Consider the following 60,948-nt stretch of genomic DNA (forward strand, 5'->3'; position numbering starts at 1 on the left):
ACACCCGAGGAACATCATTACTAATGCTTTCCCCCTTTCCTCTGGTTGTGAGGCAACGCCACCCAGCCAGCCACCCTGCCACCCTTCCTCCCTCGCTGCCCATCACAGCAGCCCCCTCCGGCTGCTTCCTCCTGCTCAGCCCAGTCGGGTCCCCTGGCCCCAGGCTCCCACCTTCGGCCGCAGAGGCGGAGCCTTGGGAGGCCGAGGCTGCCTGAGTCTGTTCGTAGATGGAGAGCAGGGCTTCGTCCTCCACGGCAAAGTACACGGGGACGATGGTCTCCATAGCCAGCATCTCGGGCTCGATCTCCATGAATTGCTGGGGACGAGGGAGAGGCTGAGCTGCTTCGCGTATCCTCCCTCACCCCACCTTTCCCCTGCGGGTCGGGGGGCGGTAGGGGCGGAGGGCATGCGCGCACACGGAGAGGGACAAGGGTTGGGTCGGAGAGAAGGCTCACCCTGATGATGTCCTGGGGCAAAGCGGCCATGGTCTGGGGCAGGATGATGACCACAGCACCCGCCGACTGCCGCAAGGCCTTCTGGTACTGCTCGTACGAGAAATCCACCAGCCGCATCATGACGCAGCGGCGACTCAGCACATCTGCCTCTATTGTCCGTGCTTCTGTGTTCAGTACGGCGTTGCGGGTGCCTGGAGAGGCAAGTGGAGGAGGAAGGGACACTCAGGCCTATTAAGTGGCTACGCTCACAGAGTGCTGTGAGGAGGATCGGTTTATTACCATGACAGCGATCACCACCATCATCGTCGCTGTGGTCTTTGTTCAACACTACATACCCAGGACATTACAAGCAAGGTGGATACAAGCAAATCGAGTTGGACTGCCCCGTCCCGCGTGGGGCTCACCGTCTCAATCCTCACTTTCCGGATGAGGTAATGAGGCCCAGAGAAGAGAAGTGACTTGCTCAATGTCACACAGAAGGCAAGTGGCGGAGCTGGGATTAGAACCCAAGACCTCCTCACTCCCAGGCCCGTGCTCTATCCGCTACGCCTTGCTGCTTCTCGTAGATATGAAATCGTCGGGTTGGACACAGGCCCTGTCCCACGCGGGGCTCACAAAGACACAGCTCCTGCCCACACAGAGCTTAATAAAGACGGCGCTTATCATGTACTTCCTACTGAGAAGTAGTGTGGCCTGGTGCAAAGAGCACAGAACTGGGAGTCAGAACACCTGGGTTCTAATCCCAGCTCCGCCACTCGTCTGCTTTGTGCCTACCAACTCTGTCGAACTGGACTCTCTCGAGCGCTTAGTATAGCGCTCAACTGATCGATCGGTCGGTTCGGCGCATCTCCAGCGGTACAAGACGCTGGTCCGGGGAGAGTGAGGAGAAAACAGCCTCAAGCCCAGCCACAGAGCAACGTGAGGCCCCGTAGGAGACAGACAACAAAATGCAGTAAAACCTGCTTGATGTGGGGGCAAAGAGACAGTGGCTTCTGCACAAACCCCGGAGTCCCGGGAAGGCTCCTGCCTCAGGACGTCCTCTCCTGAGATCGTGACCCTGAAGCTTGTTTCACTGTTTTCTCTTCTCCCACCCTCATTCCTTCCCTCCCCGGCAAGACAATATGCGAGACTGCAAGCCTGTTGTGGGCGGGGAACAAGTCTACCAACACTGTTGTATTGGGCTTCTCCAAGTGCTCAGTACAGTGCTCCACAGGCAGTCAGTGCTCAAAAAATACCACTATTGATGATGATCGTCCAAAGTGGCAAGGAAGATAGTTTTCAGGCCTTAAGTGCAGGAGAGGATGAGAGAAAGGCATGGGGACTATCAAAGAAGAAGAGAGACATGGGAATTAGTGGTGCAGGAGGGTGGGAGGCAGGGGGAGGAGGGGAAGGGAAAGGAAGGATAGGGAGGTGTCTGTGGGACATTCATTCATTCATTCAATTGTATTTACTGAGCGCTTACTGTGTGCAGAGCACTGTACTACGCTCTTGGAATGTACAATTCAGCAACAGATAGACAATCCCCCCCAACAACGGGCCCACAGAAGCAGTCCAAGAAAAGAAAGGCTCGGGATGACCGACCAGCGTCTCAGATCTCAGAGGAGGGGGGGAGTCGTCCTCTAGAGCTCCCTGGTGAGAAGACAGCTGGAAGATTCTGGGCCCTGTCAGATAGCCCCTGGGGGGTGGAGAAAGGCAGCTCTCATAGAAAGGGAGCCAGGTTGGCAGGGTTTGGCTGAGTCAGCCCAGAGGAGACCACTGGGATAAACACACGGAAGGCAGACTCCAATGATCGCTCCTTTGAGCAGAGGTAGAAAAGTTTGGGATAGTCCGACACAGGAACTCTGGTGGCGGGACGGTCCCGCCCCGGCCCCCAGCAGACCTTCCTGAAACCAAGCACAGGACACAAGCAAACCAAAAGATCAGGCAGGGGAGGGGATCTTTTTCATCTGGCTGCTGACAGTGGCAATGATAGTAAGCGCTGGCTGTGATGATGATGACGATGGCATTTGTTAAGCACTTACTATGTGCGACGCACTGTTCTAAGCGTTGGGGAAGATACAGAGTGATCAGGTTGTCCCACGTGGGGCTCACAGTCTTAACCCCCATTTTACAGATGAGGTAACTGAGGCCCAGAGAAGTTAAGTGACTTGCCCAGTCACACAGCTGACAAGCGGCTGTGGGCAGGGCACTGTACCAAACGCTGGGGAAAAAAAAAATACAGAGGTGAAAATGAGACAAAGCGCCTGACCTTCCAGGAGCTCACAACCCGATAACGCTTTCTCCCATGCCCAGTGTTTCAATGGGAATGAGGAAGAAGGAAGCGACTGGGAAAAGGAAAAGTAACTGATCATCTCATATCTAGCCTAGCACTTAGTACCTAGTAGGAGCTTATTCATTCATTCATTCAATCGTACTGAGCGCTTACTGTATGCAGGGCACTGTACTAAGCACTTGGAATGTACAATTCAGCAAGATAGACAATCCCTCCCCAACAACGGGCCCACAGACTAAAAGGGGGAGACAGCAAAAACAAATACCACAGTGATTATGAACGGGGGAAAAGTCCAACTTGGCAGGAGCCAGACAGGGGACAGAGCAGCCCCAAAATAGGGAAAGAGGAAGCAATTAGGGAGGCCTCCAGAAGACTGAGCTCTTGCCTGACAAGGGCAGGGGTGGAGCCCCAGGTGACAAGACAGGGCGAGGCCCAATTGGAATCCGCCCTCTTGGCAGGCTCTGTGACCTCCGAAGGGGGGTGGGAAGAGGGAGGGTCATTTGCCTCTGGGCCACCTGGGACAATGACAAGCCGAATGAGACTCCAGCCAGGAGATATTTGCCCCCCAAGCCTCAGAGAAGGCAGTTTGGTGGTAGTGGTCTCTTGCCGAACTGTCCATTGCAAGCGCTCGGTACGGTGCTCTGCACACAGTAAGCGCTCACTAAATACGACTGAATGGTTTGTTATCCGGTGACACCCCAGGAGAGGAAAGCACAAGCCCAGCCGTGAGGTCTAAGTGGAAAGGGCCCGGACCTGGGAGTCGGAGGACCTGGGTTTTAATCCCGAGTCTGCTGCTTGTCTGCTGGGTGACCTTGGTTAAGTCACTTCACTCTGCTGGGCCTCAGTTTCTTCATCTGTACAATGGGGATTCGCTTCCTGGTTTCCCTCCTACTTAGACCGTGAGCCCCATGTGGGACAAGGACTGGATCCGACCTGATCCTCTTGTATCTACAAGGCCCACGGTGAGCATTTGATAGAGATATCAGAATTCTGTTGCCGACTTGTCCATTCCAAGCGCTTAGTACAGTGCTCTGCACATAGTAAGCGCTCAATAAATACTATTGAATGAATTATTCTTTAACCTGGACCGCAGCCTGCAGCTTAGGCGGGGGATTTCACCTTCTCCCCAAACGTGCGTCCACACATTAGAGCTCCTCCACGAATTCACGCTGCCTCTCCCTAGCAAATCCCCCACCGTCCAATAAAGCAGGAGGGGCTGAAACACTCCCAATAAACGACCTTCTGCGCTCCTCCTTCGGCTCCTCTCCACCGAGGGAAGGTGCACATCAGACGGAGAAGAGAATAAACATCCAGCCCCCGAGTGGGAAGACGAAGAGCCCCACCACACTCTCTCTGCTCCGGCGCCCCCAGTGAGACGGGGAGAGAAGGAGTAGGCGCCGATTGAAGAGGGGGTGGGAACGGAACGAGGCCCACTGAGACGGGGGAAGGGAGGGCGGGACGGGGCTCCGGGAGCCTGGGGAGGGCGGCTCGGAGGGAAAGAGCAGGGAGCGCCGGCTGCACGCACCGTAGGGCTGGCCCTGCAGATCGTACTGCTGCATGCGGTAGACGGTGAATTCGTGGGCGGCCTCGGCGGCTGGCAGCGGCGGGGACACGAGCAGCAGCACGGCGGGCAGGAAGACGATGAAGCTGAGCGGCAGGCAAGAGGCCTTCAGCATGTTCTCCAGCACCTCTCCCGCTTCCTCCAGCATCCTGCCTGGCGGCGAGAGGCCTCCGGCTACGACGGGAGCGGGGAGATCGGGCGGCGGGCGCTGCGGCTGAAGCTCGGGCTCGGGCGGTGACTCCGACTCGCTCCTCCGCTCTTTCGGCGGCACCGCGGCATGGGCTGGCCCCGGGGTCCTTCAGGCACCGCCGCGGACACCCCCGGCTTCAAGGTCCTTCAGGCACCGCCGCGGGCACCCCGGCTCCGGGCCCGCTTTGACAGGTCGCGGGCCGCCTCCCCCCATGGGAGTTGTAGTTTTTCCAGGAAGCGGGCCTTGCCCGCCTCGCAGAGTCTGCTGGGAGATGTAGTCTTCCAATCCAAGGAAGGGGAGTAGTAGTAGCAGCGGCAGGAGCGGTAATATTAATAGTCGGTCAATCGTATTTACAATAATCATACTAATGAAGGTATTTGTTAAGCGCTTACTATGTGCCCAACACTGTTCTAAGCGCTGGGGCAAATACAATACAAATAAGTGACTGTGGGCAAGTCACTTAACTTCTCTGTGCCTCAGTTCCCTCATCTGTAAAATGGGGATTAAGACTGTGAGCCCCACGTGGGACAACCTGATTCCCCTGTGTCTACCCCAGCGCTTAGAACAGTGCTCGGCACATAGTAAGCGCTTAACAAATACCAACATTATTATTATTACAAGGTAATCAGATTGCCCCACGTGCGGCTCACAGTCTCCATCCCCATTTTACAGATGAGGTAACTGCGGCCCGGGGAAGTGAAGTGACTTGCCCAAGGTCACACAGCAGACAAATGGCAGAACCGGGGTTAGAACCCACGACCTCTGAGTCCCAAACCCGGGCTCTTGCCACTTGGCCATGCTGCTCCTCTATCGAGCGCTTACTCTGTGCAGAGCACTGTACTAAGCGCTTGGGAGAGTACAATATAACAATATACCAGATGCATTCCCTACCCACAACAAGCTTACAGTCGGGGGGGGGGCAGTCAGCGGTATAAATAAATAAGATTAAGTGCTGTGGGGCTGTGAGGGGGGATGAATAAAGGGAGCGAATCAGGGCGCCGCGGAAGAGAGTGGGAGAAGAGGAAAGCAGGGCTTAGTTGGGGAAGGTCTCCTGGAGGCGATGTGTCTTCAACAAGGCTTTGAAGGGGGGAGAGTAATTGTCTGTGGTAGCTGAAGCCATGTGAACAAATGAGTTCTACAAGGGAGTGACTGTGCCTGGCTCGATTATCTTGTAACTGTAAGTAAAGTGCGAATCGCTGAGGAAGTTACAAGATAATCAGGTCAGACACAGTCCCTGTCCCACGAGGAACTCACAGTTTATCATTATCTTTATTATTATTGTTATTATTAATCACTCATTCGATCGTATCTATTGAGCGCTTACTGCGTGCAGAGCACCATTCTAAGTGCTTGGGAAAGTACACTATGACAATAAACGGACACATTCCCTGCCCACAGTGTGCTTACAGTCTGGAGGGGCGAGACAGACATCAATACAAATAAATAAATTACAGATATGCATATTAGCGGTATGGGGCCGGGAGGGGAAAAAACAAAGGGCACAAGTCAGGGCAACACAGAAGGGAGTGGATTATCATTATTATTATATTTGCTAAGCACTTCCTGTGTGCCAAGCACTGTACAAAGTGCTAGGGTAGATTCAAGATCAGTAGGTCCCAAATGGAGTTCACGGTCTAGGTAGGAGGGAGAACAGGAGAGAGAAGCAGCGTGGCCTAGTGGATAAAACGTGGGCTCAGGAATCAGAAGGACTTGGGTTCTAATCCCGGCCCTGTCACTTGTCTGCTGTGTGACCTTAGGCAAGTCACTAAACTTCTCTGTGGCTCAGTTACCTCATCTGTGGATTAGGACTGTGAGCATTTACTATGTGCAGAACACTAAACTAAGCATTTGGGAGAGTACAGTATACAGAGCGAGTAGGCATATACCCTGCCCACAACGAGCTTAAAGTCTAGATGGGGAGACAGACATTACTATAAATAAATTATGGATATGGACATAAGTGCTGTGGGACCGAGGGAGTATGGGCTGTGTCCAACCTGATTATCATGTATCTACCCCAACACTTAGTACAGTGCAGAACCCGGCTGAATCTTCCTCCTCTGGATGCCGCCACGTGGGCCCGGGACCTCCTCTCCCTTGGAGCCGAGGCCCAGACCGCTAGTCCCCCTTATTCCTGGCTGAATCTTCCTCCTCTAGACACTGACACGGATGCGCCGGGATCTCTCTTCCTGTGAACCCCGCGCCACCAGACTTCAATGACCTGCCTCCGGGCTCATGGTCGTCTCCCCAACCCGGACATCGGCACCCCCGCCCAAGGACTCCGACACCGAGGACTCCCCTCTCCGCCCCCATGCCACCGCAGGCCCCACAGCCTCCAGAACCACGAGTAGCTCCCAGACCTCCCTCCATCTTTCCCTGACCCTCCTACTTCCAAACAGCACGCCCTTGAAGCCCGTCCAGGTAGCAAATCCGGACCGTGAGACACTGTACTCCCCAGCACCGCCACCCCGCAGAGTCGTGGGACACTGTGCTCCCCTTCCCACACACTCCGGAGTTGTGGGACATTGTGGTCCCCTGCTCCCCCCCCCCGCCCCCGGAGTCATGGGACATTGTGCTCCCCTGCTCCTCCCCCATCCCCTGGAGTCGTGGGACATTGTGGTCCCCTGCTCCCCCCCCCCACCCCGGGCCGTGGGACATTGTGCTCCCCAGCCCACCCACCCCCACCCCCGGACCGTGGGACATTACATCCCCAACCTCCCTCCCCCCACCCCCAACGCCCAGAAACAGCCATCCTTTGGGGAGCCCTCACTCCCTCCTCCCCTGAGATCTGACTAGAGGTGAATGATTTCCCCCGCCTCCCCCGCTCCCCGGGCAACATTGCCCTTGTTCTCAATGTGTTACTTTTAGCTGCTACCTGCGCCCGCACTTACTCACCCCACTCATGTTGCGTCGTTATCTACTCCTCTTCCCATGAGTTTCCTCTCCTCTGTCCCCCTTAACAGCTCCACCCTTCTCCAAATCGGCCATCCACAGAGCTCCCTCTGCCGCCTCGGAGACATTTGGGCCACGAGCCGCAGGACTCTCCTCGCCGCTAGCTTTTTTATTTTAATCTGATAGACCCATAGACAAGTCAACAATCGACCCTGGACATCACCCGCTTATTAATAATATTTTATTGTATCATATTACTATATTACCGCTATCGCATGTTATCTTAATTGTTCTCAGTGCTGCCACTTACCTCACTGACTTCACGATGACCTTCCACCCCCCCATCTGCCCCTCTCAATCCTCACCCTCCCCTTTCCCTCTCCCACCCACCCAGCTCTTTCCCGCACTCTCATCTGCCTCCTCCCCTCCTCTCCACCCCCTCCCTAGAATCCCACTTTACCAATGCCATCCCTCATCACCCTCCCTTTGCGCTCTTCCCCACCGAACCCCCTCCTCCCATCCCTTTCCCTTCCCTCTTCCCTGCCCACGTCCCATCCCAGTTCTCCTTTCCCATCGCCACCCTTCATCCCCCTCTCCCCGCCGAGGTACCCGCCATCTCATTCCCGTCCAAACCCTCCCCTCCCCCAGCTCCCTTCCCCCTCCCTCCTCCTCCCCCAAAGCTGCTGCCAAGTGTGGCCTATGGAGTCCCCGCTCCATTATAGATAAGCTCCCTTTCATCCTTGACCTGTTCCTTTCCCGCTCTCTCCTCCTCCTCGCCCTTATGGAGGGCTCCTCTGCCAGGCTCACCCCTGAGGATACGGTCTCTTCTGCTGCTCTCTACAGCGGAGACCTCTCCTTCTCCCACTTCCCCAGACTCACCGGGAAAGGAGGAGGAGGAGGTGTCGACTTCTTTCTCACACCCCAATGCCGCTTCCGCACTATTTCTCCTCCCCCTTCCCTCTCCTTCCCCTCCTTTGAAGACCATATAATTCACCTCTACCACCCCCTCCAGAGTCCAGAGTCTTGTAGCTGTCATCTACTGCCCCCCTGGTCCCACCTCCAACTTCTTTAACCACCTTGACCCCTTTCTCACCTTCCTTCTCTCCTTCTCCCTGCACACTCTGATCCTCGGAGACTTCAACATCCACATGGATGTACCCGGTGACCCCTCTGCCACCTGCCTGCTATCACTCCTTGACTCTGCCAACCTCCTGCTCCACCCCACCTCGCCCAGCCACCAACTTGGTCACACCCTCGATCTCATCATCTCTCACCGCTACACTATCTCTAACCTCACCAACTCTGAAATCCCTCTCTCTGACCATAACCTTCTCACCTGCCTCCTCTCTCACACCCCCTCCCCCTGCAAATCTGTATTACTCCCCCACAGAGACCTCCACTCTCTTGACCCCATTCGTCTCTCCCAAAGCATCACACCCCTCCTTGCCTTCCTAACCTCTCTTCCCACTCTTGATGATCAGATCACTGCTCTCAACTCCACCCTCTCTACTCAACTCAACTCGCTCACTCCCCTTTCCCTCCGACGCTCTTGCTGTACTAACTCGCAGCCCTGGATCTCTGCTTCTGTCCGCCTCCTTCACTCTTATGCTCCAGCTGCTGAGCACTGCTGGTGGAAGTCTAAGCACCAACCCAACCTTATTTACTTCAAATTTTTCCTTTCCTGCCTTAACTCTGCCCTCTCCTCTGCCAGGCAAAACTACTTTTCTTCCCTCATTGACACCCATGCCCATCACCCCCCCCAATTGTTCTGGACTTTTAACTCTCTCTCCTCAGGCCCCCTGTTCCTCCCCCTCCTCCATCCCTCACCCCCAACCATCTGGCCACCTACTTCATTATGCAAATTAACACTATCAGGTCTGAGCTCCCCAAAGTCACCCCTCCCCCTTCTCCATTTCCTCCACTCCCAACCCTCTCCCCGACTTTCCCATCCTTCCCTGCAGTATCCTCAGAGGAGATCTCCTCCCTCCTCACAAGTGCCACCCCCTCCACCTGTGCCTCAGACCCCATTCCCGCTCACCTTATAAAAACTATCACCCCTTCCCTCCTCCCCTCCTTAACTTCTATCTTTAACCACTCACTCTCCAATGGCTTCTTCCCCTCTGCCTTCAAACAGGCCCATGTCTCCCCCATCCTAAAAAAAAAACCCTCTCTCGATCCCACTTCCCCTTCCAGTTGTCGTCCTATCTCCCTCCTACCCTTCCTTTCCAAACTGCTAGAACGAGTCGTCTACACTCGCTGCCTTGAATTCCTCAACTCCAACTCTCTCCTGGACCCCCTCCGATCCGGCTTCCACCCCCTCCACTCCACCAAAACCACCCTCTCACAGGTCACCCATGACCTGCTTCTTGCCAAATCCAATGGCTCCTATTCTATCCTAATCCTCCTCGACCTCTCAGCTGCTTTTGACATTGTCGACCATCCCCTTCTCCTCTACACTTTATCTCACTTTGGCTTCACAGACGGCGTCCTCTCCTGGTTCTCCTCTCATCTCTCTGGCCATTCATTCTCGGTCTCCTTCGCGGGCTCCTCCTCCCCCTCCCATCCACTAACTGTAGGGGTTCCTCAAGGGTCAGTTCTTGGCCCTCTTCTGTTCTCCATCTATACCCACTCCCTTGGTGAACTCATTCACTCCCACAGCTTCAACTATCATCTCTAAGCAGATGACACCCAAATCTACATTTAATAATAATGTTGGTATTTGTTAAGCGCTTACTATGGGCAGAGCACTGTTCTAAGCGCTGGGGTAGATACACGGTAATCACAGTGTCCCACGTGAGGCTCACAGTCTACATTTCCTCCCGTGTTCTCTCCCCCTCCCTCCAGGCTCGTATCTCCTCCTGCCTCCGGGACGTCTCCACCTGGATGTCTGCCCGCCACCTTAAACTCAACCTGTCTAAAACAGAGCTCCTTATTTTCCCTCCCAAACCCTGTCCTCTCCCTGACTTCCCCGTCACTGTGGACGGCACGACCATCCTTCCCGTCTCACAGGCCCGCAACCTTGGTGTCGTCCTTGACTCAGTTCTCTCATTCACCCCACACATTCAATCCGTCACCAACACCTGCCACTCTCACCTTCACAGTATTGCCAAGATCTGCCCTTTCCTCTCCATCCAAACGGTTATCATGCTGGTTCAAGCTCTCATAATATCCCGCCTGGATTACTGCATCAGCCTCCTTTCTGATCTCCCAACCTCCTGTCTCTCTCCACTTCAGTCTATACTTCACTCTGCTGGCCAGATTATCTTTCTACAGAAACGCACTGGGCATGTCACTCCCCACCTCAAAAACCTCCAGTGGTTGCCTATCAACCTTCGCATGAAACAAAAACTCCTCACTCTTGGCTTCAAAGCTCTCCATCACCTTGCCCCCTCCTACCTCACCTCCCTTCTCTCTTTCTACTGCCCACCCCATACACTCCGCTCCTCTGCTGCTTACCTCCTCATGGTCCCTCGCTCGTGCCTGTCCTGCCGTCGACCCTAGCCTATGTCCTACCGCTGCCCTGGAATGCCCTCCCTCCTCACATCTGCCAAACTAACTCTCTTCCCCTCTTCAAAGCCCTACTGAGAGGTCCCCTCCTCCAGGAGGCCTTCCCAGACTGAGCCCCCCTTTCCCTCTGCTCTTTCTCTCCTCCCCATTCCCCCTTCTCCTGACCTCTGCTCTTCCCCCTTCCCCTCCCCACAGCACTGTGCATACTTGTATATATGATTTATTACTCTATTTAGTTAATGATGTGTAAATATCCATGATTCTATTTATCTTGGTATTTACACCAGACTACTTGTTTTGTTTTGTTCTGTTTTGTTTTGCTGTCTCCCCCGTTTAGACTGTGAGCCCGTTATTGGGCAGGGATTGTCTCTATCTGTTGCCCGAATTGTACATTCCAAGCGCTTAGTACAGTGCTCTGCACATTGTAAACACTCAATAAATGCGATTGAATGAATGAAAGAATCCCCATTTTACAAATGAGGAAACTGAGGCCCAGAGAGGTGAAGAGACTTATGTAAGGTCACACAGCAGGCCAATGGCAGAATCAGAATTAGAATCCAGGGCCCCTGACTCTCACTAGGCCAAGCTGCTTCCTTCTACATTAACTCTTTTGTAGCACTGAGCTCAAGGCCACGCACTCAGAGGATGGAGCATTAGGTTGGGGCAACCCACACGCTCCCAGCAGCAGCCCAACTCAGCCCCTCTGTAAACTCCTCAAAGAATATACCCATTTAAGGGTATAATTCATTCGGTGGAAGTCTGTGCCTGGGGGCTAGTTAGAGAAGAGACCAGAAAGCAGCAGGAAAGGAGTATGATACAGCTAGGCTCAGCCATAAGGCACGCACTCAGGGTCATACTGAGCAAGGGCGGGGTTGGAAGGGGAATAGGACAGGTGCTGGGAGCTGGAGGGACACATGAAGATTGGGTACCTAGCAAGGCTTGCTAGAAAGATGCCAAGAAGAAGCAGTGTGGCCTAGTGGAAAGAGCCTGGACCTGGGAGCCAGAGGACCTGGGTTCTAATCCCTCTTTTTCAACTTGTCTGCTGTGTAACCTTGGGCAAGTCACTCTGCTTCTCTGTGCCTCTGTTCCCTCATCTTGAAAGTAGGAATTCAATGCATGAGCTCCCTCCTACTTAGACTGTGAGCTTCACGTGGGACAGGGACTGTGTCCCACCTAATTAACCTCAGGGCTTAGTGCTTGACACATAATAAGCACTTAACAAATACCATGATTATTAAGATGGCAGCGTGGCTCAGTGGCAAGAGCCCGGGCTTGGGACTCAGAGGATGTGGGTTCTAATGCCGGTTCTGTCATTTGTCTGCTGTGTGACCTTGGGCAAGTCACTTCACTTCTCTGTGCCTCAGTTACCTCGTCTGTAAAATGGGGATTAAGACTGTGAGCCCCATGTGGGACAACCTGATTACCTTGTATCTACCCCAGCGCTCAGAATGGTGCTCGGCACATAGTAAGCGCTTAACAAATACCATCATCGTCATCATCATCATGGCTGAGGGGTTCAGGGGAGAGCAGTGATATTGTGGAAGCAGCGTGGTTTAGTAAAAGAGCACAGGTTTGGGAATTAATAATAATAATAATGTTGGTATTTGTTAAGCGCTTACTTTGTTCCGAGCACTGTTCTAAGCGCTGGGGTAGATACAGGGGAATCAGGTTGTCCCACGTGGGGCTCACAGTCTTAATCCCCATTTTACAGATGAGGGAACTGAGGCACCGAGAAGTTAAGTGACTTGCCCAAAGTCACACAGCTGGCAAGTGGCAGAGCTGGGGTTCGAACCCATGACCTCTGACTCCAAAGCCCGTGCTCTTTCCAGTGAGCCACGCTGCTTCCCTGAGCTAGGGAATTAGAGGTTGCGGGGTCTAATCCTGACTCTGCCACTTGTCAGCTATGTGACTGGGCAAGTCACTTAAGTTCTCTGTGCCTCAGTTACCTCATCTGTAAAATGGGGATTAAGACTGTGATCCCCATGCGGGACAACCTGATGACCTTGTATCTACCCCAGCGCTTAGAACGGTGCTTGGCACATAGTAAGCGCTTAACAAATACCATCATTATTATATTTTCCTCACTTTTAGATAGAGGATCCCAAGGGCTCAGGAAAGCCAGGAGATCACCTAGGTTTGGAGGGCCAGTTGACAGCAGGGTCAGGAATATTGCTGGCCGGTCTCCCACCCACGATCAGCAAATTGGCTGATGGTGAAACTCACTAAACTGTAGGCTCCTCAAGAGCAGGGATTGTGTCTATCAACTCTATCGTTTCATGCTCTCCCAAATGCATAGTACCATGCTCTGCACACAATAAATGCTCAATAAATACCATCAATTGATTAAGTGAGTGACTGATGGGGAGTGGGGTCATTTACCCTTTGGAAGCAGGAAGAAAATTGAGAGTGTCCTTAATGAATTGGGAAATGGTCGTACAAAAAAAAGATGGATTCCATATGACAGGGGCTAGGGAGTGAGCGTAGGGGGTGAAAAACAAACCCAAAAAAGGATGAGAAGAGAGATTGGCGGGTATAATTACAGAAGGAAAAAGACTGCATAGTCATCATCGAGCAGAAGCTAAATATGAGTCAGCAGTGAACTGCCGTTATTTAAAAAACCAACTTGTTACTGGAATGAATCAATAGGAGGATGATCTGCAATGACATAATCCTTCCACTCAACAACACTACTGGACAGACCACATTTAGCATCCTCCTGCATCCTGATTTGCTTACCACATTTTCAACAGGTCGTAGAGAAACTGCAGAGAAGAATAACAAAAGTAATCGAATGATTCTGAGGCGGAAAGGTGAGAGGCATTGAGGTGTTTAACCGGGAGAAGAAAAGGCTGAGGAGGGGCTGTCTTCCAGCCCGTAAAGTATTAGGAAAATGCTGGTCCGTTGAGGACTTAGATTAAAGCATCATATGGAAAGAGAGACAAGAGGGCAAAAGAGAAAAGAGCACCAGGCGAAGCAAACATTAAGGATCACAGCACAATAAGGCATGGGCTTTTTGGGTGCCCAGTAATAATAATAATAATAGTAGTTATTATAGTATTTGTTAAGTGCTTGGTAAATACAAAGTCATCAGGTTGTCCCACGTAGGGCTCACAGTCTTAATCCCCATTTTACAGATGTGGTAACTGAGGCACAGAGAAGTTAAGTGGCTTGCCCAAGGTCACACAGCAGAGGAGTGGTGGAGCCGGGACTAGAACTCACGTTCTCTGACTCTCAAGCCCATGCTCGTTCCATTAAGCCCCACTGCTTCCCCATTGCTTCCCTGCAGGGAAGTATGGCTGGGAATATGGATCCCACATCCATTTTTTTGGCCACACCCATGCTCATAGGTGAACTTCACTGTCATTGGTGTCAATCAATCACTCAATCAATTGATCAATGACATTTATTGTGCACTGACTGGGTGCAGAGCATTGTACTAAATGTTTGGGAGAGTACACCACAACAGAGTTGGTAGACATGTTCCCTGCCCACACAGAGCTCACAGTGTAGGGGGGGAAGCAGCTATTAATATGAATAAATAGCACTCAATAAATACAATTGATTGATTAAATATGATTAATACACGTGTGTACACATATGTATATATACATATATACCCAGTGCTTAGAACAGTGCTTGGCACATAGAAGGACTTAACAAATACCATCATCATCATATTTCTATATTTTATAGATATCTACATATAGATAGGTACATATGTACATGTCATTTTTGAATAGCAATCGATTGTATTTATTGAGCACTTACTGTGTGCAAAGCACCCTAATAATAATAATTATGGTACTTGTTAAGTGCTTAAGCGCCTGGGAAAATACAACAGAGTTGGTAGACGCATTCGCTGCCCAAAGCGAGCTTCAGTCTAGAGGGGATATATCTATAAAGTTTAATGTATATTTCTATAATGCACATATCTATAAATTATTTATTCATATTAATAGCTGCTTCCCCCCCTACACTGTGAGCTCTGTGTGGGCAGGGAACATGTCTACCATGTCTACCAACTCTGTTGTGGTGTACTCTCCAAGGGAATGGACCAGATGATCTGCCCAATAGTACTTCGCAGGTCTTTCCCCCACCTCAAAGTCCTCCAGCGGTTGCCCATCCATCTCCATATCACACAGAAACTCCTCTCCATAGGCCTTAAACTCCCCATCAGCCCTCTTCCCCCGTCCTTACCCTTGCTCTTCTTCCGCTACAACCCAGTCCGCACGCTTTGCTCCTCTAACGCCAACCTGTGCCTCCATCTCATTTCTCTCACTACCAACCCCTTGCTCACACCCTCCCTCTAGCCTGGAACTCCTTCCCCCTTCATAGCCGATAGACCACCACTCTCCCCATCTTCAAAGTCATATCTCCTCCCAAAAGCCCTCCTTGACTAATCGCTCATCTTCCCATTCCATCTTCCCTCATGACTGCATCATCTCTGCACTCGAATCTACGCCCCCACCTCCACAGCACTTATGTACACCTCTTTATATTCTTCCGCCTCCCTCTACCTGACATTTATTTTAGTGTCTGTCTTCCCCACTAGATTGCCAGCTCCTCGAGGGCAGCGGTGGGGTCTACCTACTCTTTGGGGAAGTCACTTAACTTCTCTGTGCCCCAGTTACCTCGTCTGTAAAATGGGGAATAAGACTATGAGCCCCACATGGAACAACCTAATTACCTTGTATCTATCCAGCGCTTAGAACAGTGCTTGGCACAGAGTAAGCACTTAACAAATACCAAAATTATTATTATTATTATTATTATCCTCTCCCAAGAGCTTCGTACAGAGTTCTGCGCTCGGTAAGCACTCGATAAATGCCACCGATCGATTGATTAGTTGCCGGATTAAATCCTGTTGCTGGCGATGGCGACTATCACCTCTCCAGGTTTCTTCAGCTCTGGGACGCTTGGGCCGCCTTGCTTGCTAGATCACGAGGCAGAAAGGATGGAGATTGTCCACGCAGCCTGGCCCAAACCTCTCAGTTCCCTCTCCAGGAGACCATGCGATAATGACATTCGCCCTACCCTCAACTCCTCAGCACTTACGTCCATATCTCTAAATGGCGTCTTATAGATTATTTATATCTAGTAATATCTGTCTCCCCCTCTAGACTGTAAGCTCTTTATGGGAGGGAAAAGTGTCCTCCAGCTCTGTTGTGTTGTACTTTCCCAGAGAAGCAGCGCGGCTCAATAGAAAGAGTCCGGGCTTGGGAGGCTGAGTTCATGGGTTCGAATCCCGACTCTGCCACTTGTCAGCTGCGTGACTGTGGGCAAGTCACTTAACTTCTCTGTGCCTCAGTTCCCTCATCTGGAAAATGGGGATTAATTATGAGTCTCACGTGAGACAACCCGATTCCCCTGTATCTACGCCGGCGCTTAGAACAGTGCTCGGCACATAGTAAGCGCTTAACAGATACCATTATAATTAAGTGCTCGGAACAGTGCTCTGCGCGCAATAAGTGCTCAGTAAGTCCTGTCGTCGCTGACGATGATGATGATGATGATGATGACGACGACCAGGAGCTGGGTATGGGAGCTCAGTCTGTTTCTGAGTAGCCCCCTCACCCTTGGCCCCCCAAGAATGGATGTGAGAGATTACAGCGGTGTCCACCAGGGGGCACTGATGATAGCGAGCCTTGACATCAACGGTCGGATGCCGCTAAGCTTCCCCAGCAGCCAAGAGGGCTGCTTTCACCCAATCTGGATCTCCTTGTGGATCTGAACTCCTCGGTGAGCCTCAGTAGAGCACAGTGACAAGGCCTGACTCTCCCAAGCCTCTGAGATAGCAGACACGGAAAATCCTCATTCTGCAAAGTTCCAGAAACCTTAAACTGCCGCCACTCCTCTCCCCCTCTGCCCTGGCCCCTGCCGAGCACCATGAGAGATGGGCCAGGGGCTACTGGGATGGGCCTGAATTTGCTGAGCCCTATGGGGTGGGAGTTGAGGGTGGGGATTGTTGGGCTGAGAATTCCTCCCTCCGGCACCCAGGAGCGACCGAGGGAGCATCACGATCCGTGCAGAGGTGGGAGAAGGCAGGGACCGGGTTGGGGATCGGATCGGAAAGCAGGATCGGAGGTATGGCCGGGAGGGAGCAGAGAACGGAAGGGACTAGAACAGGACTGAGCGGCATCGAGGGGAACAGAAGTGCTGGAGAGAGATTCCAGACTGGGTTTGGTTCCAAAGCATCCTGGGCCGCAGGCAGATAAGGACCCGAGAGAGGGGACTTGGGTATGGGCGGGGCCGTTAGGTGGCTGCTTTGCCCTCCCCCTCCTCTCGCCATGGACTGGCTAGGAGGGGGAGGCCAAAGGCCCCCTGGACCCGAGGCTCAGGACCACATGTGGAGGGGGGGAAGAGAAGCAAGAGGAGAAGGGGCTCAGGCTGGGAAGCCCTGGATGGCCCCTTGGGGAACCAATGCCCAGCTATGTAAGAGAGGGTCCTCCCACTCCCCCTCCCCAACCACCCCCACACACTCGCGCACGCACACACACACACACACACATTCTCACACCCACACTCGCACCCACCCACACTCACACAGGGACAGTGACTGAGGGAGATTGTGCAATCTCCTTCCCCAAAGGGATTTAAAAATAGGAGCGTTGTTCCTCCGTTGGGAGGATTTTAAGGCAGCTTTGCCCGGAGGCCGGGGGGACGGTCTCTTTCAGACATACGGCCTCACATACGGACACAAGCACTCGCCGTTAAATACAGAGACACGCACACACCACATATGGACGCACACTCCCAGACAGAGACACAGGTATACACACTCACAGACGTGCACGAACATATTCATGGACATGAACCCACACACAGACCCACAATTCAATTCGGTAATATTTATTGAGCCCGTACTGGATGAGAGCGATGCACTAGGCTCTTGTGAAAGTACAAGAGAAATTAAAGGCACAGTCCCTGTCCCTGAGGAGATGACACCCATACTCGCACCCACTCGTACACACTCACACGCCCACACACATTTACACACACTCTTCCCCGCCTCCGTTGCCACCAGCCACATAATACCGATATCACAGTCCCCGTCGCCACCCCCCCGCCCCCCGCGCATCCCCCCTCTGCTAGCGCCTCCTTCCACAATGGGCTCCTTGGCCACGTGGTTGCCTCCCGTGTGTCCCCGGGGGGGTCTGTTCTCCCCTGCAAGCCTACCCCGCCACCGTACCTCAGTAGGGCTCCCATATGTCCCTGAGGAGATGACGCCCATGCTCCTACCCACTCACACCCACTCACACAGCCGTACCCACCCACACCCGCACACGTCCACGGGCACGCTCTTCCCCGCCTCCGTTTCCACCAGCCAGATAATACCAATATCACAGCCCCCCTCCCCCATCCACCCACTGCCAGCGCCCCCTTCCACGACGGTCTCCTTGGCCACGTGGTTGGCTCCGGTGTGTCCTCGGGGGTCTGCTCTCCCCAGCAAGCCCACCCCGACTCCCGTACCCCAGCAGGGCTCCCGTACGGAGGCCCCCCGTTCGGGGTCCCTGAGCCCACCTGATCCTCCAGGTCTCGTTCTCCCCCCCCCCCCCCCCCATTCCCACCGTCAGAGCCAGGGATGGGACTGAAAGAGAGACAGCAAGGGGGTGGGGGGTGGCCACCTTTCGCCGTCCTTCGAGGAACCCTGGATGTGGAGGCCGGAGGAAATGGTCCCCGGCCGAGTCTCCTCGTCCCTCCCCGCTCCCGTCGGGCCTCCCCCTCCCCCCGCGCCCCGCCCCGTCCCCGCGCGTCCCCCGGCGGTTCCCTCCCCCCTCCCCCGCCCCGCCCCCGCGGCCCAGCCGGAGCCCGGAGGAGGGTCGACCCCGGCTCGGGGCCTCCGGCCCCTGGGCCCCGGGCCGGTTCCCGAGGCTCGCGTGGTGCAACATCCTTTCGGGCAGCATCCTCGTCTTCTGGCCGGCGGTGCCAGCTGCCCGCTTCCTTCCTTCCTTGCAGCTTCGGGGCCGGCGGCCGAGGGCGGCCCCAAGAGCGGCCCCACCCGGTCCCGCTCGGGCGGCCGCGGCCCCCGTGGCCGGCCGCGGCCCCATCGCGCCCCCTGGCGGCGATCAGAGGCTGCGCACGCTGGAGATGCTGGACAGGGGCTCCCGCGGGCGCAGGCTGAGGGAGTGGGAGGCCCGGAGGCTGTCCCGGGGCCGCAGGGAGCTCTCGGTGGAGGAGCCCGAGAGCACTAGGGCCCCGCCGGCCCAGCAGTCCCCGGGGCCCAGCCAGCCGGCCCGCAGGCAGCCGGCGCAGAGGAAGCCCAGCACCGCCCGGCGCACCTCGAGGCTGCGGAAGGAGTAGATGAGGGGGTTGACGGCCGAGTTGAGCACGGCCAGCGTCAGGATCCAGTCCATGCCCCGCAGGTACTCCCGGGCCCAGGCGGCCGAGCCGAAGATGTCGGCCAGCAGCAGGGCGAAGAGCGGGCCCCAGCACACCAGGAAGGCCACCAGGATCATGAGCACCGTGGTGAGCAGGCGCTGCGACTTCTGGCGGCCCCGGCCCCGGGAGGCCGGCTGCCCCGTGGCGCGGACCAGGCGGAAGATGGCCCCGTAGAGGAGGAGGATGCCGGCGAGGATCAGGCTGAAGATGACCACGCAGAAGAGGATGTACCACTTGGAGTAGAGGGGCAGCAGGTTGGAGCAGTTGGGGAAGTCGCACAGGCAGTTCCAGCCCAGCAGGGGCAGCAGGGCCAGCAGCAGGGCCAGCAGCCAGCAGAGCCCGATGAAGCCGTACACGCGGACCGTCTTGCTGGCCACGTTCTCGGCCACCGGGCGCACCATGGTGACGAAGCGCTCCACGGCCGTGAAGAGCAGGCTGAAGGTGGAGGCGGCCAGGGCCATGAAGAGGACGCCCTCGCGCAGGAACCACAGGTAGGGGGTCAGCCGGAAGGTGTGTCTGCCCGACAGGACGATGTTCACCAGGTAGGCCGCCCCGGTCAGCAGGTCGCTCAGGGTGATGTTGACGATGCAGTAGTAGACCCAGCGGCGGGACCGCATGCGGGTGACGATGGCCAGCAGCACCAGCAGGTTCTCCAGGACCACGAGGCAGCTGGCCGCCACGAAGACCCCCAGCAGGGCGTTGTCACCCCCGCCGCTCCCCTCCTCCGGCGCCCGCCGGGCCCCCAGCCGGCCCGTGTGGTTGTAGTGCTGGAGGATGACCAGGTTGGACTGCTCGCCCTCGGCCAGCTGCAGGCAGGAGGCCCGCTCCCCGAGGGGCGGCGGGGACCCCGAGACGTTCATGCCCGTCCGGGCCCCCACCACGGACAGCGGAGGAGCGCGTGGGGGGGCCGGGGCGGGGAGGAAGAAAGGAAGGGGGGACGGCTGGCTTGCGACGACGGCCGGGGCCCAAGAGGACTGCACAAGTTCCACCGGCTCAGGGTGGAGTCTCACCCGGTGAAGGGTTTCCTGTTATTTGACATTTCCTGTTGTGAAGAGGCGAAAAGTCAGTGCCCCCAAGGGCGGAGGGGTGCTCCCGGGGGTAGGGACAGCTTTACCCCCACACCCCGACCCACCCGCCCCCTCCCTCCCTCCCTCCGGAAGGGGCTCTCGGGAGGAGCGGGGATGGCGGGGGGGAGGGAGACCTGGGGGGGGGGGGCCGGCTTGGGTGTGGGGTCCCAGCGGGGCTCTGGGGGCTCCAGAGCACGGGGAAGTTGGGGATCGAAACCTCCCCTCCCCCTCCAGGCCGCGCAGACCCACCCTTTTCATACAAATCACCTCCCCCACCGCGCACACCGCACCACCCCCACCCCCACCCCGAAGTGAAGGCTGAGGGGGAACCGAATGTCGTCCTTCAAGTCTCCAAAGGGGGTTTTCGGGGAGGATGCCGAGCAGCTGTTCTCCCTAGCCGTCCGGGATCCGACGAGAGGAAATGGGATTCCACCGCAACGACGGAGAGTTGGATGAGATACGGGGAAGAGCTTCCTGATGGTCAGCAGGGAGGGCAGGAAAGGGGAGGTGGCTCGCCGCCGGATCAGACCACAGAGGGAGGCTGTGGAGTCTCCATCGCCGGAGGCCCTTCGAAGCAGAAGGGGTGCCCGGCTGTCTCGGAGGGTCTGGATGTTCCCCTGTCCCCGGGGGGGTGGACCCGATGACCTCTTGAGGACCCTGTTGCCTCTGGGAGTCCATGAGTCCAGGATGCTCTCTCTCTCTCTCTCTCTCTCTCTCTCTGCTCTTCACGGGGCAGGTTTGCAGGGGGCCGGCCCTCGGTGCCCACCCCACACGCCCTACCAGGCAGCCCCTTCAATCAATCGCGGATACTTATCGAACGTTTACCGTGTGACGAGGGCTGTGCTAAGCGCTTGGGAAAGATGCACTACAAGAGAGTAGGTAGACAGGATCCCTGCCCACGAGGAGCTTACAGTCCACGGGGGAGAGACCGACATTAAAATCGACCGCGGAGAGGGGAAATTGTAGCGAATAGGAATATCTAAAGAAGAACTGGGGGACCGGGGTGAGGAGCAGAGTGTTTAAGGGGTACACAGCCAAGTGCGCGGTCAACTCGACCAGGAAAAAGGGCTTCGTCTGGGAAGGCCCCTAGGGGGAGATGTGATTTTAGAGCGGTTTTGATGGTGGGGAGAGTGGTGGACTGTCGGACGTGAAGGGGGAGGGACTTTCAGGCTCGAGGAAGAACGGGGGCAAGGGGTCGGCGGTGGGATAGAGGAGAGCGAGGTACCGAGAGCAGGTTGGCTTTAGAGGACCCAAGTGAGCGTGCTGGGCCGTAGTAGGAGATCAGCAAGCTAAGGTAGGAGGGGGCAAGGTGATCGAGTGCTTTAAAACCAAAGGTGAGGAGTTTCTGCTCGATGTGGAGCTGGATGGGCAACCACTGGAGGTTACCGAGGAGGAGGGCGAGGTGGACTGAACCGTTTGTGGAGAGTGAAGAATGGACTGGAGTAGGGCGAAACAGGAGGCAGGGAGGTCAGCGAGGAGGGTGACACTGTAGTCGAGGCGGCAAATGCAAGCTTCCCTGAGAACCACAAAAGGGAAGTTATGGAACCTAAGCCTCCCCCCGCTCGCTCTTCACCCCATTTGAGGCCGGACCTCACCCCAAGTCAGGGAGGTCTTGGGTGGGGAGATCCACTGGCCAGCAGGGGGCCCTGAAAGGCAAAGAGCTACCGCTCTCCCAGCTGCCCCCCATGGATTGACCAAAGGCGCTCTCGGGGCATCGTGTGGCGGGGCCAACGTCAGCACGCCTTTCAGAAGTTGGTGGCTTCTCTCAAAGGTGGCTGGGTCCCGCCCTTCTCAAAGAGGGCGGCGAGAGGAGAGGGATCCATCAGCAGGGGGGTACGTCGGCGTCACTCCTCTCAGGGTCGCGCCCGCGGAGTTGCCGGTCCTCTACCGGTCTCGACTACGGGAGGGAGAGTCAAGCGGAGGCCTACCCAGTCCATTCCTAGCTTGGCCTGTGGCCAGCGAGTGGAAGGCAATCTGCTACACGTCAAAACTCACCTGTGCTGGGCAGCAGCGGCGTGGGAGAGAGTCAGGGCGGAGACTCAGGTTTACTTCGTGGAAGGAGGCGACGGTAAACCGCTTCCTAATTTTGACCAAGAAAATCCTACGGATAGGCTACCAGAACGATTGCAGAGGGAGGTGGGGCGTTCTGGGAGAGATTCATTCATTCTTTCAATAGTATTTATTGAGCGCTTACTATGTGCAGAGCACTGTACTAAGTGCTTGGAATGAACAAGTCGGCAACAGGTAGAGACAGTCCCTGCCGTTTGACGGGCTTACGGTCTAATCGGGAGAGACGGACAGACGAGAACAATGGCAATAAATAGAGTTGAGGGGAAGAACATCTCGTAAGAACAATGGCGACTAAATAGAATCGAGGCGATGTACATTTCATTAACAAAATAAATAGGGTAATGAAAATATATACAGTTGAGCGGACGAGTACAGTGCTGAGGGGATGGGAAGGGAGAGGGGGAGGAGCAGAGGGAGATGGGGGGAAAAGAGGGTTAAGCTGCGGAGAGGTGAAGGGGGGGTGGTAGAGGGAGTAGAGGGAGAAGAGGAGCTCAGTCTGGGAAGGCCTCTTGGAGGAGGTGAGTTTTAAGTAGGGTTTTGAAGAGGGGAAGAGAATCAGTCTGGCGGAGGTGAGGAGGGAGGGCGTTCCAGGACCGCGGGAGGACGTGGCCCAGGGTCGACGGCGGGATAGGCGAGAACGGGGGACGGTGAGGAGGTGGCCTGCAGAGGAGCGGAGCGTGTGGGGTGGGCGGTAGAAAGAGAGAAGGGAGGAGAGGTAGGAAGGGGCAAGGTGATGGAGAGCCTTGAAGCCTAGAGTGAGAGTGGAGTGGAGAGATGTGTCCATGGGGTCCTAGAGTGGAGAGATGTGTCCATGGGGTCGCTGTGGGTTGGAGGCGACTTGACAGCACAAGACGAGACGAAGGTTGGGGTTTCGGAGTTGAGCTGCTCGGGGCCTGCGGCAGCCGGGGAGGAACGGCCTTTGCGGGGAGCCGGGCGGGGGGAGGGGGGTCACAGGAACCCGGCAGCCGGGAAAATCCCGCATGGGATGTCAGTCCATTGCCCTGTGTGCACAGTGGGATGGGCCTTGCCCTGCTCCATCCTGCCTTGCCCCAACCCCTCCTCCCTATTCCCTTCTTCTCTCCCTCCCTTCCTCCTCCTCCTCCCCATCTCCATCTTACCCTGCTACACCCCATCTTCCAGCTTCCAGCTTCCAGACGGTCCCCCCCACAGGCTCCCTCTCACTTAGCTGCTCTTGCTCCCTCCCCGCCCCAACCACCGGCTCTTCCCTCTCGTCTCAGTTCTCACATCTCCTACCTGGTGTGTACACCCTTCCCCTGCCCGGGACTCCCTCATTCAATCAATCAATCAATGATATTTACTGAGGGCTTACCGGGTTCTGAGCATTGTATTAAGTGCTTGGGAGAATATCTCCCACCTCAAATCTGGCAAAGCAAAGCCATCCCCTCCATCAAAGTCCCCTAAAAATCCACCTCATCCAGGAGGCCTTACCTGGTTGATCCCCCACCTTCCCGATCAGGTTCCCCCAATTCCTCTCCTCCTTCCCCAGACCCCTATGTTTGCTCTGCACTGCCTCCTTCTGGGATCCTCTTCCTCATCTCAGCAGCTCCAGTGCCCCAGAATCCCAGGCTGGTGCAGTGGGAGGGCGCAGAGGCCCCAGCCAGCCCCTTCTCCCCTCCAGCCCCAGAAAGCCTGTCCCCTGCTTGGGCCCCTCCTGCCAGTTCCCTCCCGGGCAGCAGAAGCAGAAACAGAACTGAAAAGGGAAAGTAACATGTCCATCTGCCAGGTGTGACTGTTTGTTCCCAGCCTGGGGCTCTGCAAAAGTTTGGTGGGGCTTCTGAGAGTAATACTCCCCTCAGGTCAGTAACTGTGGAGAACCCTCTGGGGGGCAGGGAAGTCACAGCCCAGGAGGGAGAACCCAAGCAACACTTCGGGAGCAGAGCAAGACCTGCCCAGTCAACCACCTCTAGAGACACAGATCCTAGAAGCAAACAGGTTGCCTTCATCCTCCCTTGGGAAAGAAAGTGCCCCAGGATGTTAACCAGGACGCTTGGGCCAAGAAGTATACCACTAAGCCGTATAAGTACCCTTGATTGAAAGGGCAGGGCCTTGTGGCAGGGAGGGTAGAACAGGACTCTCTCAGTTGTACAGTATGCTCTCCTCTCTCTCGCTCTCTCTCTCTCCCCAGTGAGCCTTCTCTCCTTTTGAATGAAGCAACCTCTCTAAGCCCTCCCCTTGACCATAACACTTGAGAGCAGGGATGTTGAAAAGTGGGACTGTAGGATCTTCCAAGTTTGTAAGGGCCACCCCGCCCCTCACCATCAGACCTGAGGAAGCCTGAAATTGGGTGGGGGCATGAGTCACCCTGCTGCAAACTGAGCCAGCTGGGGACCCATGCACGAGGCCAGCCAGGCCTTCTCCCCTGCTAGGAAGTCTTCTCAGATTTACCCCTGCACTCTCCAACTTGCCAGTGCACTCCAGGACTCTCTCCTTCCCATCACCTCATTCCCTCCAAGGAGGCATTAAGACCCTTCCCTTCCTTGGACCCTAACTCAAGAGACCCAGACAACAGGAAATGCCTTTTCAGGTGGTTCTTGAGATTCTACTCCCCGCTCCTTCCATTTCTCACAAATCTGGCAGGCCCCTGAGCAGTTATGCAGGGTGGAGCCAACCCGAAATCTAAAAATGTGTCATCGAGCATCTATTGATTTTTTTAATACCGGTCATCCATTCTTCTGAGGTTCTATGGGCCGAGGCTGCTGAAGGTGCTGCTGAGTTTCATGTCATGCTTTAGCGACTCAGCATGCCTTTCCCAGGCTTCCAACACTATCTGGTTGTCTTGCGTGACTTCAAAGTCAGGCCCCAGGGAGACAGGTCCAGTCATGGTAGGTTAAAATAGTCTCGTGCAGGACGACAATTGTTAACGCGGGGCGGAGACGGAGGTTTTTTTTTTAAATAGTATTCATTAAGTGCCAGGTACAGGTACTGTACTAAACGCTGGGATAGATTCAAGCTAATCAAATTGGATACAGTCCCTTTCCCACATGGAGCTCACAGTCTTAGCCCCCATTTTATAGATGAGGTAACTGAGGCACAGGGAAGTTGCAACCCGCCCAAGGTCACATAGCAGACAAGTGGTGGGAGCTGGGATTAGAACCCAGGTCCTCTGACTCCCAATCTCATGTGCTTCCCATGAGGCCAGGCTGCCCTGCGTTGATGCCGGGGGCGAGGGTTGCTGGTGGGAAGGGGGCCAGGGGAGCCTGGAGTCTTGAAGGGAAGCCTGTATGAAAACGGGGCCAAAAAATAACAATAATAATAATAATATCTGTTAAGCACTTACTATGTGCCAAGCACTGGACTAAGGGCTGGGGTGGATACAAGCAAATGGTTTGGACGCAATCCCTGTCCTGCGTGGGGCTCACGTTCTCAATCCCCATTTTACAGATGAGGTCACTGAGGCACAGAGAAGAGAAGCGATTTGCCCAAGGTCACACAGCAGACATGTGGCAGAGCCGCGATTAGCACCCATGACCTTCTGACTCCCAGGTTCGTGCTCTATCCACTACACCATGCTGGACCCTAGGGAGCCAGAAAAGGTTGAGAGGCAGCATGGCCTAGTGGATAGAGCCCAGGCCTGGGAGTCAGAAGACCTGGGTTCTCAACCTGGCTCTCTCGCTTGTCTGCTGCGTTACCTTGGGCAAGTCACTTCACACCTCTTTGCCTCGCTTACCTCATCTGTAAAATAGGGATTAAAACAGTGAACTCCATGTGGGACATAGATTTTATCTAACTCGATTATCTTGTATCCATCCTAGCGCTTAGTATCATGCCTAGCACATGGTGAGCACTTGGCAAATATCAAAACAAAAAATTAAAAAGTTGAGAAAAGGGGAGAAAGGGGGAAGGGGACAAAGGAGAAGAGTGGAGGGGGAAGGTATCGGAAAAGGGAAAAAAGCTGGGAAGCAAGGTGGGGAAAGGGGAGGTGGGGATGGGCGTGAGGAGGGGATTTGCTTTTGCCACCGTCCCCGGCCATCCGCTGCCTTCCCCTCTTGTCCACCGGCTCCCAGGCTATGCCAGCTGCCGGCGTTCTTGGAGGGTGAGAGGGGGTGACCTGGGGGAGAGGGGGGAGAGGGCATGTCCCACAGTGTCCTTTGGATGGTGACACCCCAAGCAGTCACCAGGGGCTGGCTGGCTGATTGTGCCAGGCCTGAGCCGGAGATGGTGGGGCTGGGGGCCTAGTGGCAGCAGCGAGCACTGGGGAAGGACGATGAGTGTGTTCTCCCCAGGGCTGCCCCCATCCCCTCCCCCTTTCATGTCTAGCACCCCTGGTTGAAAAATCTAGGCTCTCTCCCACCCAGCTCCCAGCCCAGCCCAAAGCGTGAGCCTTCTACCTTGCAACCTAACCTGGCTCCCACGCGACAGGGCTGCTGATGGGGGATGAGTCATAACGGAGGGTTTTTCTCACCATGGCAGGACTTGGAGTCCCAGCAGAGCTGTTCGGGCATCTCCACAGACCTAATCAGTCAGTCAGTGGTATTTATTGAATGCCTACTATGTACAGAGCACTGGATTAAGTACCTGGGAGAGGACAGTACAACAGAGTTGGTAGACACATTCCCTGCCCAAAAGGAGTTTGGAATCCAGAGGGGGAGATAGCTATTAAAATAAATTACAGATATCGACAGAAGTGCTGTGGGGCTGAGGATGGGGTGAATATCAAGTGCTTAAAGGGCAGCGTGGCATAATGGATCGAGCACAGGCCTGAGAGTCAGAAGGTCATGGGTCCTAATCCTGGCTCTGCCACTTGTCTGCTGTGTGACCTTGGGCAAGTCATTTCACTTCTCTGGCCCTCAGTTACCTCATCTGTAAAATGGAGGTTGAGACTGTGATCCCCAAGTGGGACAGGGACTGTGTCCAACCCGATTTGCTTGCATCCACCCCAACTCTTAAGTACAGTGCCTGGCACATAGTATGAGCTTAACGAGTACCACAATTATAATTATTATTATTATTATAGATCTTAGAGCATAGAGGGTGCAGAAGGGAGAGGGAATAGGGGAAATGAGGGCTTAGGCAGGGAAGGCCTCTTGGAGGAGATGTGACTCTAAGAGGGCTTTGAAGGTGGAGAGAGCGGTGGTCTGTCAGATATGAAGCAGGAGGGAATTTCAGGGTCGTGGGGTGGTGGTGTCACAGTCCCTCTCGCTCCCCCGCCCCCGACCTCATCCCCCATCCACTGGCTCCCTCTTGAGTCTCTCGGCACAGAGGCACTGATTTTTAAAGTAGCAAGATGGGAGGAGCTGTCATACTGCTTCTTGGGCCAAACCATAGCCCTCCACTCCCCTCCCTTAGATCTAGAATCATATAATTATAGTATTTGTTAAGCACTTATTATGTGCCAAGCACTGTAGCCCCAGTCTACAGGGGGAGGCAGACAGTAAAATAAATTATGGAAAGGGGAAATGGTAGAGTATAATATTTACAGAAGAATTGTGGAGGTGGGGTGAGTAGCAAAGTGCTTAAGGGGTCCACAGCCACCACATAGGTGACACAGAGGGGAGGGTGGACAGGGGAAATGAGGGTTTGGTCAGGGAAGACCTCTTGGAGGCAATGTGATTTTGGGAGGGTTATGAAGGTGGGGAGAGCAGTGGACTGTTGGCTATGAAGGGGGAGGAGTTCCAGGCCTGAGGAAGGACGTGGGTAAGTGGTCAGTGGCGAGATAGACGAGATCGAGGAACAGAGTAGGCTGAACTTAGAGGTGCAAAGTGGTGTGGACTGGGTTATAGTAGGACAACAGTGAGGTAAACTAGGATGGGGTGAGGTGATTGAGCTCCTTAAAATGATGGGGAGAAGTTTCTGTTTGATGCAGAGGTGGATGGGTAATCACTGGAAGTTTTTGAAGAGTGGAAAAATATAAACTGAACAGTTTTGTAGAAAAATGACCCAGGCAGCAGAATAAAGTATGGACTGGAGTGGGGAGAGACAGGAAGCAGGGAGGTCAGGGAGGAGACTGATGCTGTAATCGAGGCAGGATGTGCTAAGTGCCTGGATCAAGGTGGGAACAGTTTGGATGGAGAGGAAAGAGCAGCTTCTGGAGATGTTGTGAAGGTAAAACTGACAGGATTTCAAGACAGATTGAATATGTAGGTTGAATGAGAGTGATGAGTCGAGGAGAATGCCACGTTTATGAGCTTGTGAGTCAGGGAGGATGGTGGTGTTGTCTACAGTGATAGGAAAGTCAGCAGGAGGACAAGATGAGTTCTGTTTTGGATACGTTAGGTTTGAGGTGTCAGAGGGACACCCATTCATTCATTCATTCAATAGTATTTATTGAGCGCTTACTATGTGCAGAGCACTGTACTAAGCGCTTGGGATGAACAAGTCGGCAACAGATAGAGACAGTCCCTGCCGTTTGACGGGCTTACAGTCTAATCGGGGGAGACGGACAGACAAGAACAATGGCACTAAACAGCGTCAAGGGGAAGAACATCTCATAAAAACAATGGCAACTAAATAGAATCAAGGCGATGTACAATTCATTAACAAAATAAATAGGGTAACGAAAATATATACAGTTGAGCGGACGGGTACAGTGCTGTGGGGATGGGAAGGGAGAGGGGGAGGAGCAGAGGGAAAAGGGGAAAATGAGGCTTTAGCTGCGGAGAGGTAAAGGGGGGATGGCAGAGGGAGTAGAGGGGGAAGAGGAGCTCAGTCTGGGAACGCCTCTTGGAGGAGGTGATTTTTAAGTAAGGTTTTGAAGAGGGAAAGAGAATCAGTTTGGCGGAGGTGAGGAGGGAGGGCGTTCCAGGACCGCGGGAGGACGTGACCCAGGGGTCGACGGCGGGATAGGCGAGACCGAGGGACGGCGAGGAGGTGGGCGGCAGAGGAGCGGAGCGTGCGGGGTGGGCGGTAGAAAGAGAGAAGGGAGGAGAGGTAGGAAGGGGCAAGGTGATGGAGAGCCTTGAAGCCTAGAGTGAGGAGTTTTTGTTTGGAGCGGAGGTCGATAGGCAACCACTGGAGTTGTTTAAGAAGGGGAGTGACATGCCCAAATCGTTTCTGCAGGAAGATGAGCCGGGCAGCGGAGTGAAGAATAGACCGGAGCGGGGCGAGAGAGGAGGAAGGGAGGTCAGAGAGAAGGCTGACACAGTAGTCTAGCCGGGATATAACGAGAACATTGATTAATGTCCCATGAGCGCAGCACCTTCTGTCCTGCCTCCATCTATCAGCAGGGCAGTGGCCATCTTTGAGAAAAGTCATGCAGTGGCTATTTTTGAGAAGGGTGGTGATGGCAGCCATCTCGGGGAAAGGGAGGAACATGGCCGTCTTGGAGAAAGGCAACGCCTTGCCTTGAGTAAGTCCTGCCCTGCGTCCTGAAGCCACCACTGACCTCGCTTATTGTCTGAAGCCGGCCATGATGGTTAGCCCCTCGAGAGCAGGGACCATACCTTCTCCTTCCTCTGACCCTCCCTCCGGCACAGTACAGTGTGTGGGGTGTGCATGGTGTGTGTATGAGTGTGTATTCCCCAACAGACTGGCAGCCCCTCATGAACAGGGACTGTGTCTTCACTTCTCTGTTCCTCCCCTCAGGGCTCAGTGTAGATGAGAAAACAGATGGGTGGACAGACTGAGAGAGAGGCGGGGTGAGCTGAGCTGCAAGGGGAGACAGGAGGAGTCTCCCCCGGGACTCTTTAGGGGAGGCAGGGACCATGCCTCAGCCTCTCCTCTGTGCCCAATCTCTTCTGGGTGGCAGAGACGTTCCGGGTTGTCTGGGCAGGGTGCTAGCCCAGGGCAGGGGCACACCCGGCCTTGGCCTTGGCTGGGGAGGCTCTCAATTCAAGCAGGGAGGGTGGGGGAGATAGGAATGGGGTTTGGGAAGGGTGATTCCCAAATTTCTGATCATCTTTCCCTGTTCAACCTGATGGCACCCATGCTGTGGGCTCATCCCGGGGGGGGTTAGTGGGCGAGGAGGGAGAGTTTGGGCACCAAAGACAGCAGAGAGAGTGAAATGGTGTAGCTCTAGGGTCTTCCTTTGGGGCTACCCACTCTCTTGGCATCCAGACTGGTAAATGGGAGGGATTGCTAGGTTCCCTCCCCCCCTCCAGTCCCCGGGGAGCCAATCCCCTGCACCACCATAGCCCCAGTGTGCCCTTCCTCTTGCCTTCCTGAATATCGGGCAGGGACTCATGAGGTCTAATATTTATTTTATTGCAGTGATCCGGACCGTAGTGGGCAGATAAGCTAGGCCATTGGTAGCTGATGGACTTGAAGGCCAGAGCTAGCCCTGCCCCCCCACCCCTCCTTCCCCACCCCAGGGCTATGACTATGGCTACTGCTGTGTGGCAGGGGAAAGTTGGGAGGTGGAGGAATGGACTGCATGACCTCTGAGTTCCCAGGGTTCTGAGTCCCTTTCAGTGGGAGGGAGTCAAGCAAGAAGGAAGCCAGGGGCCCTGTTGGAGATGGGAATGTGGTGGGAGATGGGGCTCTCTCCCCACTGCAGGGAAATCACCCTGATCCTAGAGGAAGCTTCCTGATCAAGAACTGGATGGGAAGAGCGCCCCTGCTCCCCCGGCCCCTCACACTGACTACCGTGATGACTGCCTGATCCCCTGTGATGATATCCTCCTTCTGCAGGAAGCTAGACAACCCAGATTCTCACTAGGAGATGAGGGGAATAGAGGAGCCAAGGGCTCTGAGATTCGGGGGGCTGGAGTGGTGGGGAAGAGCAGAGAAGGGAAGCATAATCTAGGGGCAAGAAGGCAGGCCTGGAAGTCAGACGATCTGGGTTCTAATCCCAGTTCTGCCTCTGACCTGTTGTGTGACCCTGGGCAAGTCACGAAGCCTTTCTGACCTCAGTTTCCCCATCTGTAAAATGGAGAAAATCAATACTTGCCTCTCCCTACTTCTCAGGGTAGTGGTGGTGAGGATAAAATTAATCAGTAACATTCACCGAGCCCTTACTGTGTGCAGGGTACTGTACTAAGTGTTTGGGGAGAGTACAGTATAACAGAGCGAGGAGACACATTCCCTGCCCTTGAGATCACTGGCATGAAAACAGCCTGGAACAATGAAAATTCTCTGCAAATTCAAGTTGTTAGAAGTATCTAGGGAATGGAAGCCAGATCCACTGCCCTCCACTCCTTAGGGGAAAGAGTTCTTCCAAGCCTGGTGGAGAGACACTTGCCTGCTGGGTGACCATGGGTGAGTCACTTGATCCTCTGGGCCTCAGTTTCCTCATCTGTAAAATGGGGATTCAAAACACATTCTTTCTCCCACCCTCTTAGACTGTGATCCCCATATGTTTTGATTGTATCATAGTTACCTCAGCGCTTAGCATAGTGCTCGGCACCTAGTAAGCGCAGAACAGAAACCACAATTATTATTATCATTATTATTGTTATCATTAGGGGGGCACATTTGTAGGTAAGGGGTGGGGGGGAGGTACAAAGAGGAAAACTCTGACCTGAGGGCGAGACCCACCTTGGCCTACCGATCTTAATTTCAATCAATACCTGCCTGCCACCTTCCAAGTTAGCCCCCAACTTCCTGTTGCTTTCTCCTTCTCCCTTACCACAGCGCCCGCAACTTTCTGATCAGCCTCCCGACTTTAGAAAGAGAAGAGATCCTCATCCTTCTAGGATGGCTAAACCTGGAGGCAAGGGGGTGGATGAAGTGACTTTTCGAGAAGCCATCCTTCCAGTTCCTGTTCCTTCTCCTCCAGCCCCCTTTAGTCCCCACTCCTTTCTTTCCAACAGCTTCTGCCCTGAGAGCTAAGGGGCTGGAGGGAAGTCATCTTCGCGGAAGGGGGTGGGGCACAGAGGGGCGGGGGTGGGGGGTCAGGCCTCAGGAGCCGCAGCCCCCGCCCTCCCCTTCTAACCGTCTCCTCCGGCCGTTTAACGCTGAACATCCTGCCTGAGTAAAGGGCGGAGTGAGTAGGGCAGGGTTTGTGGTTGGGGCAGCTGCAGCCTGGGTGGGTGGATAGATATTCTCCACGTAAATTTTGGGCTGGGCTGGGAACGGCTCAGATGGGGGAGGGGTGCCTTAAATCCCACCCCACCGGCTCGTTCTGGCCTCACCCCCAGGTGGGGTTAGATGGGGGGGGGGGGCAGAGCAGGGATGCTGGCTTCTCTACAGCCCAGACCCATCCCGCTGCCCACAGTCTGCCACGGACAGATGCAAATCATGGACTAGACATCTTCCAGGGCAGAGGTGACCCGGGCCACGTCTTCACCCTGATGTGAAGCCGCAGATTTTAATCTCTTGTCAGTGTTTCTCTTGGTTCCTGGGACCGCCCACTAGCCTTTGTTCTGTTTTAACCACTTAGCGCTACACGAGGGGCTGGAGCTTCAGATTTTGTAAGGGGAAAGACCCTTCCAGGGATTCCCAGGAGATCCAGGCTTTGGTCGATGCTCTGGAAACAGGACAGTTGAAGTGCAGTCCCTCCGGGAGGTAGGAGGAGAAACGTAGTGATCTTTCACCCCAAAAGTCTATGACCTCTCCCTACAAAGTGGGTTCCCCCTCTCCGGGTTTTCCCGTCAGCCCTTTTGTCATGCAAGCTTCCTCACCCAGTATCTGCTCAGGTCTCCAGGACCTCCCTTCTCCCCACCCGGTGAATAATAAAAGCAGCCGCTTTAACTCAGTCTCTTGCTTGGATCTTCTGGATTCCTTAGCGGAGACAAACCTCTCTTAGATCCTTTGTCATCCCAGCCAGAGAGAGCAGCTCTTTGAATTTCCCCTTTCCACTCTTCTCCAGGGAATTCCCACTAATGTCCCGGCCTTCTCCCACTTCTAACCTTCCCAGAGTGGAGAAGGGGAGGAGAGGAGGAAAACGTCCAGATATTGCCCCCCCTTTTTCCCCCCCGCTCCCCGTTCCCTACTCTCCCTCACAGATGCCAGTCAAAGGGTTCTTCCTCTGGAACCCCATGCCCTAAGCCACTTTCCAGCCAATCTTGCTGCCAACGCACCCCCAACTGTGCCCTCGGCTCTTGTCAGCTCTGCCCGGGATGCGGTCAGACTGCCCGATGGGAGTCAGTGAATCGAAGTAGGCCCAGCCACTGGAAGGGGCAGGCAAGAACCCTTTGCTCTCTGTTCCATGCCCGCCCTAGGGCCTGAATGGAGGTTGCCCCAGGCCCCTCTGGCAGACACCGGGCCCAGCACCCCTTCCAACAGTTGCCCGCCCCTCTCTACCTCAAGCAGAAACTCCTAATCATCGGCTTTAAGGCACTCAGCTAGCTCTCTCCCAGTTCTTTATCCTCCCTATCTCCAACTCCACTGCAGCCTCCTTCATTCCTCTCGAGCCAACCTACTCCCTGCACCTCACTCACATCTCTGTCGCTATGTCTCCTCCCTGTTCATGACCCCCCTCTGACCTGGAAATTCCCTCCCTCCTCACACCCGGCATACCACTGTTCGCCCCATCTTCAAAGCCCTTCAGAAATTCTATCTCCTCCTGGAAGGCTTCCCTGATTATTTTCTAATCTCTCCAGCTTTTAGCCACCCCCTGACCTCTGCCTCTTCAGCACTTCTGCACCACCTGAGCTAGTCCTCGCAACCTCTTGTAGAACTTTTGTACATACCTCACACACTCTAATACTTTATTTAAACACTAATTCACATACATAGCCCCCTTTCTTTCTTCCTCCTCTCTGTACATTATTTTACTGCCAGTCTCCCTCACTAAATTACAAACTCATTGTTAATCCAAGGTCCATGTCTACTAACTCTTCCAAATGCTTAATACAGTGTTCTGCACCCAGTTAGTGCTCAATAAGAGCCAGACTGATGGCTTGATTGGTTTTCCCTGCCCCTAAGCTGAATTTCGGTGACACTGCTGAATCTCTTCTGGAGAGACGGAGCCAGGAGGAGCTGACTGGGAGGGGGCACAGAGGTGGGGGGAGAGAAGGGGCAGGGGCAGAGTGACCAGTAGGGCCCAGCCCCTGGCGGGGGGGGGGGTGTTGCAAAGTCAGTGGATAATGCCAAAGTGGCAGTCCCCACCCAGCCCTCGCCCACCTCAGTCTCACTGTGACACCAGGGTCTCCCCCAGTTCACTCACCCAGGGCTAGTGAGGGAGGCAGATGGGGGTGGATCACATCTAATGGGCCCCCAGCTACCAAATGAGTCTCCATCTGGCTCTCTCTCTGACCCTTTAATGTCTCTTTAATGTTCCTCTTCCCAGAGAGGACCTGCAAGACCACTGAATAAATAAGGTAGGGGAGATCATCACTAAGGCATCATGGGCCGTCTCCTGGTAAATCACCCAAACCCCTCGCTCCTGGGGGCCTGTGGGAATTTCCAAGACAATTCACCACCTGTCTTCTCCCGGCTGCTTCCCCCCGCCAAAAGCCCCAGACTCCAAAACTGGATCTACATTGTGAAGTAATACCACCAACACTGATAGGAGCCCCTTGGAAGGGACTTAACCTCCTCCCTTCCACTATCCAGATTGGTCGAATCCACCTGGGGAGGGGGAGGGGACATGTTGTCAGGGTCCTTTTCTCAGATGTTAATGAATTTGATGATGTTAATCACTTTGGTTGATTAGACCAGTTCTATCTGGTGGTGCTAGTTGGGCATGGAAAATTTTCTTGTGCTGTATAGACTGCTCAGAAATGGGTTACTGGACTAGTGTAGACCTGTCCTTGGTCACCCTAGCCTGAGGGCCTCTCAGACAAGGGGAACTGAGCTGTAGAGGGGAAAGGGAACTTCTCACACACCCCCAGCCAAGTCTGTGGTTCCTCACCAAATCCAGTCCTCCAGCTTTCTCGGACCTCTTCCCATAGCATTGACCCTTCTGCTTACCTTTTCTTCCCCATCTCCACAAGTCTCCAGGTCCCTGAGCGATCTGTTCTAAAACAAGTGAACTGAAGTCCCAGCAGGGATGGGCCCTATGCCCGAGGCCAGGGAACCCAGGCGTCCTGCCCCTGGCTCCTACCGTCGCCCCAGGACAGCTCCGGCTTCCCAATGAGGGGTCCGTCCTTCAAACTGCAACCAAAGTGGCCACCAGCTGGAATGATGGCCCAGGCCTGTGTCCTGGGCTGGCAGATGGGCAGAGCGGAAGGTCTCTCAACCTCCACGTAGCTTCTACCCAAATCAGCCCAGAAGCAGTATGGGTAGGAGTGAAGAGTCAACTCCAGAAGGTGCCCCATCACTGGGGGGCTCCCTTTAAAGTGTTTCTCCACCAGTTTCTAGAGTGGGCCAGGGCTTGGGGGCCCCGGGTGGCTATTCCCCCTCCTCTCCCTCCCTCCCCCCACAACCCCCATCCTCCTCAGCTTGACTGTCCTAAGACTCCTCCCCACTGAACCGCTGCTCTCTCAGAGGGCCTGAGTCACAGCAGATTGATCTCGTCCAAGTAGCGGGCCAGGACCGAGTCCCGGACATCTTTGAAGACCTTGCGGATGTTTTGGGTGTCCGTGGCACAGGTGTAGTGGCTGAAGAGACGACGAGACTTGGAGACCTTCTTGACTAGGCCCTTGCTCTCGTCCCGCGAGGAGCAGCCCATGTATATCTCCGTGTACATGTCCAGGATGAAGCGCTTGGCGGCCTCTACGTCCTGCTTGGGGCCTGTGGGGAGGGAGGGAGAAAGGGAGAGAAAGAGAATCAGTGGGGCCTAGTGGAAAGAGCCCGGGCCTGGGAGTCAGAGAACTTGAGCTCTAATCCTGGCTCCACCACTTACCCACTGTGCAACCTTTGGCAAGTAACTTGACTTCTTAGGGCTTCAGTATCCTCATCTGTAAAATGGGGATTCAATACCTGTTCTCCTTTCTACTTAGACTGTGAGCCCCCCGGGGACAGGACTGTGTCCGATCTGATAAACTTGTATCTAGACCAGGGCTTAAAACAGTGCTTGACACAATTTGCACTTAACAAATACTATAAAAACTAGAGAGGGCCAAGGGAAGTCAACTGAAGGAGGGAGCAAAGCCGTCCCCAATATCAACCACAGTGATGAGGTAGCAGCTGGGAGGTGTCCTGTGCTGGGAGTGGAAACATTTTAAATACTCACCCCCAGGAATAGACAAGGGTCTGGCTCTAAAACAGGAGAGGCCAATGTGTCTCCCACTGAATCTCGTCCCAGCATCCCAAGCAACAGCCCTGCTGGACTGACCAGATTCTGCACTTGCTGGGCAAAGAGGACCTGGTTTCTCCTGCCAGCTCCACCACTTGCCCTGCTTTGTGACCGTGGGCAAGTAATTTCACTTCTCTGTGCCTCAGTTTCCTCATCTGTCAAATGGGGCTGAAATTCCTGTTCCTCTTCCCCCTTAGACCATGAGCCTCAAGTGGGATAGGGGCTATGTCCAGCCTGACTGGCTTGGATCTTCCCCAGAGCTTAGTGAAGTGCTTGGCACATTAGCAAGTGCTGAACCAACACCCCAGTGATTATTAAAGTTAGGGGGACCAGCTCCCCTCTTCACCTTACTAAAGTGGGGCTTACTCCACCGGCTGCCAGGCAAGTGCCCCGATGCCCTCCGGGAGAGTGGGACCCTGGAGAGCCACAGGGAGAGGGGAGGCTTAAGGAAGTCTGTCCTGACCCAACCTTGGGAAGAGAGAGTCAGGGGGCAGAGGGAAGGCAGGGAGGGAGAAAGGTCACCTGGCTGCCACTGAGAAGCAGTTGATTTTCTATGCCTAGGGGGCATGGGGTAGGGGAAGGGAAGGACAAGCCAGAGTTGGGAGATTTTTACCATGAAATGAACAACCTGAAAATCCCCCACAAAGTCACTGCAAACCCACTCCCACCCTCTTTGGAACCAACAGCTCAGGACTGTTCCAGAGCAAAGCAATCTGGTCTAGTGGAAAGAGCCCAGACCAGGGAGTCAGAGGACCTGCATTCTAATCTCACCTGCTGTGTGACCTTGGTCACTTCACTTCTCGGTGCCTCAGTTCCCTCATCTGCAAAATGGGGATTCAATACCTGTTCTCCCTCTTACTTAGAATGTGAGCCTCATCTACCCCAGTGCTTAGTACAGTGCTTGGCACAGTGCTTGGGAAATACCACAATTATTATTATTATTATTAGGTTGGACTTTGCACATGGTAAAAGTGCTTTAATAAGTACATTCCACCCTGCCGGGAGACCTCACTCCCAACCTAGCCCTTTACTTGAGACCTTTCCATGCAGCACTTGGATGGTAGAGACAGGACTCACCAGGGAAACTGGGGAAATATGTGGCCAGGTCCGAGGATGGGATCTTCTCTTCCAGGATGTCTGTCTTGTTGAGGAAGAGGATGACGGACGTGCTCTTAAACCATGGCAGTTCCAGGATGGTGCCAAACAAAGCCAGGCTCTCCTTCATCCGGTTCTGTTATTATTAAACAGGGATTTAGGAGGAGAAAGAGGAGAAGGTCGGGGAGGAGGGGCGGAGCGGAGGGAGGGAAGAGGGGAAGGAGGATTGTAGACCGTCAGCACCTAGAAGGCAGCAATCGGATCTACCACTGTATTGTGCTCTCCCAAGCACGTAGTACAGTGCTCTGCACACGGTAAATGCTCAATAAATACCTTTGACTGACTGACTGCTCTGCACACAGTAAGAGCTCAATAAATCTCATCGACCGATTGACTGAGGAGGAGGCAGAGGAGGAGCTTTTCATTTTCCAGATGAATCTGATCTTTCCAAGTTACAATATGAGCCAAGCCCATCTGAAATTGGCATCTGAAATTTCCGGCTTCAGAAGAACTCTGCCTTCTGGATTGAAACCAGCCCCAAGTCCCAGAACTCGAAGGGACCTCGAGGAATCATCTGGTCCAATCCCCTGCCTCCCAGCAGGAGAACATCTAAATCGTCCAATGGCTTCAGGCTGCTGGGATCTGTTCTGTCTCCATGTTCATTTTCAGCTCCTCCATCGGGAAGACCTACATACTTCTCCATCTTCTCTGCATGTGTTCTACAGATATTCCCATAATAACTGGGGTTAAGCACTTGCTGTGTGCCAAGCACTGTGCTAAGCGCAGGTTGGACCCAGTCCCTGTCCCATAAGGGACTCTCAGTTCAAGGGGGAGGGAGAACAGGGATTTCATTCTTATTTGACAGATGGGGAAGCTGAGGGCCGGAGCAGTGAAGTGGCTTGATCCAAGGTCCCGTGGCAGGTAGATAAGCAGCAGAACTGGAATGAAAACCCAGGTCTCCTGACTCCCAGACCAGTGCTCTTCTCACTAGACCACACTGCTTCCCTTCCCATTCAGCCAGATGCCCCCCTGTTTATTAACTGTAGCAAAAAGCGGAATATCTGCATTCTGTTTGCACCAGTATAACCTAGACCATCTGTTTTTCAACAGATTCTTGAGTTTGTCCCTATACTATGGCTTGGATCCATTACCTAACTTGCTCTTGAAGATGAAACTTTTTGTGTACAATCTTAGCATCATAGATGGTATAATCTGCAGCAAGCAAGGTAGCTTGGAATAATAAAAATCTCTTGGATACATTAATTTTTTTCTATTCCAGTAAGAGAGAACAGGAGAAAGAGAGAAAGAGAGCGAGAGGGTTGTACTTTGAACTTGAAGAAGACGGCACTGATGTGATTGAAAAAACCAGTAGAAACTGGCTACAACATCCAAGGAACCCAGTGCTGTACAAAGAAGGCTCTCCTGGCTAATCTTCTGGGACTTTGGTGAAGCCAATGGCTCTAGTCAGGCTGACATTTCAAAGAAATGATGTTATACTCAGGTTCTACTGACTGTACAGGCGATTATCCACTTTGTGGATTATCTGCGGTGGATTCTACACTCCTATCAGCTGCCCCTGCCTTTCCTCTGACCTTTTGCCATGCCGTGACCTTCAGAGTCCAGTTCAGTGGTTTTCCCGGGGCTACCTCCCCAACATCGGGCAGAAGGATTCTTGGGCTCCCTCCCTCAAGCGCCCCCGCCATGGGCACCAGCTGGCTTCTACATTTGTATCCTCCGTGGTTCTTTATTATCCATGCCATTGCTTTCCTTGGTTGGCGAGGTTAATCGGAAGCCGTCAGGTTCGGTTAGCCTGCCTAGACCACTTGGGCAGGCCATCCTCGGACAGACCTGTCTCTGGAACTCTCTCAGAATCTCCTGGGTCTTCCTCCTCAGGGGACAAGAAGGCTTCGGGTGACGTGGGGCGGCTCCAGGTTGAAGCTTGGGGAGAGGGAGAAGAGGAACCAGGGGGCAAGGAGTCCGGCCACAGAACGCGGTGGGGGGAGCTGTCGTCTTTCCCCGCTCGGGCCTCCCGCTCACCTCCTGGTTATTCTCCTCGAGGCACTGGTCATACTCGCTGAGGGAGGCCAGGTAGATGAGGGCGATGACGTTCTCAAAGCAGTGAATCCATTTCTTGCGTTCTGACTTCTGGCCCCCGACATCCACGATCCTGTGTGGGGCAGAGCACAGAGTCGTCAGGGGTTCCGGAGAACCATCATTTGCCTGGAACCTGGCCCTCTCTCCAGAGCTGGGCTCCGGGTCGGAGTTGCACTGCAGGGAGCCAGAGACAGTGAGAGCCGAACACAGGTTGCTTGCGGTTCGGGAGAGCTCTAGTCCTGGAGGATGATTATTATCAGCCACAGTACTGATGGAGCTCACGTCTGCTGGCTGCTTGGGGAGGGCAGAGGACCGTACTGAGCACCTGCAGTGCACAGAGTACCATACTGAGTGCCTCTGGTGTGCAGAGCATCCGATTGAGTGCCTGCTATGGACAGAGCACTGTACCGAATGCCCTCTGTGAGCGGTGCTGATGTACTGAGCACCTGCTATAAGCGGCGCATTGTACTGAGCACCTACTATTCAGTGCACTATGTTGAGCATCTGCTGGATGCAGGGCACTGTACCAAGTGCCTGCTGCATACAGAGCTCTGTACTGAGTGCCTGCCATATGCAGAGCATTGTACTGAGTGCCTGCGGTATGCACAGCATTATAATGAAAACCTGCTGGGTGTAGAGCACTGAACTGAATGCCCACCGTGGGCCTAGAGAAGACTAATCCTGAGCTTGATGGGTGCAGAACCCTCTACTAAGCACCTGTCGTGCGCTGAGCAGTCTACTGAGCAGCTGGTGGATGCAGAGCTCTGTGCTGTGTGCCTACAGTGTGCAGAGCACCGTACTGAACGCCTGACTGTATTAGGCACTTGGAGACATACAGAAGTATAAAATGCAATCTCTGCTCTCAAGGAGCTTACAATCTAATGGGGAAGCTAAAAAGATACAAACTAACAAATAAACAACCATTAAAAAAGAGTGAGATTTTGTAGATGTGATCAACATAAGAGGGTAAATATAGCAATTGGAAATAAATAACAAACAAATAAGAACATTAAGAGTTCAAAGAGGATGCATGACCAGGAAAGTAGAAGGTCAATTCTGGAAGGCTTCCTGGAGGAGGGTTTTCAAAGACGGGAGGTTTGGGGAAGCTTGGAGGAGATAGGGGTGAGCAGGTGTGATGTGGGGAAGGCACAAGTGAGGGACAGTTGGGGGTTTGTTTGGGAAGAGCAGAGAACGGGAGACCTGGACACGGGTGGACACGAATTTTCCAACAGGCCTGGAGCAGATGGGTTGTTTCCAGATACCCCACTCCACGGCATGCCCCAGAGGGGACTCCAGGCCCCCACTCTTTTTTTCTTTTGGTCATACTTGTTAAGCATTACTTTATGTACTAAGTGCTGGGGTAGGTGCAAAACACCATCCCTGTCCCACATGGGACTCACAGTCCAAGCTTGAGGGAGTACAATTTAATCCCCATTTTACAGATGAGGAAACGGAGGCACTGGGAAATCAAGCTCGGCCTTGGGCAAGTCACACAGCAGGCAGGAGGCGGAGCTGGGATTAGAACCCAGGTCCTCTGACTCCCAGGCCCGGGCTCTTTCCACTAAGCCATGCTGTTTTTCTCCTTGATAAGTCTGTACTATCCTAAGTCTCCTGGGCCCATCAGCTGCCTTTGACGCTCCTTTCTATTGGAAATACTATCCAACTTTGGAATTACTGACACAGTTCTCTCCTGGTCTTTCTAATACCTCTCTGGTTGCACCTTCTGTATCTTTTGCAGGGCTGGCTCCTTTGCCGCCTCTAGCCTCCAACTCTGGGGACCCCTCAAAGCTCTGCTCTAGGGTCTCTACTCTTTACACAGAGCTCATCCTCTTCCAGTTACCTCACCCTTTTTCCCCCTAGGAGCTCATCTGCTCCTCAGAGCCCTTGGCATCTGTGCTTTCCCAGAACCCACCCGGGCCCTTGGGCTCCTCTGTGGAGGTGGGGAGGTGGGTTCCCCCTTCATCCCCCGCCCGCCGCCCTGGATCGGCCCCTCCCGCCCTGACTCTAATGTGGCCAGGAGGCCAACAGCATCCTAACCGCCACTCGGCTGTGGCCTGGCCTGAGTTCATCCATCCCAGGGCACTGTGGTAGGAAAACCAAGCTGCTGGGCCGAGGGAGTTGCAGGCAGCCAATCCACAGTATCAGTGACAGTTTGGGTTCAACGAGGGGCCAAGGGGACCTGAAAGGGGAACTAAGACAACGTTGATGGGAGAGGTCATCCTCTCCATATCCTTTCCTCTGGGAAGCCAGGGGCCTTCCCAGGAGACTCTCCTGAACAGAAAGCTCCCCTGAGATAAGGTGAAAGGCTAGGTGTGCCCGAGTAGCTCCGCTTGCCCCGGCCCACCTCGACAGCAGTCACGGCCAAGCGGCTTCGCTCTTCCTGTTCTGGCTTCTTAGAAATATGGGTCACCGATAGCAGCCCCACGTCATTTCCTGAGGAGGGATTTTCTGCCGCAGCTGCCCCACCCGTCCGCCTAACATTGGGTGGCCTGATGGCCCCCTGCTGCTACAGGAAATGTTGGAACAGGATCTGGTGAGATTTAGTAAGAGATTAGAAGCCTCTGGCCTCAGCTTGGTGTGGTGGGGGGTGGGGAAAGAGCCAGAGGGAGCATATGGGGTTTCAGAGAGGGACCTTCTGGACAGGTCAGGCTCTGAAACAGGTGGGGCCAACGTGACCCCCATTGATGCTTGTCCCGGCGCCCCCGGCACGGCCTTGCTGGGGTGTGGAAACCCAGTCCTTTAATGGTCCTTTGGCATCTTCAGCAGCTGTCGAATCCTAGAATCCTGGTGCAGGATGGGACCTCAAAGAGGTCGTGTGGTCCAGCCCCCTGACTCTGGACAGGTGAACAACCAAATCCTCCTGGGCAAATTTGTTTATCTTTGAGACAACAGAGACTTTTAGGGTAAAGACAAGGTCTAAATGCCATGCTGAGGGATTGATTGATTGATTGAGTTTCTAAATGTCTCTCTTCAGAGAATGGGAGTCCACATGTACATCTGTCTGGCAGAAAGCTTTCCCTTGTGTCTAGCTGCGATCCCACCTGCTTCAGTAGAGGCCCATTCCCTCCTGTCTAGCTTAATCTAGACTGTAAGCTTGTTGTGGGCAGGGGATGTGTCTGTTTATTGTTGTATTGTACTCTCCCAAGAGCTTAGTACAGTGCTCTGCAAACACTAAGCACTCAATAAATACGATTGACTGACTTGACCGACTCCTGTTCATCCCATATCAAGCTGTGGGACTGGGTTGGGTGATGGGGGGTGGATGAGAAGGAGGAGAAGTGAGGAAGAGGAGGGGGGGGTAAAAATCTCCACCTACTGAAGGTGTTCCTCCCCCAAGATTCTGACCTTGCTAAGATCTCTTGGGATCTCACTCAACTTCTTCTCAGTTCTTCTCCCTTTGGCCCTTTCCACAGGTGACCTATGACCCTGATGAACACCTTCTCTAACCTCAGTTCTGGGGACCCAGCACTGCACCGCGAAGCGGGGGTGAGCGACCTGAGCCCTCAGCTCTCCCCCATCCCATCACAGAACTGACCTGCTCATATTTTCTGAGCAAGGGGACCACATTTTGGTAGCTCAAAGAGGGCCAGGGGTGGGGTTTGCGAGGGGCAGGACCAGAGAAAGCCAGAGATAAAGAGGAGGGGCAGAAAAAGAAGGGGGGCCAGAGAACTGGAGGGAGGAGGGGACAGGGGCCACACAGAGAATACCCAGACACAGATTCACACACCGCAGACACTACTCACCTGGCAGGAGCAGCTGTGGAGGCTGCTGTTGCCGTCCCTGTTTATAGTATTTGTTAAGTACTTACTCTGTGCCAGGCACTGTACTAAGCAATGGGATAGATACAAACTAATCAGGTTGGATATGGTCCATGTCCCACAAGGGGTTCACAGTCTTAATCCCCATTTTAAAGGTGAGGTAACTGAGGTGCAGAGAAATGAATCGACTTGCCCAAGGTCACACAGCAGACAAGTGGCAGAGCTGGGATTCGAAGCCAAGTCCGCAATAATAATAATAATAATATTAACGGTATTTGTTAAGCGCTTAACTATGTGCCAGACACTGTATTAAGCACGGGGATGGATACAAGCAAATTGGGTTGGACGCAATCCCTGTCCCATGTGGGGCTCACATTCTCAATCCCCATTTCACAGATGAGGTATCTGAGGCCCCGAGAAGTGAAGTGACTTGCCCAAGGTCACACAGCAGACAAGTGGCAGAGCCGGGATTAGAACCTATGACCTTCTGACTCCCCGGCCCTGCCCAAACCACCATAGTGGGGCTCCCGATGCTGCTGCCCCCAAGGTGACGATGGCAGGAGCTCCACTGGCATGGGCCAGATGGCAATGCCGCCACCCCGACCCAGGCAGAGGCAGCAGGAGTCCTGCGGGCACAACTCAAACCACAAAAGCAGCAGCAGCAGCAGTGCTAGGGATTTCCACCCTGTCAGTTAGGCTTCCTGCCACCACTGCTGGATGTATCATTCATTCATTCAATAGTATTTATTGAGCGCTTACTATGTGCAGAGCACCGTACTAAGCGCTTGGAATGTACAAAACGGTAACAGATAGAGACGGTCCCTGCCCTTTGACGGGCTTACAGTCTAATCGGGGGAGACGGACAGACAAGAACAATGGCAATAAATAGAGTCGAGGGGAAGAACATCTCATTAAAACAATAGCAAATAAATAGAATCAGGGTGATGTGCATCTCATTAAATAATAATGTTAATAATGTTGGTATTTGTTAAGCGCTTACTATGTGCCGAGCACTGTTCTAAGTGCTGGGGTAGACATAGGGGAATCAGGTTGTCCCACGTGGGGCTCACAATCTTAATCCCCATTTTACAGATGAGGGAACTGAGGCCCAGAGAAGTTAAGTGACTTGCCCACAGTCACACAGCCGACAAGTGGCAGAGCTGGGATTCGAACTCATGAGCCCTGACTCCAAAGCCCGTGCTCTTTCCACTGAGCCACGCTGAAACAAAATAAATAGGCTGATGAAGATATATACAGTTGAGCGGACAAGTACAGTGCTGAGGGGATGGGACGGGAGAGGGGGAGGAGCAGCGGGGGGGGGGGGAGAAGTGGGTTTAGCTGCGGAGAGGTGAAGGGGGTGGTAGAGGGAGCAGAGGGAAAAGGGGAGCTCAGTCTGGGAAGGCCTCTTGGAGGAGGTGAGTTTTAAGTAGGGTTTTGAAGAGGGGAAGAGAATTAGTTTGACGGAGGTGAGGAGGGAGGGCATTCCAGGACCGCGGGAGGACGTGGCCCAGGGGTCGACGGCGGTATACGCGAGACCGAGGGATGGTGAGGAGGTGGGCGGCAGAGGAGCGGAGCATGTGGGGTGGGCAGTAGAAAGAGAGAAGGGAGGAGAGGTAGGAAGGGGCAAGGTGATGGAGAGCCTTGAAGCTTAGAGTGAGAAGTTTTTGTTTTGTGCGGAGGTTGATAGGCAACCACTGGAGGTTTTTAAGAAGGGGAGTGACATGCCCAGAGCATTTCTGCAGGAAGATGAGCTGGGCAGCGGAGTGAAGAATAGACTGGAGCGGGGAGAGAGAGGAGGAAGGGAGATGAGAGAGAAGGCAGACACAGTAATCTAGCCGGGATATTACTAGAGCCTGTAGCAGTAAGGTAGCCGTTTGGGTGGAGAGGAAAGGGCGGATCTTGGCGATATTATGAAGGTGAGACTGGCAGGTCTTGGTAACGGATCGGATGTGTGGGGTGAACGAGAGAGCTGAGTCAAAGATGACACCGAGGTTGCGGGCCTCAGAGACGGGAAGGATAGTTGTACCGTCCACGGTGATAGGGAAGTCAGGGAGAGGACCGGGCTTGGGAGAAAAGATGAGGAGCTCTTCCTATATCCAAGGCCCCCAGGGGGCCCGGGGGGGGGGGCGGCGGGGCCAGGGATGGGACCCCGGAGGTGGCATGGGGGCGGGCTGGAGCCCTCAAGGTCCATGGCATGGCCAGAAGGAAGGGGAGGCATCAAACCAGGCTCCAGTGTAAGGGCAGTGGATTACCTCAGATTGGTCTTCTGGACGGAGAAGCAGTACTCGTTGATACCCGTTGTGGGCATGCGGCTTCTGAGAACATCCTGGGCCGTGGGGATGTAGTCATCCTCAGTGATGCGCTCCAGGTTGGACAGGTAACTGCAGATAATCAGGTAATCTGTTCGACTTGGATCTCCCCCCAGAGCTCAGTACAGTGTTTGGCACATAGTAAGCACTTAACCCACACCACCATCATTTTTATTACTACTCTGCAGACCGAGACCCTAAACTTACTCCTGGATCCTGGACACCCTCCCTAGACAACTCCCACCCACCCCAGATGCCCTCCCCAGCCCCTGCTGCCCCACGGGACTCACTACACGGCTGAGTCCAGGAGGTGAAATTCACGGCGTCTCTCGTAACAGGCCCGGATCCCCGCATCCTTCCACAGCCTCTTGATGGCGTTGGCATACGGCTTGTCGAAAGTCACGACCTTGTAGGCATCCATGCTCATGACCAAGAGGGCGTGGCGCTGGGGAGGGAGGATGGAAGAAGCAATGGGGAACAGCAACTGAGACTCCTCAGGAGGTGAGGGGCAGGGAAGGGCCATCTCGTCCCTCCTTCTGCCTCCCGAAGGGCCTCCCGTAATCTATATCGGAGAACGGATTCAGTCTCTCCTCAGTCTTGCTCGTCAGTGTCCAACACCATCGGGCCCATCAAGAAGAGACTTTTCTTGAATCCTTCTGCTTCGTTTCCTTCAGGCTCGCTACCCAGTTTCTGAGAGGTCACAAGGACCCAGGTCTACAATTTTATGATTTATCTAATCTGTTTTTTGGATGCCTAGAAGAAAGTGGAATAAATGGTTTCTTTGTGAAAAGGTGATCAGAAATCTGTCCGCCTTAAACGGGATGGGAGTGGGGCCTCCAGGGGATCAGGACCCAAAAGAATGGGTGGGGTCAGAGAAAGCATTTCATTCAGTCAGTCAGTCATGCTTTGCACATAGTAAGCGCTTAACAAATACCATCATTATTGAGCACTTACTGTGTGCAAAACACTGTACTAAGCGCTTGGGAGAGTACAATACAACAACAGACACATTCACTGCTCACAAAGAGCTCACAGTCTAGAGGGGCAAAGAAGAAGCAAGAGTGAAAGGAGAGAGGGAAGGAGCCCAGGGCTAGAGGCAACTGTGGCCAGTCAGGCCAACTAAAACTGAGCCTCTGGGCCTGGGAGAGGAGTTAGTGGTACAGGCAGATGAGGCGTTTCGGGCTGTGTTAGACACTCCCTTCTCTGGCCCCAACAGGCCAATAGAGCCGTGGTGATGAGGGTAGCGACTGCTGCTGCCCTCACTGAGGAAGGAGGAGGAGGAAGAGGAGGAGTAGAAGGAGGGAGAGGATGAGAAAGAGGAGGAGAAGGAAGGAGAGTAGGAGTAAGAGTTGTCCCCACGGTGGCTTTTGTCTCGCCACCCTGGCCTCAAGCGGGTTCCTTCGATTCGGGTAGCTCATCTACCTCAGTATCAAGCAGGAGCTCTTTTAAGCACTCAATCACCTTGCCCCCTCTTACCTCACCTCGCTGCTCTCCTCCTGCAGCCCAGCCCATACATTTCACTCTTCTAATGCCAACGTACTCACTGTACCCCAATCTCATCTATCCTGCTGCTGACCCCTTGCCCACGTCCGCCCTCTGTCCTGGAACACCCGCCCCCCCTTCATATCCAAGAGACCACCACTCTCCCCACCTTCAAAACCTTATTAAAAATCACATCTCCTCCAAGAGACCTTCCCCAGCGAAGCCCTCGCTTCCCCTATTCCCTCTTCCTTTTGGGTCACCTATGCACTTACATCTGTCCCCTTTAAGCACCTGATGCTCACCCCACCCTCAGCCCCACAGTGCATATGGACATACCTGTAATTTATTTATTTATATTAATATCTGTCTCCCCCTCTAGCCTGTAAACGCTTTCTGGGCAGGGAATGTGTCCCCCAACTCTGTTGTACTGTACTCTTCTTAAGCACTTAGTACAGTGCTCTGCACACAGTACCATGGATTGATTGGTTGATTGTAGGCAGAGACTCTGAAGGTGGGTGGATCCTACCCAAATCGAGATCTCTGGTCACCTTAACTGGAGATCAGAGGGAAACTGGAGCAGAAAACCCTTGCACAGAAGAGGAGAAACCCCAGAGGAGGCCAGGCCTTCCAGTGCCGGTCCCTAGCAATCATCAATCAATGGTATTTACTGAGCGTGTCCTGTGTACAGAGCACTGTACTAAGTGCTTGGGAAAGTACAGTATAGTAAAATTGGTAGACCTGTTTCCTGCCCTTAAGGAGCTTCCAGTTTAGTGAGGGAGACAGACAGTGAATTACAGAAAAGAGAATAGCAGAGAATGAGGATGAGTATATAAGTACTGTGGGGCTGGAGGTGAGGTAAGTGTCAAAGAGCTTACAGGGTACAGATCCAGGTGCATAGGCGAACCAGAGGGGAGGGTGCAAGGGGTGGAGAAATGAGGGATTAGGTGTTCTGTGTGCGGTGGAGGATATAAATGCTGACTAGAGAATAAAAGATGGAGGAGAGGCTAATGGCAGTCCCTAAACTGGGGACTTTTGGCCTGGGGCTCAAGGCCCTAGAGATATCAGCTATTTCAGGAACTGGCAGTGCCAGGAGGGAAGAATGACAGGGAACTGCAGGGATTTTTTTTTTTAATGGTATTTGTTAAGCGCTTACTATGTGCCAGGCACTGTAGCTGTGGTAGATAGAGGTTAATCAGGTTGGACAGTGAGTCCAGTTTAAGCCCCCCTTTTCCTCTGCTCTTCCTTCCCCATTGCCCCAACTACCTCCCTCTGCTATACCCCCCTCCCCACCCCACAGCACTTGTGTATATATGTACATATTTATTATTCTATTTATTTTATTAACGATGTGCATATAGCTATAATTCTATTTATTTATATCGATGCTACTGATGCCTGTTTACTTGCTTTGTTTTGTTTCGTTGTCTGTCTCCCCCCGTATAGATTGTGAGCCCATTGTTGGGTAGGGATTGTCTCTATTTGTTGCTGAATTGTACTTTACAAGTGCTTAGTACAGTGCTCTGCACACAGTACACGCTCAATAAATATGATTGAATGAATGAATGACACAGTCCATGTCCCACATGGGGCTCACTGTCAATCCCCATTTTATAGATGAGGTAACTAAGGCACAGAGGAGTTAAATGATTCAAGTCAGCTGAGAGAAGGAGAGTTTGTGGTGGAAAAAAAGCAAGTGGAGGACATGAGAAATTCCATTGTAGTTTTTCACACACTTAGTACAGTGCATTGCACTCAGAGGATGTTCGATAATTACTATTACGATGATTCTCACTACTATTAGTGATAGAGAAGCAGCGTGGGCCAATTGAGAGAGCCCAGGCCCTGGAGTCAGAGGACCTGGGTTCTAACTCTGGCTTCACCACTTGTCTACTGTGTGACCTTGAGCAGGTCACTTCTCTGTGCCTCAGTTACCTCACCTGTAAAATGGGGATTCAATACCTGTTCTCTCTCCTACTTAAGATTGGGAGCCCATGTGGGAACTGATTATCTTGTACTATCCCAGAGTTTAGGACAGTGCTTGACACATAGCAAGTGCTTAACAATGATTATTGTTCTTTTTCTTCTTATTATTACCTCCACTATTACTACTAGGGGAAGCAGCATGGCGTAATGGATAGAGCATGGGCCTGGGAGTCAGAAGGTCATGGTTTCTAATCTCAACTCCGCCACTTGTCTGCTGTCACTTCACTTCTCTGTGTCTCAGTTCCCTCATCCGTAAAATGGGGATTAAGACTGTGAGACCCACATGGAACAGGGACTGTCTCCAACCGATTTGCTCATATTCACCCCATATGTGCCTGGCACATAATAAGCGCTTAACGAATGCCACAATTATTATTACTATTACTACTATTGTTACCACCATCCCAAAATCCCAAAGTGCAATGCCTTCAGAGCAAAATCCCCTCAAATGTACAAAGGCCACAAAATGGGTAGAGCAATTTATGGTACAAGCTTATCTGTGTAACTTCTGTGCACAACAACCGAAGATTCTAGGCAGAAGGAGAGCGCAGACTGATTTGTAACACATGCTGATCTATGTAAAACTCCCAAAGGACTTGGTTTCCAAATCCATCTAGAACCTATGCAGATCTATGTAAATATCATGCAAATATATATACCCAAAGGAAGTGGCTACTTTCCCAAATTCTCAGTCATTTCCCCTATCTGTATTTTGTTTCAGTGTATCTCCCCTAGTAGATAAGCTCCTTGTGGGCAGGGATGATATCTACCAATTGTATTATATTGTACTCTCCCAAGTGCTTAGTACAGTGCTCCATATACAAAAAGTGATCCATAAATACCACTGATTGATTGATGGATAGATGGACTCCAGGGGATTATTATTACGATGGTATTTATTAAGCACTTACCATGTGTCCAGCACAGTATTAAGCGCTAGGGTAGATACAAGTTAATCAGGTCGACACAGTCCCTGTCCCACATGGGGTTCACAGTTGACGTAGGAGGGATAACAAGGATTGAATCCCCATTTTACAGATGAGAAAGTTGAGGCCCAGAGAAGTCAAGTGACTTGCCCAAGGTCACACCATAGACAAGTGGCAAAACCAGAATTAGAACCTGGGGCCTCTGACTCCCAGATCCGAGCTTTTTCTGCTAGACCATGAGGAATTCTGTTGTGTTTACCCCTTCCACCACCCACCCTCGGGCCTCTTTTCCCTCCTCCCTCCTGGCTCTACTCTCACTGGCCCCCTCAGGTCCCCCAGACTCACCTTGTTCTCCTGTCTGTGGTAGGCAATCTGCAGGTGGTCCATGGCCTCGATCAGGGTCTGCATGGAGGCAAAGATGTTCCGGTACACGAGCGGGGCAAAGCCCCTGCGGTCCTCCTCTGAGTAGCCTGCCCCGTGGATGATGCGCATCTGCTTAATGAATGTGCTCTTCCCACTCTCTCCTGTGCCTGGTGGGGAGAGATGGGGGACCACCCCCCCAAGAGCAGAGCAGTCAGTGACCATGTGGGGCTCTCCCCTACAACCTCTCCACCTCCCCAAAGTGGGATTAGAGTCCGTAAACTGACCTAGACCTAAATGTGGAGGTAGTTTAACATATAGGGGCAACAGGTATATGAGCATAATAATGTTGGCATTTGTTAAGCGCTTACTATGTGCAGAGCACTGTTCTAAGCGCTGGGGTAGACACAGGGGAATCTGGTTGTCCCACGTGGGGCTCACAGTCTTAATCCCCATTTTACAGATGAGGTAACTGAGGCCCAGAGAAGTTAAGTGACTTGCCCACTGTCACACAGCTGACAAGTGGCAGAGCCGGGATTCGAACCCATGACCTCTGACTCCAAAGCCCGTGCTCTTTCCCCTGAGCCACGCTGCTTCTCTGAAGAGAACAGGGTTCCATCTCAGTGCTTTGCATGGGAGCCTGGCACCTAGGAGTGCTTATTATCATTATTATCGATAATAATAATCATCATCATATTTGTTAAGTGCTTCCTCTGTGCCAAATACCGTACTTAGCACTGGGATAGATCAGTCATCAGGTCAGACACAGTCACTGTCCCACATGGGACTCGCAGTCTATTAAGAGGGAAAAAGGGTATTGAATCCCCATTTTACAGCTGAGGGAACTGAAACACAGAAGAAGGGAAGTGACTTGCCCAAGGGTCACACAGCAGGCAGGTGGGAGAGCCAGGATGAGAACTTAGGGCCTTGGACTTGCAGGCCCAGGCTATTTCTGCTAGACCACGCTGCTTCTCATAGGTCCTGTTCTTAATAAATTCAGTCATTATATCTAAGTGGGTGGCTATGTGCATGTGGTGTGAGACTCTAGACTATATGCTTGTTGTGAGCAGGAAATGTGTCTCCCAATTCTGTTTTATTGTACTCTCCCAAGCACTTAGTACACTGCTCCACGAACAGTAAGCACTTAATAAATACGACTGGTGCAGCGGAGAAAGAGTATGGATCTGGGGGTCAGGAGACTCGGCTTGGAATCTCAGATCTGCCATTTACTGCCGTATAATTTGGGGCAAGTTGCTTAACCGCTCTGTGCCTCAGTTTCCGTATCCGCAAAAGGGCATTAACAATACCTGCCTTTCCCTACCTCACAGGGTTGTTGTGAGGACAAAATAACCTAAGGAATGTAAAAGCGTTTTGGCAATAAAAGCACTATAATAAGAATAGTGGCATTTGTTAAGTGCTTACTACATGCCAAGCACTGTCCTAAGCACTGGGGTAGATATAGGATAGTCAGGTCAGACACAGTCCCTGTTCTACATGAGGCTCACGGTCTAAGGGGGAGGGAGAACAGGTATTGAATCCCCATTTTACAGATGAGAGAACTGAGGCCCAGAGAAGTGAAGTGACTTGCCCAAGGTCACACAGCAGGCAAGTGGAGAAATCAGCATTAGAACCCAAGCTTTCTGCCTCCTGGGCTTTTTCCACTAGGGCATGCAGCTTTGCTACATAAAAATCATGGTATTATATCTATTCATATGTAGATGTACAGACATGCCAACTTTTCAATTGCAGCACGGGGGTGAGAAGGGGGCAAGGATTTTAGGGGGGATGAGGTTTAAGAAGGTACAGGCTTCACAGAGTCAACAGGCCAGGTGAACAAGCCACCAATTTGGGTCTCTTCAACCACAATTGGCAACTCTCAGGTCTTTGTCCGAGACTTGGGGTGAGGGAGTCCAGATCAGAAAACTTGGGGGCATAGTCCCCACATCTCCCCTGTGGAGCAGGCGTGTGTGTGTGTGTGTGTGTGTGTGTGTGTGCATGTATATATATATGGAGCACTAAACTTTCAATGACCTGCCCATGGATTCTCCCCAGTGAGGATTAATGGTGGCCAGTTTCTAATTTTGCAGCAGCGGTGGGACTATCGTCCCTCTGGCCTTTCATACTGGTACCTGGAGCTCACGACAATGGCTCTCTCCAGGGCCTTCACTTCCATCATCCAGATGGGCCATAAGCCTGCCACCCATCACTGCCCAGACAGATTTCGAGTTGCCACCCGCCCTCTGCCTAACTGGAGTCCGAACTGCCCACCCCATGGATGCTGTCAACACACAGAATTTCCCACAGCACGATGTCAGAAGACACAGACTCACCCAAACAGGGAACATCGGATATATCTACCAACCCCCAGGAGACCCAGTGGTTTTCTCACTCGGGCAAATGCACACTGAACCCAGAAGGAGGCAGAAAATAAAGAACCAGCAAGCATTTGTAGCTGCACCAGTCAAGCTGGCTATGACCCTAAAACTTCAAGTCAGAAGAGAACAGTGTCACCTGAAATGAAGAAAGGGGATCAAGGGAGATCTGAGTAATTGGCATGCTGGAGCTGGTCTGGGCAGTGAGAGGGAAACAGGGAAGAGAGGGGTGAGAAAGGTGAGAAGGAATAGAGGGAGATGGGGGAGGAGCACAAAAGGGAGATGGGGTGAGGAGGGAATCTCACCTTCAGCTCTGTACTGCCGCCTCCGTCTTCTGCTGCCACCTCTGCCACCAGCCAAGCAGCAGAGGCTACAGCCCCCAGGCCGGGCCCGGCCGGACAAGCTGAGCTGTGGTTGCTGCTGCTCAGGCGGTGGGGGGAAAGGAGGGACGGTGGGCTTTACAAAGCCACCGCAGTGGCTCCTGAGCCCGAGCCCGAGCACTCGCCTCACCCCTGCGCACCCCCCAGCTGCCGGGCCCTGCCCGGGGTGACGGGGGTGGGGGCGGGTCCTGACTCACCCCAGCTGGGCTTCGGAGCCAGGCTGGGCCAAGAGGAGCCTCAGCCTGGCCCCAGAATCTGGAGGGACCGAGAGAAGTCTTGGAGTTTCTGGAGCCGGGCCAGGGAGCTGCAGCGTGTCAGGAGAGGCCAGGAGAAGAGGGGATGGGCTGCCAGTTCTGCCCAAAAGGCTGTGGGGGTCCTCCTTAGCCCCACAGACCTGGATCTCCTGACCGGGGGGGAGGTCCCGGTGACTAGGGATCCCGGAGCCCTTGCTCCCTGTGCTGTCCCTTTCCCCGACCTCAATCAAGCAGTGAGTGCCTCGGAGAGATGCCGATAGGATAGGACAAGAGCAAGGGATCGGAGGACGTGGGATAAGAGAAACAGGAGGAGACAGCGACTGGGGGAGAGAGATGCTAAGAGACTCCCAACCTCTCCCATGTAGGTTTGAAGTAAATTATTTGTCCCCAAAACCAAGCCCTCGAGCATCTAATCTCTTGTTGCCCACTAACTCGGTGATTCGGAAGAAGCCATTTCACCCAAAGGCGACTGCAGTGCTATGTGGCTTTGCACTGTAATCTACAGAATCATTTGCTGAAGGGGCCAGAGATGTCGATCTGAGAAACACAGGGCTTTCACTGGTTGAGACTTGTGGCCAATAGGAAGACAGTGGGAATGGGCTGCTCCCGCACCCTTCTTTTCTCCCATCCCATTTGACACTGGGCCAATTCCAGACATTTGGAGGTCCTTGACTGCCTCCCCTACCAGCTTCCCCCATCCCCGCTCAATCTTCAAACCCATTAGCTCAGGCTCCCCCTAGGTGGGGGTTGATGGAGCCAGATGGGGTGGGGGTTGGGGGTGGGGGTCGGGAGGGGGGGCGGTTCAAAGGAATAATTCTGCTACATCGGTTTACGCTTTAGCCGTTTCAGCTACAGAATTCTGACTGTCGTAGAAAACAGGGCCAGAAATTGGACTATTTGGTTTCCTCGCTTTTATCCGTGTACGTTGCAAAATGGACCGGACTCTTGATTGGTCAATCAAGAGTATTTATTGAGTGTCTGCTGTGCTAAGCTTTCAATTTGGCAGCCCCAGGGAACTGCATGGTTCTCCTTCTCCTAAAATCAGCTCTGGTTTTACAGCCGGAGGAACCGAAGCCCAGAGTGGTTCACTGACTTGCCCAAGGTCACACAGCAGATTAGCGGCACAGCTTAGTCCAGAGGTCTGGGCTCCTGGCTCCCAGGCCATAGGGCCCTGTCCATTGGACTAGTATTCCTGAAGCCCTGGAGCTGTAATAAGTCCCTTGCCTCACTGTGGTCGGGTCTCATTGGGACAGGCAAGACCCCAGGCCTTGTGGATGGGTTAAGGGGGGGGAGAGGAAGGCTGGAAACCTTCTTAATCTTCTCCCCCTCCTTCCCACCCTACCCCCAGGGCTGGTTCCAGGAAGGAAGGGTGGGGAGTAGCAAAGAGGGAAGAGAGGGAATGGGGAAGGAGGAGAAGGCTGTGGACACAGAATGAGGAAGGAGCTTGGGAGGGGTAAGAGGAGGGGGGAGGAAGAGGAGAGGGAGGAAGGGGAGGGGGAGAGGAGGAGGGGGAAGAGGAGAGGGGGAGAGAAGGAGGAAGAAGAAGAGGTAGTGGAGGTGGTGGTAATGGGGGAGGACAAGGAGAAGGAAAGGAAGGAGTAAGGGGCAGGGGGGGAGAAGGAGAAAGAAGAGGCAGGAGGAGGAGGAGGAGGAGGAGGAAGATGAGGTGCCAGTGCTAGTGGTGGAGAAGGAGGACAAGGAGAAGGAAAAGAAGGAGGAACAGGAGGGTAGGGGGAAGAGAAGGAGAAAGAAGAGGCAGATGAAAAAAAGGAGGAGGAGGAAGAGGAGGAGGAGGAGAAGAGGAGGAGGAGTGCTCTTTGAAAGCAGGGACCATGTCATTTGCTTCTACTGTACTCTCCCAGTATAGCAAACAGTAATAAATCAATTAATCAGTGGTATTTACTGAGTCCCTACTGTGTGCAGACTACCGGACTAAGCGCTTGGAAGAGTTTGACACAATAGAGTTAGTAGACCCGATCTCTGCCCTCAAGGAGCTGATAATCTAGTGGGGAAACTTACAATCCTCCATTAATGGAGGAGGAGGAGGAGGAGGAGAAGGAGGAGAAGGAGGGGAAGGAGGAGGAGGAGAAGAAGGAGGAAGAGGAGGAAGAGAGAGAAGACCCACGACTGAATACAAAGATGGTTTAGGCCACTAGCCCGGTTCCCTCTTGCACCCCAGCTCCTGGGTCTCTTCCCCACTTGGACAAATTGGTAAAGGTTTTTGGGTCTAGGTCCTGGACCAGGTCTATGGGCCTATTTGAGATCTTGACCCCTTCCCTGAAGAGACCACATCTGGGGCACAGAGGGTGCCACTGGAAGCAATGGCTGAGGCTGAGGCTAGATCTGGGCTGGGTCCTGAGGCCAGGTTCTGGGGCTAGGGCTAGGGCTGGAGCTGGGTCTAGGTCCTGGAGCTGGGGCTGGGTCCTGGGTCCAATAGGTTTGGGTCTCCATGGAGGAGCCCGCCAAAAGGGCCTGCTCCAGAAGGGCCCAATCTCCCCACACCCGGCCAGGGGCCTGGGGAGCAGCTGAAGTCACTGCATTCCTGTAGCCACTGACGTCAGCTGGATGGTGAGGGCCTGGGGGTGGGAGGGGGTTGGGGGAGGTAAAGTGTAACTTCCCTCTGACGGGGAAATAAGCAGCTATAGGGCAGGGCCTTCAGTTCTTCTCCACCTGCGTGGAGGACCTTACAAGAGGAAACGGGCCTGGGCTGCAGCAAGAGGAATTTGGGTTAGATAGAGGGAAGAACTTTCAGGTGTCGAGAGTTGTTAGACACTGGAATGTAGTTAGACAGGAAGGTGGAAGAAGCTCAGTCCCAAGAAGGAGTCTCATTGATCTGGAATGGTCTGGGGTTAGTGTGGCCTGGAGGCAGGGGATTGGCTGGAATGATCTCTCAAGGGCCCTTCCTACCCAAGGAGATTGTGACTCATGATGACAGTTCCCGAGAGGAAGCTGACAGAGAGCTGGCCGGATCACCCCCCTCATCCCTAGAACAGGTTTGTGGGCTGAGGAGAGTAATAAAAGCACTTACTTTGGGCCAAGCACTGTACTAAGCACTGAGGGAGATACAAGATCATCAGGTTGGACACAGTCTCTGTCCACATAGGGCTCACAGCCTAAGTAGGAGGGATTAGGATTGAATCCCCTATTAACAGATGAGGAAACTGAGGCACAAAGAAGTGAAGCAATTTGCCCAAATTCACCCAGCACTCAAATGGCGCAGCTGGGATTAGAACCCAGGTCCTCCGAATCTCTTTCCAGATACTCTTTCCAGTAGCCTCGACCCCCGCCTCCTCGGGCACTCCCCTAGATTCCAGTCTAGGGGAGCCAGCCGAGCAGGAATGAGTGAAAGGTGGACCCAAGCCCCTCCACTCTGAATAGTGACACATCTCAGTCAGATCCAGGAGCCAGGAAGCCCGCTGGTCCCCACAAGACTGGGAGCAGGTCAATGTCCCCCTCAGAGTCCAAGCTGACCGGCCCGGAGGGCAGGGGCGGGTTGGGGAATGCTCTTAGATGGTGGAACCCAAAATGAGTCGTGTCCAGGATTCCCGGCCAGGGATGGTGGCTCCACGCCCACCCCTGTTTGGGGTCTCCTCGGAGCCCTGGGCAAGGGCAAGAGAACTGGACATGTGTGGCAATCCCTTGGAGGTCCCCAAGGTTACAAGTCCCAGGAGCCCCCCGAGCTCACCCTGCCTGCATAGCCCAACCCCCACTGGGAAGAGAGGTCCAGCCTCACAGGCCAGTCCATCTTCGGGGCCAGCGCAGGGCCTCTCTCCTGGGCCTCGGCCCAGGTCAGGCCCCAGTGTTGAAGCCTGGACAGGTTTTTACTTGCTTCTCCCTCCCGCTTTCCCCGCTCTCCCTGAGTTGTCCAGGATCCCTGGGTCTCTTCTGCTGCACCTGATGTAGGCTGGGAGAGGGAGCAGGATACCGGAAGGGGAAAGTCAAGCCACAGGCACAGAACAAGATTGGCATTTGATCCCGAAAGTGACTGGAGACTAGACAGCAGATCCATGGTGGCCCATGAAAACGGCATGCAAATCTGATCATGGCCCAGTTCACTCTTTCTCGTGCCTCATGGGAAACTCTTCAGTGGACCCTGAAATCAGGGAGGACCAAGGAACTGAAAGGGACTGATTGGAGAAAGAGAAGACCCCAAGACCAGGCTTCTAGCTGGTTTGGGTTCCCTTCGGTGGCTGGGGTTTGCCTTCCTCACCGGAGAGTGCAGCCTGGCAGGGGATCTCCCAAAGCCCTTTCTTGTAAGAGAGGTTTTTCTGATTGCCGCCCTTCCCGGCTCCAAGGGAGGGCCTGGGTTCATCGGTGCTGTGGGAGTCTCTTCTGGGTCGGGCCTCAGCACTTGCATACGGAGCCGTCTATAATGTATTTTAATTTCTGCCTCCCCCTTCCAGTCTGTGCGTCCCTGTGGGCAGGGATCATCTAGACCGACTCTTTTGCATCGTGCTCTCCCAAGTGCTTAGTGCGATGCTCTGCCCACAGTAAGGACTCATTAAATATCACCGATGGATCGATTTATCGGTTGGGCCAGGGAGTCCCTCAGCGGGGGATGAGCCGAGATGAGAGGGCTCCTGTGTGGCCGGGACTTGTCTGCCCGGGGCTCGCGGCTGGATCGGACAGCTCGGGAGACTCGGAAGGCTCATCCGTCACCAAGTTGGCGGCAACGGGAAAGGGAGAACAGGGAACGAGGCTGCCGGCGGAGGGACCGGCAGAGTCAAGTGGACGGCCCAGGACTGGGCATCAGGAGAGCTGAGTTCCAGCTGGGGCTCGGCTGTGTGTTCCCGGGCAAGTTACTTAACCACTCCGGGCCTGTCTCTCCCTCTAGAAAATGGGGAGAATTCCCTCGGCCCCTCCCTAAAGCTGGCACCTGGCAGGGATGATATGAGAACAAGTGAGATCACTGAGAAACAATCCTTTGGCTCTTACTCTTGGTCCCGAGGACCGATCCGTGGATCCCTCCCACATTCCCAACAACCAGGGTCCGACGGGAACCTCCCGCCGGCCCGACCGGACCCCAAACACACACACACGCACTCTTTCCCCGTCCTCGGCGGGCACTCACCCAGCAGGAGCAGCTTCAGCTCCCCCCGGTCTCTCTTCTTCTGCTCCATGAGGATTTTGTTGATCTCCCGATCGATCCTGGCGGCCGCCTTCTCGTCCTCGGTCAGGCACCAGGACCACCAGGGGCAGAGCCAGGAGCCGGCCATGGCATCGGGCTGGGGCGGGGCGGGCGGCGGCGAGAGCTCACGGGGCACCAGCCGGGGGCATCCCCGGCCCGGCCCGCTCCCCGGCCCCGGTGGCCTCGGGGCCGGCCGGCCAACCGCCCCCCCGCTTCCCCCCGGGGCCCGTCCGGCTCAAGAGGAAGCCCCGGAGCCAGCCACCGCTGAGGGGGGAGAGATGGGGTTGGGGGAAGAGGACGGACTTTCGATGGCTTCAAAAGGCTCGCTGAACTTCGCTTCTCCGAAGCGGGCCCCTCGCCACCCCCGCAGGCGGAGCGGCCGGTCCGGCGGCCCGGACTCCACCAGCGAAACGGGCAGCCCCGGCGGAAGCCCCGGCTAGCCCGGCTCCCTGGCCCGGAGCAGCGGGGCCCCCTCTCCGATCGGGGCGGCGACGGTGGGACGGGGCGCGGGGCGGACGGTGGGGAGGAGTGGACGGGGCGGCGGGGGGTGGGGACGGGAGGAGTGGAGGGGGACGGAGGGGGCGGGGAGGGTGGAGGAGAAGTTAGAAAAGCGGGGGCGCGGAGGAGGAGGAGAGGAAGAGGAGGACGAGGACACTCCCCAGACCCAGCTCAACAGGTTAGCAGTCGTGGCGGCGAACGGCAACCTCACCAGTAAACCCACCCTCCCGCTCTGCAGCGGCGGCGGCGGCGGCGGTGGCGGCGGCGGAGCCAAAAGCCACGCACACACATACACACACACGAGCGCACACACACACACACGCGGGGAAAAAAAGTCTAAACCACATGTAGACTCATGTGCCGTCACCACATAGCTGGCTTCTTCCTCATTCATGAACCAACAACTTCTCAGCGCGCACGCCCTCCCTCCCCAGAAGGCGCAGGGTGGCTCCCCCTGACTCAGATTTTGGGGTGCACCTTCGCTGGAGGGGTGGAGCCCCTCCGGCCCTTCATTCTCCCCATCCTTCAGGCCTTTGACTTCTCCCTCTTCACACCCTTCACCCTCTCCCCCTTTTTCCAAGCCTTGTTAATAAAGGGAACCGAGTAATTTCCGGAGGGGAAACTGAGCTTCCAAATCCAAGCAGCCCGAGCCGCGGGAGAGGCCACGCGCGAGACAAGAGCGCGCAGAGCCCGGGGCCTTGGAGCTTCTGTCCCTTGAGGGGAGGCCAGGAGGGGCTCTTGACTGGAGAGACCTATCACCCCCCTCAATTCCCCCCCGCCTTCTGCGCTCCCGAGTTCAGCCCCCGACGGGATGAATTGGACCCAGACGTCCTGACCCCACAGGCTCCTCTTTCCCCTCCCCCACCCTTTCTTTCCAACGGTTTCGATAAGCTCCTCTACAGACTACAAACCCTAAACGGCCCAGCCATGGGACAGCGGCCCGCACCTGCGGTGGAAGCCCAAGCCAGCAGATGGAGGGAGAGGAGGAGCTTGTGGCCTGCCTGCCCACCCTTTGCAATGAAATGGGTGGAAGTCACTGATCGTAGGGGTCATCCAGTCCAACTCCCTGCCTCCGTGCCAGGCTGCCCCTGCTTTGGATGGGAGAAGTGAGCCGGCCCCCCAAGCTGGGTCCCCGTATCGCTGACTGCAGTGATCTAGAGGCACCTACCCCCACTTCGTTTTTCTCCCCCTTCTTTCTCTTCCTCCCCCCACCCTTCTCCACCCCTTCTTGAGGCCCTCTGACTTCCTACTTTGGGACTAACAAAAAGCAGAACCAAGCAAAGGCTCCAGAGAGGGCCTCGGTTCTGAGCTAGCCTAAGGCAGGAAATGGAGGCATTTCCTCTCAGACCCTTACGCTATCCCATCCCTGGCTCATGCCCTCTTCCATCTTCCACCTACAGCAGGGAACTGATTCCCCCTCCCCTACCCTGCGCTTGTCTGCAACCTCATCCGGGCTTCATCCAAGCGAGAGAACTTAGAGTTGGGGAGAGGGAAGAGAAATCAGGGAAGGAGGGAGGAGGAGATAAGGGAAAGGATGGGGAGAAGGGTGGAAAGTGGGGAAGGGAGGAAAAGATGGCAAGGGGTGGGAGGAAGACAGGGTCCTGTGTGGGAAGGAGCAGAAGGAAAGAGGGAGGAGGGACAGACAGAAAGAAAGGGAGAGGATGATCTGAAAGACCAACAGAGAATCCCAAAAGCTAGAGTTCCAGCTTTCCCCCTCTTCCCCGCCCCGACCCTACTTGACCTTGCTCCGTTTTCCCCTTTGATAATTACTCGGGTTATTAGGAATAGAGGAAAGTTTTATTTCCAACCATCTTTCCTGGAAATGTACTCTTCTGGAATGAATAAGTTCAGGGTTATTTTCTTAAAACGCCCCCTTTCTCCCCTTCCCTCCTCCAACCG

The 60,948-nt window shown here is 54.1% G+C and overlaps 3 protein-coding genes across 4 annotated transcripts in view; all 3 read right to left on the reverse strand.

Moving 5' to 3' along the window:
• The window catches only part of NCLN (nicalin), a 12,967-nt gene extending 8,381 nt beyond the window's left edge, over positions 1–4,586 (reverse strand). For both annotated transcript variants that reach the window (XM_029052087.2, XM_029052086.2), the window contains exons 1-3: positions 4,253–4,586; positions 456–646; positions 172–316 (exon numbers count right to left, since the gene is read on the reverse strand). In XM_029052087.2, the coding sequence (XP_028907920.1) occupies positions 172–316; positions 456–646; positions 4,253–4,436 (520 nt within the window). In that variant the 5' untranslated portion in view covers positions 4,437–4,586. The remainder of the gene's footprint in view (positions 1–171; positions 317–455; positions 647–4,252) is intronic.
• A 14,302-nt stretch (positions 4,587–18,888) lies between these two features.
• S1PR4 (sphingosine-1-phosphate receptor 4) lies at positions 18,889–20,292 on the reverse strand. The gene has a single exon (XM_029051738.2). The coding sequence runs from the start codon at positions 20,114–20,116 to the stop codon at positions 18,944–18,946; it is 1,173 nt and encodes a 390-aa protein (XP_028907571.1). The 5' UTR covers positions 20,117–20,292; the 3' UTR covers positions 18,889–18,943.
• A 15,301-nt stretch (positions 20,293–35,593) lies between these two features.
• Positions 35,594–58,656, reverse strand: GNA15 (G protein subunit alpha 15). The gene is made up of 7 exons (XM_029051220.2): positions 58,495–58,656; positions 50,403–50,587; positions 45,957–46,111; positions 45,610–45,738; positions 39,543–39,672; positions 37,488–37,641; positions 35,594–35,905 (listed from the first exon to the last, which is right to left on the reverse strand). The coding sequence occupies exons 1-7, from the start codon at positions 58,637–58,639 to the stop codon at positions 35,670–35,672; spliced, it is 1,134 nt and encodes a 377-aa protein (XP_028907053.1). The 5' UTR covers positions 58,640–58,656; the 3' UTR covers positions 35,594–35,669.
• Between the last annotated feature and the right edge of the window lie 2,292 nt (positions 58,657–60,948).

Source organism: Ornithorhynchus anatinus, chromosome X1, assembly GCF_004115215.2.
Source record: "Ornithorhynchus anatinus isolate Pmale09 chromosome X1, mOrnAna1.pri.v4, whole genome shotgun sequence".
Lineage (NCBI taxonomy): Eukaryota > Metazoa > Chordata > Mammalia > Monotremata > Ornithorhynchidae > Ornithorhynchus > Ornithorhynchus anatinus.

Excerpts from the sequence above, each read along its gene's own strand:
- S1PR4 (XM_029051738.2), bottom strand. The coding sequence starts at position 20,116 with ATGAACGTCTCGGGGTCCCCGCCGCCCCTCGGGGAGCGGGCCTCCTGC.
- GNA15 (XM_029051220.2), bottom strand. The coding sequence starts at position 58,639 with ATGGCCGGCTCCTGGCTCTGCCCCTGGTGGTCCTGGTGCCTGACCGAG. Across the intron at positions 39,673-45,609 it reads GTCCAGAAGACCAATCTGAG|GATCGTGGATGTCGGGGGCC; the intron begins GTAATCCACTGC and ends TGCCCCACACAG. Across the intron at positions 37,642-39,542 it reads TCGAGGAGAATAACCAGGAG|AACCGGATGAAGGAGAGCCT; the intron begins GTGAGCGGGAGG and ends TAATAATAACAG.